At 40.5% G+C, this 71778-nt stretch overlaps 5 protein-coding genes across 5 annotated transcripts in view; 1 reads left to right on the top strand and 4 right to left on the bottom strand.

The window, feature by feature from the left end:
- Positions 1-614, bottom strand: part of LOC118778876 (mitochondrial glutamate carrier 1-like) — a 7355-nt gene extending 6741 nt beyond the window's left edge. The window contains exon 1 of the mRNA XM_036530655.1: positions 501-614. The gene's annotated coding sequence lies outside the window, so the exon portion shown is untranslated. The remainder of the gene's footprint in view (positions 1-500) is intronic.
- Positions 615-6606: 5992 nt separating this feature from the next.
- Positions 6607-7903, bottom strand: tshba (thyroid stimulating hormone subunit beta a). Its single transcript, XM_036532093.1, has 3 exons — positions 7899-7903; positions 7458-7620; positions 6607-6885 (listed from the first exon to the last, which is right to left on the bottom strand). The coding sequence occupies exons 2-3, from the start codon at positions 7617-7619 to the stop codon at positions 6607-6609; spliced, it is 441 nt and encodes a 146-aa protein (XP_036387986.1). The 5' UTR covers position 7620; positions 7899-7903.
- Positions 7904-13845: 5942 nt separating this feature from the next.
- slc5a8l (solute carrier family 5 member 8, like) lies at positions 13846-21912 on the top strand. The gene is made up of 15 exons (XM_036530777.1): positions 13846-14199; positions 16023-16088; positions 16527-16578; positions 17022-17089; positions 17440-17594; positions 17901-18041; positions 18143-18272; positions 18408-18496; positions 18840-18952; positions 19415-19482; positions 19724-19810; positions 20328-20536; positions 21028-21137; positions 21533-21621; positions 21805-21912. Exons 1-15 carry the CDS (start codon positions 13846-13848, stop codon positions 21910-21912), a joined length of 1839 nt encoding a protein of 612 aa, XP_036386670.1.
- Positions 21913-26757: 4845 nt separating this feature from the next.
- Positions 26758-38535, bottom strand: sycp1 (synaptonemal complex protein 1). The gene is made up of 23 exons (XM_036530776.1): positions 38410-38535; positions 38058-38142; positions 37036-37079; positions 36642-36806; positions 36383-36450; positions 36167-36240; positions 35588-35646; positions 35436-35502; positions 33593-33687; positions 33185-33373; positions 31743-31846; positions 31379-31496; positions 31019-31089; positions 30832-30913; positions 30555-30617; positions 30393-30455; positions 29787-29903; positions 29589-29699; positions 29397-29489; positions 29197-29271; positions 27648-27755; positions 27190-27279; positions 26758-26898 (listed from the first exon to the last, which is right to left on the bottom strand). Exons 1-23 carry the CDS (start codon positions 38533-38535, stop codon positions 26758-26760), a joined length of 2208 nt encoding a protein of 735 aa, XP_036386669.1.
- A 6212-nt stretch (positions 38536-44747) lies between these two features.
- On the bottom strand, positions 44748-62744 carry slc16a1a (solute carrier family 16 member 1a). The gene is made up of 5 exons (XM_036530930.1): positions 62318-62744; positions 56235-56469; positions 46500-46643; positions 45408-46226; positions 44748-45091 (listed from the first exon to the last, which is right to left on the bottom strand). Exons 2-5 carry the CDS (start codon positions 56449-56451, stop codon positions 44817-44819), a joined length of 1455 nt encoding a protein of 484 aa, XP_036386823.1. The 5' UTR covers positions 56452-56469; positions 62318-62744; the 3' UTR covers positions 44748-44816.
- Positions 62745-71778: the final 9034 nt, after the last annotated feature.

Here is a 71778-nt window from a genome sequence, read left to right as displayed (position 1 = left end):
TCTTTGACAACGCGTCCTTTCATCGTATTCACTTCAATCGAGCAGGAGACCGTGACGTCACGTCCTATTATACGACGTACCCCTAACCTAGTTAACATGTCCATCCATATGTCCTAAATTATTACGATTACACTACCAATTCTGGCGCGTCAGACAGTTGTTGGTTACCGTTACATTCAGGAAGGCTCACTGAATGTTGATAAGTCAGCTAGCCAGTTCGTGTTTAAATCCATCAATAAGTACAAAAATACACCAAGTAATCGGGATAGTTAGCGAATGAGATATTTTATCACAGAGCCAGCTACTCGTAAAATGTCCAGTGAAACATCCTTATGCTAAGAGAAGGAATACGTTGCGGCACATTTCCGTAACCCGCCATCTTCCGTGAATTAACTGTTATCAAGTTGACTGCAGTAAAGGCATAGAGCGCTAGCGATATACATATATGGTTATAGCTAATTATATATACTTTAAAATAATAGATTAACCGTGCCACTCACCCGATGACAGGTAGCTTGCTAATTTGCCAAGAATAAAATAAACAGCTCACAATATCTTCCACGTATAGTGTTATTTGCAAGAGCTCGGAATCAGATGAGTTACTGGAAAATTCCGTTCCCTATTAAACTAGAGGGTGGTACCATATTGCATACATTCTCATCCAATTGCAGAGCCTAAATTTACATACCGACTCTCTCTGGCCAATGAATATCATGACTATTTTTCACTTTCATTGAATGAATGGTAGGTCTGTGCGCCGGTGTCAAATTTCACCCAAACTCTAGCTCTTGTAATGATGAGTGGGGAGGAAACATGTCGGAAGAACGGTAAGTGACTGGCAATGGAGAAGCATTTAGCGTTAGCTACCGTTTAGTTTTTATTTGTACGGGAGCAAACTCAAGGCAGCACAGATTAAGTTACGCCACTGATCCATTGTCAGTCCCACCGAAAAGATTTACACAGCATGTCTATGACTTCACTTCAGCGGTATCTCAAACCATTGCTAAGACTCTGCCTTTTGTCCGCTATAGCCATTGTGTAAAATTCAACGCCCGCAATACGCACCACAAGCTAAAACTAAAGCTGTCGTGTAAAATGCAACGCCCTTCGTAAGCATATGCCCCGCATTTGCAGTATTCTTTAGCTATCCAGTTCACTAGAGCATTTATTTTAAATAGCTAAGGGGTATATTTCACTCATGTAAGGCCAGGTGACGACTACATTTCTGATATATTACAAAACTGACAATTAATGACAATATTCCACTTAAGAATAGTTTAGGTCTAGAATCAGTGCGCAAAAGGCCTTATTGAACATAGTCAGCAGACCAGTTTTAGTCTTACCATATTGTCTTCTGTTATGAAGCTCCGTGAGGCCTTCTGTTGAAAGAAGTGATGCAGATGTGGGTCGTGCAAGCTGTTGTACAGTATCTGGCCCACAAACTGTTGATGAAAAAGTCATTCATCAATGTGTATTGCTGAGGGAAAGGAATTTACACTTTTGTGCCACATACCTGCCGTTAAAGACAAATTTGGAGAGCTATAATCACCAACCCAGTGTGGAGGCAAAAATGTCCTTTTGGGAAGGAGTTAAGTGTTTACTGACAAAAATAAAAATTTTCTCAGCTGTAAAGCAATTTGATATTACATTCATGAGTACGGTACTTCTGAGTAGAGGTAAGGAACAAAGGTCTTCCAAGTGTTTTCTGTCTAACCAATTTCAGCTCCGGTGAGTGTAACCTTCGGCCCTATCTCCCGTTTTTAATCAAGAGATGCATAGTGGTTACAACAAATAAGCTTTTACGTGTAAGTTGGGTAACAAAGGCAACAAAGGAAAAGCTAGTTGCAATCCCAAGCTGCAGCTAGCTACTGAAATTGTTTAACATTAGTTTACCTTGTGAAATTTGTATTTGTTTAATTCTCACCTGAGACATACACAGAATGCTGAAATAATAATTCCACTTTCTATTGACAAAGATTTCAACCTTCTCTTCTTAAATAAACTCACTCTAAGTGTCAAGATAATGACTGCTGGCATACTGAACAGATCTTGTCTTGGCATAGTCCAAACACAATGTTTGAGCAAATGAGTTGTTTCAGAAAATATTCTGTATGGTTAAGGCTGTTTGGCTAGAAATAACTGTAAAACATTTCATCAGTACAGAATTGTAGAGGTTGAAAAATGTTAGAAACTGACTACAATGAAGGACAATATTTTATGTATCAAAATGTCAGAAAGCACAGGCAAAGTTAATTCTGAAATGATTGTGTGAACAACGTCAATGACATTGTCATCTATAAATATTTGCCAGCCAGTTACTCAGATAAATAAATCAGTGCTTTAAAATTCCTCTCTGCAGTGTACATGGACATTATTGTGAAGCAGACAGACAGGACATTTCAGTTGTGTTCAGTTATATACTCAGTTGTAGCTCCAGTATGCAACCCAGTTTCTGAACTGCATGCTATGGTGAAACACTGACAAACTCATTCTTTGACAAACATACAACATTTAACCAATTCACAAAATAGGTTGCTGCAGATGACCTATTTTTGAAGCATACCTACACTACACACTAAAGAGTTTCTGTCTTACTTTATGTCTGCTCATCAAAGAAAATTAGGCTATGCTCTTAAGCAAGGAGCTTAAACTGAAGTTCCAGCAAAACCAGTTTTATAATCTCTCACTCAAATCACTGTGTCTAATCAGACACATTATATTACCTCGGACATGTTACCTGTAAATAGTAAATGCAAATAACGTCATTTGGCAACAGTTCTGACATCATAAAAGGCACTCAGATATTGCTTTTGTGTGGGTGAGTCAAAAACACACCTTGTCATCTCTGTATACATTCATAATATGTTTCTTAGAGCCTATATTGAAACTTTCATAAAAGAAATTCCATGCATTTCATGCTAAATATATCTCAGATAATACTCAATTACTAATTACACTCTTGCACTAAGTAATCTTTTTTTTTAACCAGGAAAACTAGGATTTGGGTTGAGGGGAACATTTCGTCAATGAATAATTCATATTCATTATTAGCATTATCTATGAGCTTCTAAACTGAGAATGTAACGACTATTGAAAAAAGTTACTGTGTACTTCAAAAGATACATTCAATGAGTGCCAAGTATATTCTACCCAGTGGTAGCCTGAATATAGACTTTGAATGACCTCTATTTCCAACTCAACCTCTTGCCATTTTTTCTGCAGAACCTATACTTTTTTCTGTCATTTTGACAGCAAGTGCATCCAAAACAGAACACAAACAACACAATACCATGATGGAGAGACATAGGTGGGCCCAGCCCACTGTCCCCTGTTGCAAAAAAAGCTGAGGGGACAAATTCCAGGTTAAGTCGATCGCTTTATCCATTACCATATCAGGGGCTTTGCCTACCGCTGCCAGTGTTTTTGTTTACTGGACAATTCCTTCCTCTCTTACCTAACTACTGTGTTCCAGTTGCCAAACTGACATTGGGATTGCTGGGATTGGAGGTTTGTTTCAATCCTGCTCCTAGGGTTGAATCAGCTACTGTGTACCGTTGTCTAGGTGAGAGGGTACTGGTAATGAGGCGACTGATGACAGTGATGATGGTTACTCGCCCTGAAAACACACTGAAACATACATTCGCTTGGGGAAGTCTATGTGGCGTTTTAAATAGAAGTACTGTAAATATTTGAAAATGAAAACTTATGTATAATACTATTTCTGTCCCGGATGCGTGAGGAATCTACTGAGCAGTTTGTTTAGCAGGATGAAATGCGGAATGACCTTTTCTCAAAAGACAGGAATGATAAGCTCTCGTTGAATGCACAGTCCAAAGAGAATGTTACTGTAGTAATGGGCAGAAAGACAAACGTGAAAAAAATTTAATACATGGTAACCTGATAACCTCTTTGAAGTCCTATCAGTTAGTACAAACATATGAATGTCTTGTGAAATCCTATGAACTTATGAACATAATACACTTCAAATAAAGCGAATCTACAGTGAATGCTGGGGATTATAACAAGCCCAGATATGTTCTGCTGTGGTTGCAGTTGCAGTTAATGACTCGCTTACTGAATGCAAATCATCATTCCATTCATGGAGCACTCTGTGCTCTGTCACAATGTGTGCGTCTGTCTGTTGTTTGACCAAGCAAATATATGATAATGGTTGTTGCCCGAGGCAGACAGGAGTGACCTGGAAACAACAGCAGTGAGTGAACATCAGCTGCAGCCTTAAATCCTTGAGTGTCATGTTAGCATGTGACTGCCGTGGATTACTTTACTGGCTAGTTATTAAATGAATCAGAGCAGATTATATATAACTAACATGACAAAAATACAAGTAGTGCATATTTTAGATGGATATATTGACAGCAAATTGACTGGGGCAGTGGTTTGTGGCAGTCAAATGCCAAGCAGGTTTGCATCGCAGCCATTTGACAGGCTGGGTTATTAGGACTAAGAGACCGTGTTAGGAAGGACAACAGACAATGAAGCCGGCTATCTCTGAATGAAGACTGAGATTCATATAAAGGGGACAAAGGAATACTTTTATCTTTGAATAAAGATCGCATTTCAGGTAACAGGAGCAGAAGTGAGACTGGACAGACAACATTCTCTTCAGGTGTTTGCACATGCACACAACCACTGACTTCCCTTTCATTGACTATCCATTTCCCAACACACTGCCTCCTGACTATCCAGTTCCCAACACACTCACTTTAGCCCTGAGACTACAGGGGGCTGATTCAGTTAAAGTACAGAGCTGTTTGATTTTCTTTTCCTCACACAGAATTTTCAATCAATTTTAGCTTCTGTTCATTTGGGCAAAAAAGATACAGTCTTCAATTTGTCATTGAAAGTCACAGCCAAACTGCTTTGTGATACCCTTGTGTCAGTACACAGATTGGTGTCCACCTTGCTATCTCCCTCAAGTAAAAAAAAAAAATGGTTCAAGTAAAAAAAAATAATAGTTCTCAGCAACAGGTAATGGGAAATGTTCTTACAATATTCCTGTTGTCCTGTCAGAACGTTTTGAGATCTCTAAAGGTTAGCTAGAATGTCTGATGTTTCTCATATCTTTCTTTTTTATTACATTTCTATAAAACTAAAATTGATCACTTTACAAAACACAGACTGCTGTTTTTGTGTGTAGTTCAGTAGCTGTATAAATAATGTTTATCACTTTATATTTAAAACTCTTACAGTATACATTAGGTAATAAGCTATTTCTTGTGAAATGTCAAAACCACAAAAGTGCAGTTGAACCTCCGTTCACCTGAACTTCCTGTGTTGATCACATGTTTAACTCTAAAACCACAACCTAAGTTTTCTAAAAGTTTTTCTCACAGCTCTAAATGACCTGGAGAATATCAGAACAGTCAAAATGTTATTTTTTGTTGTTCTAAAATGAAAACATCCATTAACATGTAGGAGCAACTTCATGATACTAATACTTAATCGTAATTTGCCTTTTGCCTGCAGTGAACTTGGTGCATGTGTTTCTTTTACGCTAAGTACACCATTGATATATCATTATTTAATTCATATGTTATGATAGCATAGCATCATAACTAATCTCTGATTAAAACTGAAACAAATTAAAACAAAATATGTTAAAACATAATTAGAACATCTGAAATGTAGTTTTCATATTTGTCAAAATATATTGCACATATCACAAAGTTGATCAATTATCGCTGCTTTCGTATATGTAACTTAACGTACATTGTAGAATGCATAGTAATATTTTATTATTTTTTATTTATTTTATATTATTTGATACATTCCACATTATTTGCACAATAAGTGTCATTAAGTTGTACATTTGGTGCAAGATAACATTTTAGTATTTTTATTTTCACCTACATTCAAAAGTACTTTTCTTATATTTTATTTCATATTTAACCGTATTTTAAACGCACTCTTTTATAGAGCATAAGAACCATGAGTATTTGACACAGTGTAAACTATCCATACTGTGACATACAGGAAACGCACTGTAATGCAGACAGGGAGACCACTGGTATGATTATTTAGCCAGTTGTCTCTAGTCCATGTGGGCAACACGATATATTCCCATCATGGGGTGTGATTAATGCAGATTAGTGGCAACTATTCATAGTGTCCCACTGTAATCATTTCACATTCATGGCATTGCATTGCACTGAACAAATGGGCCCTGGGTGTCAGTGAACGGTCAGTGCTCCCCCACTGAAACACAAGCACGTGAGAGGCAAGAATAGCGTGACTGATCTCTGCTGTATGCTGCACCACACACAACACACTGTACACATAGCCAGACGGTGTCTGTGTCGTCTTTTATTATGTTAAGATTTGGTTTGGTCGTTAAATCAGTCACACACACACACGAAAAACACAGTGGGGAAAGAGGAGAGTGCGTAAAAGGGCAGGGTATTGTTTCGGCCTGGTGTAAGGGATACAGTGATCAGAAACTTCTATCAGACACATAACTTGCACATGCAGATCAGTTTTGTACAGTGAGATATTTGACACCGTGGCACATCTACTGCCAGGTGGTACAATACAAACTAACTCCCTACCAGACAAAGAACACAGAACAGGAGGAGCTGCCCCCGCCCCTCAGTGGGACTGGATGTGGTTGCTCTCGCCCGGGTATGGGTAGATGTGGCGCAGCGGTTTGGAGCAGCGGGCGCCGTCGGCGACGGCCTTGTGGGTGCACTCGCTCCTGTCGGTGTCGCAGGTGCTGCAGTTGCAGCGCAGGGCCACCGGGTAGGAGAAGAGCGGGTCCACGTGGAGCGGGCAGCCCGGCAGCACGGCCGTGCGGTACTCCAGTGACTGGTAGGTGCAGCTCCGCTGCACCAGGAAGAGCGTCCCCGCCAGCCCCATCACGTTGGTGTCCTGCCAGACGACATCAGAACACAGCGGGGAAGGGTGTGGGTGTCTCAGACAGTGGAAGCACCACTGCCTGGCAAAAGCATGCTCTCATATAGGCCTGTGTTTGCTAGCCTTGCTGTGATTCTACAGCATTGTGGTGGTGCTGAGAGAATGCTAAATAGTCGCCGGGCATACCAGTTGAACTACTTTCATGACTGAGTGTACTGTTTGGGTGTGATTCCTACGAAAGTGACTGAACGTCAGTGGAAGAACAAATAATGTCAGACTTTAGGAAATTGTGCATGCAGAGTGGTGCTGAAATACTTCACAAATGGCTGGCAAAGAAATTATTAGCATTCAAAAATATATTTTTTTCATTATGAAGTCCCCCATACAGAACACTGAACTATCTGACTAGCTCTGGAAAAAAATGGAATATCTTTTCAGGTTCAACATAAGGCCAAAAACTTATGTTACTATGCAGCATGGCCAGAATAACACATGAAAAAGCTAATAACAAAATTTAGGAGAACCCACTCTACAGGTTCTGACAAATATATTGAATTTGCTAATGCCAGCTGACTGAAAGCACATACCCTGGAGCGGCAGAAGCCCATGCAGATGGTAGTGTTGATGGCCACACAGAAGTCACACTCGGGTTTCTCCACATAGATTGTGTAGTCTGTGAGATCACAGGTGGAGAGAGCCTGTCCCACCAGCAGGCAGAGGAGACCACCAGTGAGCATGATCGTGTCCATCCTAACAGAAACGGCAGTTCAGTCACGCAGTCAAGAGATATGGGCAGACATCACATGACTACACTAATGGCTGTTGTTTCAAGACAGTCTATATGTCAAACTTTGAAAAGTCACCCAAGGTGTATGTTTAAGTTAGCTATGTGCAATGCTGTATGGTAAAAAGAAATAAGGATGATGGTGTAACAGCAATAACTCCAGCCTTCTTACTACCTCTTCAGTATGTTGAAACACTTTCAGGACACAAACAGCTCTGCATGCAAAAGGCTGAGCCATACTCACCTGGATGCTCTGGACGGTGGCTTACCCAAGGAGTCAGGAGCCATGCGCTCTTTATACAGGTGGCATAATCCACCTTGATCCCTGTGTCCCCCTTATCTCCCATCACGGAGATAGAAGACGTCAGAAGTAGGATTACAGAGGATCAGTCGTGTTCACTGGTGCACTCTGTAGGCAGGGTGTGGGTCACATTGCCAGAAGTCACACCAAAGGGATGAATGGTTGTAGTATCTAAAATTGCCACATGATGGCCCTGCAGAGGGCTTAAATGGGTTTACATCACACTGTTGAGAGTATGTTTAAAATTGAATTACCAGGGACTTTTGCAGTGTGTTGTTGTCTAATTGTTTCCAATGGGAACATTCTTGGAAAGTAAATAACTAAATAATTCAGCAAATCAATCAATAAGCAATGCTTTCAAAACTCAAACTATAAAACTATAAAACAGAATCCAACAAAACATGTTGCCTTCCTATCCTATGTGCCTGATCTGTTACGCGTTTGGTTTTTCTGAGTTTTTATAGATGATCTAATGAAGACATCAGACAGCTGAAGCCGAAAAGCTCTGAAGTAGCAAGTGGATGTCCTTCCCGTTTATTTAAGTCATCATGTCCCCAGAACCACTTTAATAGTAATGACAATCAATGCATTAAAAAAGCATTTGCTGCACTGCTGCATGGAAGCATACATGAATTTATTATAAAACAGACATTCACTGTAATGACCCCCCAAAACAACATGACCTTGCGTAATAGCAAGTCCAGCTGTAAAAATCCTGCTAGAATTTTCCAATGTGCAAAGTTCAGTCAAATGCTCTTAAAAAGTTTGGTAGACAACGTGGGAATGCCTATAAAATTCTGTGGATAAACCTATTGCACATCATACGCTTACAACCCAACTACTTCGAAACTTTTATATCCTTACGGGGAAGTCATGTAAAATATGTTATCTAAAATACAAGCAGTGCACCTTAGTAGCATACTTTTAAAATTGTAGGCTTATATCAAGTTAGTGTTATGTTAGGGTATTTTTAAATCACTTCATATCAAATATGTATGCGGTGGGATATTTTACATCTCTGCTGAAAATCCATTTCTATGGTATGTTAAAAGAATCCACAAGGTTCCTTTTGAAAAGCCCCACTTGTGAGAGTCCAGGTTTACCCCAGGAAAAGATGCCATTGCTGGAGGCACACTTCAGGAAGAAGCACCTAAGTCCAAAGCCTTGTACTGCTGTTCTGGCACACATGCTATCAGAAGATGGCCACTAGGCTCTAGCTGACCCAGTGGAGAGGCCAATGGTATAGCTTTAAGCAAATCACTGATCTTACATTGCCTCTGAAAAACACAGCTAAATAAAAGTGTTATAGATTTAATGTGAAATACACAAGTTTCCCTTGGTAAGTGCAGCTGCTAAAAATGTGGATATTTTAAAGAGGGACACACAAGCTGATGTTGAGCCATCTTAAATGGAGAAGTATAGACCTTTCTTCACATATTTGCGTGCATCTGGACAAAGTTGATCTAATCTAGACTGATCTAATCTACCTTTAATAATTTCTAACCTATCTCGGAATGTGCAGTGGAAAACCAATGTTCCCAGCTCTGTATGCTCAGGGTTTTTGTTTTTCCTGTTTCCCATGGAAACCAGGAAAAGTTACACTAAAAAGGGCAGTGAGGTTTACTTGAACATCAATGTGAATTCTTTGGGAAACAGAATTTGCTGTCCCTTTCTGATAAAGAGTCCTGTGAGTAAATGTGTAACACATACTGAATATATAATTCACTAACAGTAAAAAAAAAAGTATATTCTTATAAGTTTATAGATTCAATACAGTTGTATCACTTTTATGAGAGCTGTTAGCTTTTCCGAAGAGACGACCAGAAGATTCAGCTGTCTGACTGGAAATGAAAGTTTATCCATACAGCGGTCCACAGAAAGGTGGAAACGAGTCTGAAGTGAGGGTTTCTCACCTCAGTATACAGAAGGACAGATAACAGTGTATGTGCCTGTGTGGCACTGCCAGAGCACCAATGTTTGATCATTGACAGGAGACATTAACTAAATCACACATTCTTATGCAGACATGGTGTGCCAACTTGACCAGGATAAGTAAACAATGCAAATGGGTATGCCACCTTGATGGGACCAAGTAGTGGATAACATTTTTAACACAGAAAGAATACAGAATTCAGCAGAGCAATCCCTATATGGCTGAATGCTGTGATATCTATTGATATGTACAGCCATTTTTGATCAAGTCCGTGGCCTATTCTGAATGATTAGCGGGCCAGTTAGGTGAGTTAGCCTTTGATTGTGATCTAGTTGTGTTGTATCACTTTGTGGTTCCTTTTCAAACTGAAGCATATTTGCTGAGAGTGAGGCTTTCAGTATACCATAACCCACAAAACAGGACACAGAAGAGATCGCCGTGTTAAAACAGAATGGAGCATCAACTGTACACATGAACAGAGAAGAGGGAATCATTGTCTTTTTGTATTTATTTTATCTCAGATGTAATTTCATCAGAAACAATAGTATAACATATGCTATGTATTCAGACATTTGAACTGTTGTTGATAAATGTTATTTCCAAGTTACTGAAATCCAAACCCCACTGATTTCATGAGAATTAATATCTTGAATTTAACTATTATATAAGGGGAATCTGCTTGAGGGAATTGATCTATGGCCTTTGATCTATACTAGGCCTTGAAAAGATAAAAGTCTTTATCTTAGTGCTTCAAGAGGACCAGAACAGAGTCAACAATCAGATAAAACGAAAAATGAAAATACATTATGCTTGTCTCCCACCATAACAATCAATTGGTTTGTTATGGTGGGAGACAAGCATAATGTTTTCAAGTTCAAACACAAGCATCTTTTGCTCCACACTGATCACAAACCCATGCTCGCCTTCATGGTTTAAGCCAGGCCTTGCATTTATTTAGAACGGGTGTGATATGTCGTGGAGGGAAAACAAAATGCAGAATCTATAGAATGTCATTATGGAGCAGCAAAGGAGCAGAAAGGTTCTGAGGAACATGAAAGTGTGGAAAAGCAAGCAATATTTCTGCCAACCAGCTGACAGCCTTACTCACATAAACAGCAAGGGAGAGCCATGGAGTGTGCTCCACACGAGGATCAAGTGAGAACACGACACAGCGTTTGCTTCCTAGGAAAATAGCACATTCAAATCACAGAACATAGCAGGGGGAGAAACATCTATCAGTTTTCAACACCAGGTCACCTAATACAGGTGGGGCAGGTTCACTGATGGTTGGACTGGGGAGGGGGGTGGTTTTGTACAGTACCAGTCAAAAGTTTGTACAAACCTACTCTTAGAAGGGTTTTTCTTTATTTTTACTAGTTTCCACACTTTAGAATAATAGTAAAGACACCAAAACACAAAATAACACAAATGAAAAAACACAAACAGAATTATACAGTGACCAAAACACTGTTAAATCAAAACTTTTTTCAAAGAATTTTCAAAGTAGCTAAAAAGTATTTTTTTTATTAAATTTTTGGAATGAAATTTATACACAGGGATCAACTTCACTATTTATATTTGTCTAAGAAATGAATTTCAAGCATTTAAGCATAAGATCAAAAGATCTTTGAATGCATATTTCCCATTTTCATTTCCATCTTAATCAGGTGTGTCCAAACTTTTGACTGGTACTGTATCTAGCAAACCCCAGCAGAAATATTAAATATTTGTGAAATACTGTAGTTTTTAGGGAGATAGGGCAGTAAAGTAAATGGTCCCTGATGGGTCATAGCTCATAGGAAACACCGGAAGACAAAATGATACTGGTAATCCAGATGAATTCCACGTCACAATCTCCATGCACGGGCCATTAATACTCATTTGAATTGAGGTACTAAACAACTCCTTGTTGGAAAATAAGGCTCTTGTGGTTGTTTGATAATCTGTGTAAATGAGTTAGCTAGAGCTCAGTTTTGAAGGGGCATTGATGACCTGTTCTCATTTGTCAAACAGAGAACTAATACGCTGATGGAGCAGCTGGAGGGATGACAATTACACATGATTCTTTAAAATCATTTATGGATGCACATGTCCCTGACTTCATAGCCTGTTTGAATACCAGACTCCCATCCAGCCTCAACTTCAGAGGCATAAACATTACCTTAGGGATGACTCAACATCCTATAAAAGCTGCAGGCCCAACTTTAGTGTCCTTCTGGGAAGATTATCTTCCAAAATGTAATAAGCCGGAGCGTTAACGTCATTAAAAATTAAAGTTGGACACAAGTAATCTCTTTGTTCCACCAGAAGTCCATTCAAGCCGATTGAAACTTGCTCCAATAGGCTTTGGGTTCCGTGTGCATCAGCCCTCAATGCCGTGGCAATCTTCACAATGGTTAAAGGTGAACTGCATGGTAGGACCTAACAAGTGGAAGAATAACAAGTTGAAAGCTTACTGAACACATTCCAAACTACAGCTGATCACCTCATGTGTGTTTTCATTGGAGGTTAATGATTTTCGAGGGCAATTCCACATTTCACACTGACATAGATCTTTCAGGATGTATGTTAACAGGACACCAGTGATTGTTTGTGGTTAACTCTCCTCCTTTATCATCAAACTGCTTGATCTGTCCTCAGCAGGAAACAACAAAGAGTCAGTGTCAACAACAGCCCTGATCATGGAGTGTCCTCATATTCCCAGTAGGAACCCAAGAAACAAAAAGCCTATCTTAGGAACAGAACATTCAGCTAATTCAGCGCACATTCAGAAATACAAAAAGTATCAATTGACTGCAGTGCCTACAGTGCTGGAACATGCATTTTGAAACCAAATGCAAAGTTCTCTTCTTACATATTTTGGTGTGGTTAAGAGTGACTGATAACTACTTCTTATCAGAAGTTGTTGACTAAGCCATGGGTTCCATCCCTATTGTTTATTTCCTGGTGGGAAATTAACTCTGGGACCAGGCAATAAAGGACAATAAAATCTCAGATTTGAGATCTGAAGCACAGCATTTTCACATATTCTGTGTGCCCCTCGTTGGCCTCTTCTGTTTCTTTTTAGGTCAGGACCACGATTGCTGAAAACATTTACGGAGTCCTCCTGACTTAAGAAACACCATTTACAATCTTCTAAGGTGTTTTATGCACTTCTTTGCCTCTCCTCCTTTGTCCTTGGCATATCATTAACTACGGATTCTTGATATAATCCAAGCCAACGGGGCGTTCTCCAATACGACTGCGTCCAGGGAACAGCTACTGTGTCTCGGCTCTCTGGCATTCCTCAATTTTCTGTAATGCTTGTTTTGTTGGGGGAACACACATTGTGTTCATCTGAATTTGCCAGAGAGGAAAACCTGAAAGGATCAATCCACAACTGTCTCTGGAGTTTCACGAAGACACCTTTCCCTCGTGTCGGAATTCTTGCCAGTTTCTGAAGATTGGTTCTAACTGTTAAATCATAAAACTGACCTGTTTTGAAAGAAGTAACGCTGAGGTACGTGTCTTGCATTGTTCATTAACAGAGATCTGTATACTGTATCAGTATTGATAACTGATTGACAAACGATCAGGCAAGATTTGTTCACCGTGGGACACATTGCTCTGACAAGATTTGTCTCTGATCAAGTTTAAATGGTTAAATGCATATCCAAGTTGTGAGTACGAATTAATACTGTCTTAAAGGGTAAAAAAGAGGTACATAAATCTTTTCAGTCATATATAATAATTTAAACATTGAGTGCAATTGTTGTTTATTAAAAAGCTGAGACACAACAAACTCAAATCAATTAGGAAGTAAATGGTCATATGAAATAGTAAATACTTTGACTGAGACTGCATAACATTAAATTGCAGAAGCCAATCAGGACACAGGCTACTGTGTGTCTGACAGCTGGACTGTGAAGTCACGTGAGGTCAAGACCAGGCTTGTTTTCTGGTGGACTTCTTTTAGCTATGGTGGGTACAGGTGGCCCAGTGGCCTCCTTCTCTGTGTGGGACTATGTGGTGTTCGCTGGCACCGTTCTGGGCGCAGCGGCCATTGGCCTGTTCCAGGCCTTCAGGGGCCGGAAGGAGACCAGCAGTGCCGAGTTCTTGCTCGGGGGCCGCCAGATGACAGCGGTCCCCGTGGCCATGTCCCTAACGGCCAGCTTCATGTCGGGGATCACAGTGATCGGCACCCCGGCCGAGGCTTACCGCTACGGCACCCCCTTCTGGCTCTTCTCCATCTCTTACTCCATCATGTCGGCCATCACAGCAGAGATCTTCGTTCCCCTCTTCTATCGCCTGGGGATCACCAGCACATATGAGGTACAGTGACCGTCAGACAGTGTTGTGTCCCAGAGGGAATGGTCAGCCAACAGAATTATTTTGGCTGTTCAGAAGAAAGCAGAGGAAATTTGAAAATGGCACATATGCACATTCAGTAGAAGACACGTGTGCTGGGTACAAGGATACAGTGTAGCAGAGAAATGAGTATCCGCACTCTGCTTCTTTCTCCCAGTAGTATTTCAGGAACATAAAGACAATGACAATGACAGACACAGACTATCTATTGAGAAGTTGTCTTTCTATTCATAGTTATCTGGTCATTGTCAAACACTTTTTGGAACATAAAACAAAGTGAAAGCTCATATCTCTCTTGGATAGTCTTGAGGTTCAGGGAAAGGTAAGCTCAGTTCAAAGGTCAATTCATGGCTTGGATGTGAGATGCAACCGTAACTCAAATTCAGAAACAATTTCAGCTTTCAGATATTACTCAGTGCCATTATTACTTCTGTTAAAAATCTGGTGACAGAGTAACAAAATTGAGTTTAGCAAAATGCCTGAATTTATGTTCATACTGTCAAATAATAAATAGTCAAATAATGTCAAATAATAATCAGCCAGAGCTATTAATGATACAGTGGTTTTTATTTCCTTCTTATCACAGCATGTTGTGCAAGGTACACGGCCTGAATGCTACAATAGAGCCAGTCCAACTAGATTTTACAGTTTTAGTACAGCATGAATCAGTAAACTAAATATTTTAGATATTGGCTTGGCTCATTACAGCTTCTTACATTTTGAGGCGGAACACATCCAATGAAAACTGGGAAACTGGAGTCAGTGTTTCACAACTGCAGGCTTTATCAACTATCTTTGTCTCTTTGTCCATAAGAATGATACACATTAGGTCCACAAACCACAGAGGCCTTTCTCAACGCTAAGCGTCTCACGTATCATTTGCTCACCTTGTTTTTTGGGTTGGTTGATTAGGACAGAAGCGCGGGTTGGCTCATTTGGAGCTATGTGTGGAACCTCAGATGCCTGCTAAGGGAAGGTTTAGAACAGGGTTCGAATTGGGGGGGCGGGGGGGGGGGGTAATCGAGGACCCCCTAATCAAGACTTGGACCCCTTCAAAAGAGGTAAAAACAACAGTTTGGGGGGGGGGTCGTAACATTTATATATCCCTCGTGAATTGAACACAAGCAAACGTATTCCAGCTTAACTGGAAATGAGTAACTCAAAAAGTATATTGAACTGGGGCTCCTGAAGAGATGGTTTTGCATACAATTCAGCTGATGGTGTACGTGAAAACTCTTTAGTTCAAAGACTCCTCTGTTTATTCACAAAGGGTTTATATACCATAAGGATAATTGTATCAGACAGAAAGACTGTTTTCCACTATATCTGAGAATTTTGCTCTCACGTTGTTGTTTAAAATGCTTTGGCAAGTATTGGTAGAGTCATGATGCTGACACTGAAATTTCAGTATGACAGTCATTTCCAGTAATAACTAGTTTACTTAGGACTGCTGTCTGAAGAACACAAATAAAGGGACAATGTCTGGTTAGTCATAACTAGAAAGCATTAGTCAGGGCTAGCAGGTGTGTGCTTGCTACATCCAGCCATAAACAAGAAGAGCTTTAATGGGTTTAATTTTCAAATACTTATTTACCTTTTCCTAAGAACTTGAGTCTGAAAATCAAGTTATACATTATGCTGAATGTTTATGGTGAGGTAAAGTATTGGACATTGTTCCAGAGAACGACCCTAGGTTACATTTAAAACTTTGTGATGGCCCTTTTGATTTCAGAAAAAAAAACTGAAAAAAAATCACAGCTGAAAGAGTGCTATTCTTTATTTTGCAGTACTTGGAGATGCGTTTCAACAAAGCCATTCGGGTGGTGGGAACGAGCATGTACATCATCCAGACAGTAAGTGGACCAAAGACATGAGCTGAAAGTGTTTGGACATCCACATTTGCCTCACCATATAACTTTGAGCTGTCTCTTACAACAGCATTTGAAAAAGTGCTTTTTACCACATCAATATCTCATACGTATCCTTTATCATTATGAGTTTTGGGTCATAAACTCACTCCTTTTGTTCTCTACAACGGAACTGTAGAAAAGCATTTCCTTCCTTGTTCCTTGATACATTTCATTTATCATTAATTTTACAAGCAGGATGTTTGTGGTGGTTGTTCAGGACGTTCTCAAATTAAAATGGTAATGTGGGCTATATGTAGGGTTTATTTTTCAGACCAATTGACAGGGGGGGTTACCATTACAGAGGTACATTCTGTTCTGTTCAATATGGAAGAAGGTAAAGTTTCCACTCAATCTTCTAAATGCTGCTGTTTTGTCTCCCAGGCACTGTACACAGGGATGGTTATCTATGCTCCTGCACTTGCCCTCAATCAGAGTGAGTCTAACCCAAAAGAACACATTAATATGGATCACGAACACCATTAACTAACTGCTTTCAGGTTATGAGAAATAGAAGCTGCTCTACCCGTCTGATTTAGGGCAGGGATATCTGTTTTCTCCTGTATTATGTCTGGTAATTAGCCTAAGTAAAAAAGGATAGTTTTGAAACTACCAGAAGCTGATATCAAACAATATCAATATCAAAAAAGATCTTATCTGGATGTATACAGGAGCTGATTTAGAAGAAAGGGAACATTCTCTGTGGGGGAACATGATTAGTATTTCTCTTTTATTAATTGGGGTATATATTGAGACAGAGGTGGGAAGGGGGTGCCCATCTGAGCACTGGACGTGATGTCACTGAGTCTCTTACAATGTCACTGTGCCCCTCTCACTTGTGATGCCACTGAGTCCCTATCTTTCCATTCTGATTCTCAGTCACAGGACTGGACCTGTGGGGAGTGCTGGTGGCAACAGGAGCTGTTTGCATTCTCTACTGCACACTGGTCAGTGTCTCTCAATCAGCCGCTCACTGCCACCGCAACTGCCATGTGGCACAGCCAGGGTCAACCCTGAGGGAACACATTTTAGTCAACTATGAGTTCCAGTTTAGACCCTGGAATCAAATCACATGTTTGTTTCACAGAGGGGAATGGACTGATGTGAGGTGTAAAGAATGGAACTGCTACATACACACAGTGTCCAGAGCTGATGAACTTCTATCTCATATTCATACAATAGCATCATATCAGACAGCACGTGGAGAGTATTTGTTAAAAGTACACCATATCTGACTTCCAATCTGGGTAGTGTAGCCTGACCTTTCGCTTGTGTGTGTGTGTGCTCTGGTCCCCAGGGTGGCCTGAAGGCAGTGATCTGGACAGACGTGTTCCAGATGGTGATCATGCTGGCAGGTTTCGTGGCAGTCATTGCACAGGGTGCTGTGCTCCAGGGCGGGCTGACTAAGATCTGGGACGACGCCCGGCAAGGAGGACGGCTCAACACCTTTGAGTTAGCACTGGGGAAGGGAGGGCCACAGTGACATCATGCTGATACACAGCTGAGTGTCCCCTCACTGTATACCATAACGTTCACAGCATCCGACATATACGGGACCTATTGTGATCAATTACCCAAGGGCTTTGGCCTTGCTGTGAAGCATATACCTGTAATGTTTTTTGAAAAAGAAAAATATATCACTATAATTCATAAAAAAGCCTATGAGCTGGCATATCTCTAATGACAGTTTTTGTGGAGAACAAGCACAAAAATGAGTGAGACTGGTCCTTTATCTGAGGTTCTCTCCCTGTTTTGTAGCTTTGATCCAGACCCCTTGAAGCGCCACACCTTCTGGACCATTGTGGTGGGCGGGAGCTTGATGTGGGTGTCAATCTACTCCATCAACCAATCGCAGGTGCAGCGTTACATCTCCTGCAAAACCATGACCCACGCAAAGATGTGAGTTTGAGGTTTAGAAAAATTTGAAACATTTTCGTGAAGAAGGAAAAAAGAAAAGATCTGATACCACAGAACATCTCCTTCCTGTCTCTCCCTTACAGGTCTCTGTATGTGAACATGGTGGGGCTGTGGGCCACTGTTAGTCTGGCTATGTTCTCCGGCCTCGCCATGTACTCCATTTACAAAAACTGTGACCCACTCACCAATAGCGATGTGGAGGCCCCTGATCAGGTACCAGTCACAGTGCGGTCGCATGAAGTGTTCAGCTCACCAGTATATTTTGACATTGTCAACAAAAAGTGGTGTGTGTACAACCATCTGTGTGGAAACAGTTTTCTATCTGTTGTGTGTGTGTGGCTGTTCCAGATGCTACCCTATCTTGTGATGGCCATTCTGGCAGAGTTTCCTGGAGTCCCTGGGTTGTTTGTGGCAGCTGCCTACAGTGGAACATTAAGGTGAGTATATGATTAAAGCAGACACATCAGCATTAAAGACATATGCATTACATCACAATATAGGGCCTACAGTATATGGTGCTCAGTAGAGCTATCAAAATGGCAGATCAAGACTGTGAATGTCATAAAGTAACAGCTCTAAGGGTGGTGAAACAAACACCAGGGGGCAGTAGAGGTCCTTCATAGAATCTTAGTTGCTTGGGTTCATTCATCACCATGCCCACATCAGCAGCTTTTCCCTGCAGCTTGCCTCTCTGATCTGAGATCAGTGTTATATTAGGGGAACGGGAAGCCAGTGACACAGCTGAAATGTTACCATGTGACCGTATTTCTGTCCCCTCAGCACGGTGTCCTCCAGCATCAACGCCCTGGTGGCTGTCACCGTGGAGGACTTTATCAAGCCCAAGTGGTCCAACCTCAGTGAGAAACAGGTGTCCTGGATCAACATGGGCCTCAGTGAGTCTCAGAGAGTAGCTAATAAACATATGCTAATTTTCTTGATTCAAATGCAATGTGATCCGTTTGGTTGTACTATATTTACTACTATGTACTTTGTACTACTTATTGTATTTCCATTGTGATCACAAGCACAAACGAAAAACTGTTAACAACAGTACGAAACCTTCCCATAAACAGAAAGGTCCATTTTTGTTGCAGTGATATTTCCACTCCTAAAAAATTGAACCCAGTTGGGTTTTCCTCATAATATGGAGGATTATTGCAAGTTTCAAAATAAAAGTAAGTGAAAATCAGCTCAGTCATTTGATAATGAAGAACAAAAAAGTGCTCAACGAGTTTCTGTAATTCTGATACTGTATACTGCAGGCATTCATTTCTCCTATGATGTCACACTTAGAAAAAACCATGACCTGACATTTGATCCAATCATCTCATCGCACAGCGTGTGTTCTTTCCCAGGTGTCTTCTTTGGTGCACTCTGTATCGCAATGGCAGCCGTAGCCTCCTTGATGGGCAGCATTCTACAGGTATGATTACAATGTGCTATCTTTAATACCCCAGTTACAAGTATAGCTGCATGATTTAAAGTGCAATATTAAGTTAATTATGAAGGTAAGTTAGGTGCTTAATGTCCAGGAACATGAAATGTTGCATTGTGGTTCGTGTTAACATTAGTCAGTGTGTCTCATTGAAATGTAGTTGTACAACGCCCTCTGCTGGTGGACACATATCATAAGGTAGGTTCTCATTTCTTTCTGTTCATTTAAGGCAGCCCTATCCATATTTGGAATGATCAGTGGGCCGCTGCTCGGGCTCTACCTGCTTGGCATGTTCTTGCGCAGTGCAAACTCAACTGTAAGTTATTCTGGTTACTGTATCATGTACTTCATGAGTATTTTTAGCTTTAACATTTAAAAAAATTAAAGCATTAAAGCATAAAAGTTTAGCATTTCAAACAGTTAAATTTACCTGCACATGTTTGCATATTCTGTTACATACTCATATTTATCCCTTATTTTACTGCTAAAGAGAGTGAGAACTTAAAAAAATAGGGCTTTTTCATATGATATTATTCCTTTTTTGACTTCTTTCACCAGGTGCTAAGGACAGATTTGTACATTATGAATCCATGGCAAATATAGTTAAATTAATAAATATGATTATGACAATTTCTGCATGTGATATGAGAAAAAAAGGCTTAACACTTTTACAAAGTAAGACTTTATCAGCGAAAGTCTGCATGCAGAACCTGAAGTGTGTAGCATTATCTACATGTTACTCAGTGCTACTGAAGGCTAGCGAAGGCCACATTGAAATCAATGATTGATTGAATGGTGTGAGTGCTAACAAATTGCGGTCATGTCTGTTGCAGGGTGGGCTGGTGGGGCTGATTACAGGGCTGATAGTGACACTGTGGGTGGGGATTGGTGCCCAGGTGTACCCGCCCCTCCCGGATAAGACGCTTCCCCTCAACGTAAGCGTCGCCGGCTGCCTCTACAACAACTCTCACTCTCAGGACTCCAACTTCACCACCATGGCGCCGTGGAGCAGCGCAGTGACGCTGACACCTCTGCCACCTGAGTAAGGCGATGTCACAGGGCCGTATCTCAGACGGACTGGCATTGGCCTGGTCCAATCACTGCTGTGAGATCTGAGCCAAACGCGAGGGACAGACACATTACTCGCTGTTCCATCACCTGAAATAGAATAAAAAACACATGCTTGTATATAATGCCAAAATGATCAGTCATGAAATAGTCACACCAAGCAGACACAAAGCAAACACATAAGCTATCGAACAGGGAAGTAACAATATATCAGCATGGTTCCCTTCCTAATTCTGTGACATTAGGGCTTATCAAATACTCCTTCCTCCCCAAGTTCAGCTGAAGTAAACTGTTTACTTAACTCCAGGTGTAAGCATCAATACTCTTCAAGCTTTCAGTGCCTGTGATCTAAATCTGACAAAGCTGGAAACATTTGCTATTTATGCCATTAGAATGCATATTTGAAACCTGATCTTGTGGTGGATCACCTATAGTGTCATTGTGTTAACTCTGTTTCTCATGTAGTGACAGGCCAGAGATTGCAGACAACTGGTACTCCCTGTCCTATCTGTACTTCTGTCCCCTGGGCAGTCTGGTGACGATTATTATCGGCATGGCGGTCAGTGCTGCCACAGGTAGGGCACGCTACCTGTCACAGGTTCCTCTTGTCACAGGTGGGGGGCTAACGCTAGGGCTAACACTGTCATTAACTGCACGATGCCTGACTTTAGGACAGCTTAACACTCAGTTTTACCAAAACACTCATAAAATGTATCTCTTTACGATCAATAGACAAGCAGGAACTGTTCCCTTTTCCCCTCACAATTAGCTTATTTACATTAACAGGAGTATGCGTGTGTGTGTGTTTGTGAATGTGTGTGTGTGCATTTGGGTTTTCACTCTCAAAAAAAGCATTTTATATAGGAAGGTAGTACATCTTTGCTAAGAGCAAAATTGTATTGTCAAGTCTTACTCAGGTAGACATCCAAGTAAAGAAAGGCACTCATCTGCACCATATGTAACCCCTCAGGTGGCTGCAAGCAGAGGAAAGTCCGACCTGAGCTGTTTGTCAGAAAGAGAGATTTATTCTGCTTCAGCTGCTGCACAGACTCGCCTCAGGTAAGGCCTGTCAGTCTGACGACATCTAAAGCAAACACAGCACTGAATCTACCAAGAGCAGCCATCACCTTTATGATAAGACACAATCGATGGCAAGCCATTTCTAGCTCCTGCTTCCAATGGTGCGCTCACGGCAGGTGCTCTTCAAAGCTTTACCTTTAATGTTCTTCGTTTCCATCTCAGACTCAGGAGCCGGCGATGACGGAGAAGTCGGGCAAAGTCAACTTAGCATTCGTAGAAACAGAGCCGCACTTCAAGGAGAAGGAGGTGGAAAAGATCACCCAGCTCTGAAATCAGGCTGAGGACTCTCCGACACAGGAACAGGTCCAGGAGAGATGACGCCACCTATTTTGCTGTCATCATCCATTTCTTCGTGAGTTGAAATTGGTGTGTATATACTGTACATCAGATTTATTCATCATAGAGCATCATTTGGGTCTTCTTGTTAGTCCACATGGCCTGAAAAATGTGCACTCTGATATTGTTATTTTAAAATCACTGCCATGGTGTAATCGTTTAAGCATGTACAGCAACACGTCCACAAGTGTGTTGTTAAAGAGCATTCCAAGCCACACAGGGCAGAATTAATACTGTTTTTGTAATTTTCATAGAGGAACACTTTAACTTTGTAAGAAAACCAGTGCCTTTACTGAGTACAAATTACATCACCAATAATGCTGTTTAAGTATCTTTTATCTGGGTCACAGATTGGTAAACTCATAAAAATGTTTCACAATGCAACATTTCACAACAGACTGAAATTAATTTCTTCCTGCATATAAGCTCTGTGCATGAACAGCACTAAATTTTCAATAATATTCTTCTGTGTCACGGTGTCACAGATGAACCCTGGTCTAATAAAGTCTAATTGACATATAATTCTAAATGTATTTTGGTGTTTTAAAGCACAATTGTATTAAACATTGCATCAAATATTTATTTTTCAAAATAAAGCTTACATTTGGTGTTAACTCTGAATCCCTGTCTGAGTTTGTCCAGACACCACTGTCTGTCTGCGTTAGATCATTTGGTACAAGTGGCTAGGTGGGTGAGTGACCTCATTCAGCGCAATATGGCTGAAATGTACTGTCTTTCCACCAGCGGACGTAGCTCGAAGCCATGGTTTTCCACCTGTGCTACACTAATTAATGTTTAAACTAAAATTAATGTTAAACATAGCATAAGTGGAAATTCTACAAAAAAAAAAACAGAAAAGTGAACACTAACAACAGTTAGGAAAACAGTCGTGAGGGTCCACTGTTGAAGGTACAGCGAAGCCCGCTGAAAACAAACACGCCGAGTGTTGATCTGGCTAATAACCCCGTCTCCTTGACGACTGGCTGACTCTAAAGGAAGTCAACAAAGCTGGTACCCTCCCACTTCACCTGCCGGCGTGACGGGGGACCGATCGTTCATCCCCTGCAGGCCTCCGGGTGGCAAGGGGGGGGAAGGGGAGGGGAGGGGGGGAAATCCGAGAGGTGCTAGAGGGACAGGAAAAGAAGCAGCAGTGGGAGCAGGAGACTGTTTGTGGATCCACTCTCTAAGGTGCAAGCTTTGACTCAGGTGAGCAAAAACTTCCTCTCAGAGTTACTCACCCCTCTTTTCATAACTTCTATTCCTTCGCACCTATCACAAAGGCAACAGAGCATGACAAAAAAGGATAGACCAGACACAGCGAAGCCGTAGAGTGAGAAAAGACTATTGCACCCATCGGTGAAAAGATGTATCGGGAGGCTCTGTTGTGATACCTGTGTGTTGCATATGTTTATACTGTACTTTGCTCAAGTCACTCAAAGTTTTGGTTTGGGTCCGAGCAGGTAGCAGCAGCTATTGTGCTGTCATTGTTATTGCGGCAGGTGTGGCAGTATTGTTAAGACTTGTTTGTCTAGACTGGCTCAGATCTAAGGATGTAGCAGGGGTCCCTCTTATAATGTTAATGAACAACAGAGCTTTGAGAGGAAAGGGGTGAGACTGTTTGCTTTGTATGTGCTTTTTTAGTGTGATGAATAACGGGCAGGCAGAGAGATGATTTTCAGCCCGTCATCAGTTACCCTGAAACAAAATCCCTGAGCCCAGATGCTACTCCGATTACACCTTTGTACTAAACATTTAACATGCACTCAAAGCACAGGGCATATGCCCAACCAACTATGCTGACAAAAGGATGTAATTTCATGCTTAAATAATGAACTCCTTGTTGTTATTGACTGCTAAAATGACAGAGGCTTTGGTAAAGAAGGGGGATATGGAAAACTCAGTAATATACAGCAATATGTTAATGAGACCTTCAGAAAAGCAAACTGTATGAGTCATGGGCCTTGCGGCAGATTTGCAGGAGGCATTTTGCATGCTGTGCGGGACCAGTCCGGCTTTGCTTCCAACCCTCACAAATATCTCACCGAATTCACAGCAATGGGATAACACAAGTTCAGATATCACAGGTTTAGAAAATAACACTGAGGACACTAGAAGGTGTTTTGATCATTTTATTTTGCAGCATGCACTAGTGTATACTAAAATGAAAATCACACGAAAACATTGGCAATAGTGTTGCATTGCCATCTAAAGCTCACACCATGTGACTAAAAAACCTGACAGTTGTTTTGTTGTTTTACAGGTACCTCACAGATGTGAAAATGATCCTTGAACAAAGCCTTGGCCATCTTCTTTTTCTGCTCAGCTTACTCTTGGCCAGCGCCTTAGCAGCCTCTTCTACAACAAGGCCTTCTGACCAAGTTCACATTCCCCATAATGCCACAGGTCCCGACACTGCCGTCACCATGACGACTGCACCCTACACCAACCGGAACGCTGAAACTGCTACACTGACCTCCCAGGAGTCAATCCAGAACAGTACCACCACAATTTCTCCAATCCCCAACCAGGACAGCACTATGGCTGAAACAGTTCCCAACAAGTCAGTTCACAACAGCGTAGGTGCCAGCACGATTCCACCAACCCTGCCGAGTACAGATTCAGAGGTCCTGCCAGGAGCCACCATCCCGGGTGAAACCACTCGAATGACTGTGGCCTTAACTACTTCAGCGAAAGCTGTGTTCACAGACCCTGCCACTAACCCTCCCTCTACTGCAGCTCTGACAACCCATAGAGTCCAAACAACTTCTTCCAGCACATCAACTGCCACCCCTCACAAAATCCTTACATCATCATCACCTGATATCACAGATGCTGTGACACCGACGTCCACCACAGTGCCCTCCACTACACTGGGTAACAGTCTGCTCTTTATTTTCTGCACTCACGCACCAAGATTCAACACAAACAGTGTGTTCTGACTTCTTTTATTAAATGCATCAATTAGTTCTTCTTGAAGAGGAACACCACAGTACACCAACACAATTACCTAATGTAAACATTCCAATGAAACTTACAGCTACAAATACAATTAACACGCTACAGTGTGGCAAAAACTCCATTTAAAAATGTACTCAATAAACTCATTTCTTTCCAATTTTAGATGCAGCTTTTAGACTCAATATTTCAGAGAAGACAATGACAATCTTCTTCAGTGTTCTCCTTGGGGTGGCTGCCCTCGTCATATTCCTGTATGTCCTCGACAGATGCAAAAGGAAGAAAACCCAGTACTTGCATCGACCTCTCTACAACAATTCAGAAGAAACAGGTCAGGACTTGGAAATAATTCTATTCAATACTTTTTTCTTTGTACTCAATTGTCCTCCATCATTCATTTTGCTGCTCCTGTTGAAGAAATATTTCGTTCCTGTTTCAAATTATGATGACATCTAATCTGAGGTCTTACATTCTGGGCAGAATACAAATAACCTGTAAACGTCAACCAGCAAGACAGAGTAAATTAGTTTCATGATGATGTCCGTACGTGCCCAGAAATACATGCCATCACTGGACTGATTTTGTGCCGTTGTCTGCTATGAACTTTAATGTATTCGCAGGGGAAAGATTTGTGCCAGCAGATGACACTCTGGTCATCTCTGGTGGTCTCTATGATGGCCCTCGAGTCTATAACCCAACAATGACAACTACTAATGAAGACGACGACTTCCACTATGACCAGCCCTCGTTTGCCTCCCGACCCACGCAATTCCAGCTGGAACTGCTGAAGGAAGAGAGAGAGAAGCCCCCTGGCTATGAGGCCTCGACCGTCCAAAGATTTCAGCCCGTGGAGGAAGACGCTTAGACCATAGAATCAAACCTCTATTCAACTGCATGAGGTTTTTAAAAAATCTTTCTCACAAACACTTTCAGGAACTTATTTATTTCTAAGACTTTCTTTTGTTTGCTACTCGTAGACAATTCTAGTTCACCCATAATTCACTGCACTGTGAGAAATGAAATTCGAATGATCTCTCAGGCCAATATGTGACTCATTTCTCTACTAAACTAAGGTCTAGCCAGACTGCAAATGACAAATATTCATTCTTTCAGGACCAGGAAGAATTCCTTAAGAATAAATCTTTCTTCAAAGGTAGCTTGGAAAAATAAATTGCACCTCACCAGTTGCTGTATGTATTCCCCTTACAAAGGAAACAAAAAAAATACCACATGCTCAAGAAGAAGTTACCAAAACTAAGTCTTTTATTAAAATAGATTAAAAATTAAACAGTGTAAACCAATAAACACTCCACTGAACAGCTGGAAATTACATCTAATGACTAGAAATATCACTGCAAGTGGCACTCAAACCTTTAAAAGGGAACAAACAGAAAACACTCCTGAATATTTAAGATGAGAGCCAAAAGGATCCATCTATTTTGAAACTGAATTAGTATTTTGAAAAGCTGTTTAATTTCCATGGTGATACATACTGAACAGTATTCAGAATACGCATTTAGTTCATCACCACTTTCACAGACAAAACAATGCTCCATATTTCCCTTGGTATGCTAGTTTTGTCAAATGTAAAATGTCAATGGCTAACCCCCATCACAGTGTCAGATTTAAATAGCATTCGAACATGTCAAAACTGATCTAATTCATGCTAGAACCAGTATATGAAAATTACATTGAACAATTGAACAACTATTTAAAAAGGTACAGACTGAAAACTGTATCATTCGCCTTAAGTTACAGAAGTCCCAAGAGATTCCTCACTGAATCAATGACCAACTTAGCCATGTTGCAAACTCACAGTAACAGCTAAGCAAAAATTTTCTCGGTTGCTCCCTTCTTCCGCTTGTCAGCGTTGGTGACAGCTGTCCACCCCGCATCCCGCATCCTTTTTACTGCAGCTAGTTTCAGAGCTGTCCCTGGTGATTTTGACACAGCTGGACTCTGGAGCTGAAATCAATAACAGCAGAGTAGAAAAGCATTTGTGCAATGTTGCTGAATTCAGCTGAGTGAATCCCATGTGATAGAATATGACTAATTCTATCCCATGTGATAGAATATGACTAATAACTGCCTTGGATAGCCTGAATGTAGAAGCTGTGGGCTATGTGGAGTTGTGTGTTTTAAAGTAGGCTGTCTTTTTTGTTTCAATGTAGCAGACTGACGACATTGCACCTTTTGTTGAACATTCATGAATTGCTCTTAATTGCATTGGGTAGTTAGTTGAATGTTTTGGCGTACCATTTTGTGTTGGATCCCATGCTGATGCACTGTCCCAGAAACACAAGGAGTCAGGTGCTGTTCAAACGAGTCGGGTTCTACGGTAAAGCTCTGCCATAAACAGGGATTGTGAAAGGAAACTTTGATTTGATTTGTACACTTGTGTCTAACAATGAAGTTTTCTTCACTAGCAGAGCAATATTAACAATGTTTAGCACTGCTATAATAAACCAAGGACGTTTGAAATGGGCAAACAGTAATTTCCAATAAAAACATGTTCTCATACCAACAAATGAAGACGGACCACAGCATTTTCTCCTGTGTCACACTGAGTCAAGTATCATTATTACTGAATGCTCAAATGTGAATGGAAGGCTGATGGTAACAATAACATGAATGCAATGGCAGAGACCTGAGAGATCTGCAGAAATCTGTGAGTACAACACAAACACAAAAACTTGCACATGAAAAACACTTACCAGTGTATCATGCTGCTCAGAGCTTTCAGACTTCGGGTCAAGCTCCAGGGCATTTCTCCCCAAGAGCACAGACTTCCCGGGAGACGGTGGGGTACGTATTCTGTAGGACTGAGGGAGATGTCTCCCGTCATGCTCAAGGTTATTTCACAGGGAAAACACTAATAAAAGCAGTAGTACAAAATGTTCGCTTACTCTGAAAGTCTAATGCCAGGCAAAAAAAGAAATGTTTTAGAATAACATTTGTAATATTCCTTACTTTTTAAATGATTGGATACCCTAAAATATATTTAACTTAAATATTGTCCATTCATCAAACAGGTATTTGAAGTACTACTTAAGCCAGTGTTTCTCAATCCTACTCCTGGTGCCCCCCTGTCCTGCATATCTTCAGCCTATCCTTACTCCAAACACGCCTGATTGACATAATTAAAATGCTCAGGCTAATCAAAAGTGCCACTGATGAGTTCGGTCAGGTAGGTAGAGCAGGGAAAGATGGAAAACGTGCGGAGCAGGGGGACCCCAGAAGCAGGATTGAGAATCAGTGACTTAAGCAATTCCCTTAGGTGCTGAACACTTAAAGAGCAATGCCTCACTAAAGATTTGAATCTAGAGTCCTGTAGTTATAATCTCAATTTCCTAACCACCACATTACATATAGCAGCCACAAATCCATACATAACAGGCATAACAATCCCAAGATAACACAGAACAGTCAGGGGGTCTGTAGTACTTCAACCTACCTTAATTCGTGGTGCCACTTTGTTGCCTGTACTCCGAGATGGAGTCTTTAAGGTTGCAGTTTCTGACTCCTTTGAGAAATCAAGCACAGGCCTCTTTGTAGAATAGTGAAGGAACTTAAATAATTCTCAGTGCACCTATTATTAACTCAACACTCAATGCTGACATTGTAATCTACAATTGCTCATAGTACTGAAAAAATACAGTATAAATGCTAAATATTTCAATACTAAATGACATCAAAAAGCAAAAACTGATTGGGGGACTTGAAGGAATTAAATATCATCTAATAAACCAAACAGAAAGACAAATACCAGAAATGATCCGAATTTATTTTACCTTCAACTGTGGTGTCACCATAACCTTTTTGATTGTACACCAAGATGGGGTTTTAGAAAGTGTTTCATTTTCTTCCTCATTTGAGAAGTCAAAAACAGCCCCCCTGGATTTAGAAGACAAGGCTTTTGGGCTTGAAGGACACTTCAATCCTTTGGACTTTTCAGCAGGCGTCTGACAAGTTTGCATTGTACAGAAAAGAAATTAGACGAATTGGGCTCCTCTCATAGTGTAGTACTGTTAATGATGATCTGTTGCAATTTCAGAATAAAATTAGATACATTTTTCATAATAATCCAGACAGTGATATATTCTGTACCTCCTGTTGACTGTCCTTTTTCAGAGACTTCATTTTCTTATTCAACGCTGTAATTTCTTCTTTCATGTTTTCCTATGACCCAAAATGTAATGAAATTCAGATAATATTTTTTACAGCTACAACTAAAGCAAAATTACAAAGCATTTCAAAACATACCTTATCTTTTAATCCATTTTCAAGTTCTTGCTTCAGATGTGAATTCTCTATTTTTAGCTCTGACAACTCCAGCTCCTAAGAATGTAAATTTCATAAAATAATATTAGTCTTTGTAGAGCAAATAATTACAATTAAAACCTTTTTAAACATAAAATTTTCCATTTATCAAAACAAAACAAGTACTGCATCTACTACCATACCAAGGAGGTTTTTTCAGCCTTTATGTCAGCCTCTTTCCTCCTCCTCTCATCAAGTTCTGCATCTTTCTCTTCAACCATCTTGTCATACTGATTCTAAAAGAGGCAGCAAATAATGAAAGACAGTGCTATTTTTTCAGAAGCAATGTATAAAAAGGAACAAATGAATCTGACATTTACTGTGACTGTGACTACCTTGTGCTTGTCCATCAAAGCAACCATGTCAGAGATCTTATGCTGACATTTCATTTCTATATCTTCCTTACTCCTGACAGCTTCTGCAGCTGTGAGCTGTAACTGTTGTACCTAAAGAAATAAACCATACTGAGTGACCCTGAACACTAACGTATGTGTTCCAAATTAAACATCCATTCTGCCTAACAAGGGAATAACCTTTGCATGTAGTTCTGCCTCCACAATTCTTTTGGTTTCAATTTCCTGATGCAATTGCTTCAGCTCTTCATCATGGAGTGCTTGAACATTTTTAAACTCTTCTTTCAGTTCATTCACCTCAAGTTAAATATAAAACAGGATGATATTAGCAAGTGAAAGCAACTAGGCTATATCATTATAGAAATCAAACACATTCATGAATAATTAGTCGAAATGATTTTTACGCACATATGATAGTAAATGTATAACAGACTGACATTTATCAAAAAACAAGATAATCAAGAAATAGTTTTAACATAGAGCAGCCATATAATTTAGAATTTTATATTGCCATTCAAATGGACTTCTTTAATGAATGAGAAAGAGAAAGCCCAAAAATGGGTTTAAATACTGGCAGTCATCAGAAATATGAATAAAACACACCCTACCTCAATTTCAAGATGACTGTACGTGTCATTGTCTGTTGTAATTTGTCTCTTCAAATTCTTATTCTAAAAAGAATTGTAGCCACAGCAAAGTTAATATTGGACATTCTCAGTACAGACTCCATAATTCTCCATATTCATGTATCCAAAGACATAATGAAAATGTACCGACATTACACACCTCTTTAAGGCACTCTTCATGACTTTTGGTTTTATTTTCCATTTTTGTTTTCAAGGTATTCATCTGAAGAAAGAAATGATTGCATTAGTCAATATTATTAGGAAGAAACAACAATGTCAAAACAACTTAGAAGTACAACAAAAGTATGATCATTCTATTTACCTTTATTTCTAGGGCTCTGATATTCTTATCCTTTTTCATCAGTTCACTCTGTAGGCTTCTATTCTATAAATTGTAAACAAATTAATGTCAGATTGTTCCCTTTGTGTTGTCAGGGCAAAATCTGAGTAAATCCACCCTAACAAAAATTGTGATGCAAGTCATGCCATTGTCACTGATCATGATATTATCACTTTACAAATAAGGAATCCACTCTGAACGTCACAGTGCCGTCAACAGCAAGTAAGTTTACTGGGTTTAAGTGGTGTACTCTGCTTACGCTCTCCTCATGCCTCTTGTGCATATTCTCCATCTCTTCTCCTTGCTCTTCAGTTTTGGTCTTTAAGGATTCCAAATCATCTCTTGAGGGCAAAAAGGCCAGGATTTAGAATAGCATACAATATCACGAAACACTGTAGCATTACTTGTATTAGCATCCCGAATGAGGTAAAACTACTGAATCTTGCCTCAGCTGTTGCTTTTCCACTTCTACTCTCTCCATTTCCTTCATGATCCTCTTCTCATTTGCCTTACTTTCCTAATTCAGTAAAAGAGTTACAACAGTTTCCTTATCATGTGCCTAACATCACAACAGATTCCTCAGATTTATTTATATACCAGAATGAATGTACGTCTTCCCAATCCAACTGCAGTACTCAGTTCAGTAACTGTGTTTCAAGTTAACAGTAACTCTTTTTCATGTATGCATCTATGGCAACACTGAAGTTGTTGTTCTTACAGGTACCAAAATGAGATTACTTAAAAATGAGATGTACTTTTAATGTCATTGGATCTCAGATTAGATCAGACTGAATCCCTCTGCACACCTTTAGATGAGCCTGGAGTTTCTCTGTTTCACTAGTTCTAGCCTGTGCTTCATGCGAAATTGCCTCCTTTTGAAGCTGAAGCCCCCTGAAGCTTTCCTCTAGTTCCTTGTACGTTTTCCTATTAAAGTGAATAGAAAAATAATTTTTTCTCAAGCGTAAACCACTCTTTCTGTTGATTCTTATCATAGTAATATTCTGTCATGACTGGGTCATTATGTATGATATTTCCTTCTTAATACATGTAAGCTGTAACTGGTCATTTAGAAGCTCACAACTAAAACTAGAATTATATTTAACAAACTATAATTATAGCCATATTTGAATGTAAAATGTTTTGGTAAAAAAAATAAAGAAAAAACCTCACCTGTCCCGTTCAATTTCTTCTTTTAACCTTTCTATTTCCTCGGCTGATTTCCCTTCATTTGCCAAAGCAACAGACAAACGTTCTTCAGTCTCACACAGTGTATTCTGTGAATGACAATGCTGTAAATCAGACCAACCCTGAACGCCTTACTAGATTCACTGACAATATATTTTGAATGTTACCACGAAATCCTTACCACTTATCCTGTGTAATAAAATACATTTATTGCAACTGGTGTACCCCAAAATCCAGGGCACAGCAAGGAATCATTCGAGTCTGAAAACAAGATCTAATTTTACTGTGCAAGCTGAGCTTGACCACAGATCTTCAAATATTCATGAGTCTTCCTTGGATCTTGGATCTTGGATCTATATTCAATTAAGGATGCAAACTTTACCCAACATAATTAGAAAATTATGTTCGGTTAATTGGTGGTATTTAGGATCTAATACTTGGGCTTTCAAAAAATATTCCGTAGTAACCAAACTTAGAAACATCCCAATGAATATATCTCAGTTTGCTGTATGATACCATTCTTGAAAGTAAAATTGTATGTTGGATATCAAAAAGACAAAGTATGGATGAATAAACATGGATTAGCTCAGTGGTGTTTCTATACATGCGTAAAACATAAGAGACAAGACTGAATATATTTCATCTGTCAATGCCCAGATAAAATTTTGAATAAAACCTCTTTCTGTAGAGTCATTTCCTTCAATTCTCTGTGCTCCTTTTGTAAGGTTTCAAGGGCTACCTCCAGAGAGTTCTTTTCAAGAGTTATTATCTGAGTTGTATTCTGCACAAAATAAAGCATAAACAGAGACTCCATGTGACAATGCCAGTCAGAGGACCACAGAAGGATTTTTAGACACTGCCAGGACAGTGATACATTCAACAGAAACTGACTGTGAAATATAAATGTAAAAAATGAAGTCATGTCATGACAACAGCGATGCTGTATTTAATTAAGGATAACAGGTTATTTCGTTTAAACTAGTCAAACAGGGCTACTACTTAAAACTGAAAGCCGTCTGTTATCTGTTATGTCACTTCATGTGGTAGATAGCTTGTATTATCATTAACTCACCATCAACAGATTATTCTCGGAATTTTTATCCTCAAGTTCTTTAGCAAGCTGCAATGCCTTTGTCTCCTGTATCTGTAACTTCTCTGATAATATAAATGCAAATGTAAATGCAAACATGTTATATATAAAAAAAGTTTAGAGTTAAAATTGTACTTCAGTCTTTTAAAAGTAGCAGTGATACTACCTAATTCACTTGTTTTCAGCTTAAGTTCCTCAATAACTGAGCTGAGTGCCTCTTCAAGTCCTTTTGCCCTTTTAAAAACAATGCAAATGTGCATTTCAAGAAAGCAAATTACTACAGGTTTGCTGCATATTAAAAGGTAAATTTAAATTAAACTTTAAAATTCACATTTACTGACTTCTGCATCTCAAATGTTAGGGACGTCTGTAGCTCCTGAGAAGTAGCCAGAATCTCCTGAAGTTTTTCTGTCTGTTCTTCTCTGATTTTGTTTAGTTCTTCTAAGTTTTCATCTTTCTCTGCAAGAGCCTTTGAATACTCCTCTTCCTTGCTCTCTAAAGCAGCTTCAAGGGCCTTGCTATTTTCCTATATATAAGAATTAGAATTAAGTTTTATGCAATCACGCAAACTGCTATTAAATTGTATTGCCTCAATTTCCAGTCAGAATTACAGATGATATAAAAATACAGGAATTGTAATTGAATCAACATGAAAACAAATTAAAATTAGGCCAGAATTTACTTCACAAATACTGCATGGAGTACTTACGTATAATAATAAAGGGAAACTGATGAATACACAAACCTCACTCTCTTTGTTGGCTTGCTCTAGGCTCTGCAATTTCTCTAAAAGCAATTCTTGTTCTTGCTTTGTATTTTCAAGCATTTCCTGATGTTGCTCTATAGAAAAATAATACAACTTATTGAATATACAAAGATAAAATATAAATGTGTCATTATATACAAGCAGTTGAAACAAAAGTAAATGTATTTAACCATAAACAAGGTTTAATGGCAAGAATGTTCAATCTGATTAAAAATGCCATCATACTTGCTACTTCATGTAACTGACTGCAACTCTGCTGTGCTTCCTGGAGGTTTTGTAGTATTTCCTGAAGTTCATTTTCTTTATCATTCATTTTCATATGGAGCATTATTACCTTCAAAGCAAAACAATTGAGCACACATTAAACCAAATATGTCCAACTATTGTGCTCTTGAAAAAGAAAATCAGTTCTAAAAGTGGCAATAACTACATGGAAATCATGTCACAATGTTGGAATTAAATCAGGATTTGATAAACCATAGCATTCAAGTAACATAAATGGCACGACTGTTCAGGAATACACACAAACAGACAAAATGATCATTTTGACAATTTCAGACTATTTACTACTACTGCACAGAATAAGGAAACAGGTATGACAATATAATGACTGACCTCCTCATGTTTCATCCTTAACTCTGCTTGAAACTTCTCCTTAACCTCATCACAATGTTGTAGTTCCTCTTTGACTACATAAAATAATGATGGATCAGCCCATCTCAAATCAACCACTGTGTCATGCACTGGTTTAAAAAAGTCTGAAATGTTACTTACCCTTCACAACTGGAATGATACTGTGCTATATGTAAGGTATCTATGTTAATAACAAATAAACCAGGTTGTTAGGTGTGTTATTTTCTGTATTGCAAAAATATTTTTTGTTTAATCTGCTACTAGGGAATATTTCCTAACAAACCTGATGGAAATTTGAAATAAAAATGTGTGAACCTGTCCACGGACATAACAGTCATGATTCCTTAGTTTTCCTGCAAATGTATAGTGTCCACTGCATATAAGGGATACTGATATAAAAATTAACTACCACTAGCAATAAAAACACTTCTAAACTGTCAAAGATTCTAAAATACCATTGTGAACACCTTGATGAACAAAGGAGACATCACATACATGAAACAAATGCAAACTGGCAAAGCACCTTTATAGCCTAATAATTGCCATGAATCAAATGATTTTGTTAACTTGGTTAAATGTACTGAGTGCACTATTGTACTGATACACACAGCACCAATAATTCACATGGTGACATTCACATATTATAATCAGTTATTTTTCACTTAATAAAGAATCATTGATTGAAAATATCACATACTCAAATACATTTTCTTACATATTGAAAATCTAAATCAGAAAAATTGGGAAAAAAAATATTTCTCAACCTAATATTACAAAAGGTTGTCAAAGCAAATTTGTCAATTTATTTAGAACTCAGGAGAACCTTCTGAGACAAATGTGATTCTCAAGTGGATTGCACTGTATACAGTTTGGACATCAAATACATTCCAGTTGTCTTAATGTGTTTGGTGACATAATCAAGCATGAAATAAATTATTTAAATTTTGAAGGAAAGAAGCCCAGTAATGTGATACAAGATGGCCAATACAGTAAATGGATTTTGGTCAGAACACCTGCTATTCTGAACTTTATGGTTTACAGATCACCTATTATTAACCTAATATACACTGCTGACCACATAATTAATACAAAACGTTTTAAGTGTGAATAATCTACTACATATATGCATGTGCTGGCTTCATGCTATAATTACAATCTGTACATCAAATGCTGTTTTCATATTGCTTACGTTTTAACAGTTCATGCCTGTCAGTTTCAGCTTGAACACGGAGGTCCTCAAATGCATTGATCATCCTCTGAAATCAAATTTTTTCATTGTGGATTTAATACATTTACATTAAAATTTAAAATTAAATTAAATAAAAGAATGACAACATTTACCTGAATGTTTGCATTGTTTTGCAAGAAGAGCTGATGGGTCTCTTCTCTTTCAGAATCATCTATTAAAGAACACAATTACAGTACCCAGAACTGCAATCCTGCACTGTTATGATGTAAATCTGATCATGTCTTTTTGCTGCCTTAAGACTGAAGGTAAACTGAGAGTGGCAGGTATGTCATTCTCCAAGCAGTGTCTTTGCAGGGCATACCGTTTACATATGCAGCATTGAGAATTTTTCCTTTTCAGGTTATGCTGCAGAAATTTATAAATGCAGCTATGTAACAATACTATCTCAACAGCAAAAAAAACATAATTTCTAAAATATATCATAACTGCATTGCGCATGGTATGTTTACTAACAGCAGTTTGCTAGAGAATCATAATGCCCAACGCTGAATACAGTAATTCCGTACCTCACTGGCTTCTTACTTAGCTAGCTATCTAAGTGAGCTAGCTTTCTTAACTATATCCATCTCATAGTATCTTCTTTGAATACATGAGTTACTTGTTTTTATGCAATGAAAGCATTTTTGTGATCTACATTCCACTTAAAAGCAAGTAATGCAATAATTACTTACATAAACCCATTCTCTCTGTTGATCTTTCAAATGTTTCCTTCAGTAGATTACACAAATTCCGTGTTGCATTACTTCTGTAAATCAATGAATCATATAAAAAAACAGTGAAACCAACAACTTTTGACCTTTTCAGTCGCTTGTTTAAATTAAACATCTAAGAAAAAAGCACCATGGTAGCACTACCCTAAAGTGTCAATATCTGAATAAACCACATACTTGTTCTTCAGGTCTGTGTTTTTACTTATCTCTTCCTCCAGCTTCATACTAAGACTTTCATTTCCAAACTGAAACACAGAAACAGAGAGATTCATTCCCTAGGTCTACTCACCAGCATAATTATCAATTAACATGTCAAGTGGCATGAAAAACAGTTTGTGCCCCAACACAGAGGTTGTTAATTATTTTACTGTATTCAAGTGATAATGTATATGCATAAATACTTTTCATGCGAGTTATAATAAATATATTTTTTTACCTGCAATTCCTGAATGGCTTTGCGCTGATTTTCAATAGTTCTTCTGCTCTCCTGTAGTTTCCTCTCCTTCTGAGCAATATCTAAGTCCATTTTCACCTTCCAGTTTTTTATTTTCTCAGCTTCCTCAAACAGCTTGGAATACAGCTGACTGGATCTCAATGGAGTCTCAAGAACAGAATAAAAGAATTAAATAATAATAATAAAAAATCCCTGTGTGACAATATGCATTTCATTTGATTGCAAAAAAGGCAACAGGCCTTCCTTTATGGGTTGGTTTAAATGGTGAAACAGATTTACAAACATAGCACATGTTTAAACCACTGTGGACAGAAAATTAGGTCAATTACACACACAGTCATACACAGCATTAGCATATATAAAACCCTAAAATCACCTCTTCTTTTTCCATTGGTGTGACAGCAATCTTCTTTGCACCATCTTTAAAGACAATAACATTTTGTCAGTCACTGTCAAATTTATTTCCATGAACAATTGTCAAGTAAGTCAACTTCTGGGTCCACATGAGGATCTCCAGTGTTCTGCACAATATACAAACTGTGGAGCACTATCTAACGTTATAATCACTGTGCCATAACGGGTTACTTCTCTGATGTGGTTTCTCCACAACCTCAAATTGTGAAAATGAGTCATAGAAGACTAGTAAACTAAGACTAGTAAACTATGTTCAGTGTTAACCTCAAAAGGCTGCTTTAGCATGACTATTTTAGTCCAAAAACAGGAGCCTCTCCACATTCTTTGGCTTTTAGATAAGAACTTTTCCATAAACTGCCTTGTCTAACTCAACACCCTTTTCTTAGGACTGTTGTTTCCACTATGCTTAAAACTTTTGTGCCAAGGAAGTGAGTCTCGGGAAATGCTCTGCCTGGCCTTTCCACCTTATGAACAGGCTGAGAGGTAAGTCTGTGGAATAAATGGCAATTTCACTTCTAATGTCATCAGCTGACACTGCCTGACAGGTTTCTCCAGTACAGGGGTTTGCTGGTAACACTGTTAGGCCTCTTCAGAACTTGCTCTGTCTTTTTTCCACATGGCCCACATTGCATTCAGCAGAAGCAGTTACCAAGGTTTTCACAGGATGTTCAATGACAAGTCAGGTCTGCCTGGAGGGTCTATTGTTTTAATTACACTTCTTATATTGCTACAGATTTTTTTTTTTTTTTATCTCTTTCTGGCCCACAGGGTAAGGGTTGCATTACAAACGAAATGAAATTTTAATGGAGTACATTGTGATGAGTAAAACAAATGTGAGCAGCTATATTAAAATTTAATTTAGAAAATAGTAAGTTACTGATTTTGATACATTATTGATAATTGTAATAAATTCATATGTTGTCCTGAACCAACCTACACACACAGGTGCATATAATTGAGAACACTTTTTGGAATCATATTTACCTGTTCTGGTAGATTTTGAAGGCATCACCATAGTGGTAGCTGGAAATGGCATGATTGCCTCCTTGTCAAATGATTTACTCAAAGTCTAAACACATCAAAAACCAAAATGATTATACATAAAGTAATTAGGCACTATCCCACTGCCAGTCTTCAAAATCAAGGTGTTCCTGTTTTGTTGTTAATATCAAATTAATTATTATTGTGTATTACCCCAGATAGTTTACATCAGTGGAAAAAAAATCTAGCATGAGGCCAGAACTAATCTGAATGTATCTAACAACAATCTTTTGGGACTGATTCAATATATGCAAATTCTATTCAAAATCAGAAAGCAGCAAAACGTTGCAATAACCCGCACTGGCTGGATAAAGCCACAGCTGTCTTCGGTAATTTCCTGGGGCTTTACTGCAGACACCTGTCCAGAGCTAATCCTGGGTGGTACCAACAGCTTGAAGTTGAACGCTCTCTCCCTCTCCATCCTGAGGTAGAGTACAGGTTCACTGAACAAACTGCAAACGGCTCAATAGCATAGCTAGCTAGCCACGCTGTTTTCCATTTCATTACATAACTTACGTAATAGCAGTTGTTACACAATAAAACAAGAATTTCTAAGACAGAGAAATAAACACAACTGAATACATGAATTAACACTAAGTTTTCTAGGCGCATCATTCATGTTATATAAAATTTAGCTCACTGGCAAGCTGTTAGCCGATTCATTTCTTTGAGCTAGCAGCTAGCTGTCTACCCCGCAACCGTAACATTCGGTGACGAAGTATCAAAGACGACAACCCTGCACAATTAACTAATGTTATAACGTTGGTTAAGTGTACAATGTAGCAAGTTGTTGACTAACTGACAGCTCCAGCGCCAATGAAATACTGAGTGCCAGCAACTTTCAAAACCCACACTGCATGCTAACAACGTGTCTCCTTGTCAAAAGATTTTCTTTTTCAAAGTCGGGGTTCCCGCTTTCGGGGGAGAGAAATCCACCCCGACTCTTAACTTCAAGCGGCCTGTTCACGAGCAAAACATTTTGAATTTTGAGGGATTCTGGTTCAACGGAAACTGCACTCAGCAAGTGAATATAGTTGAGGTTTAACTCTCGTTAACCTAGATGACGAACTGCCTTGCTGGCTAAATTGGGCTATCCATTAGTTAATATCCATTATTCCTGCAAAACCTTACAAAATTAAAGTTTTGCCATTTTCTGTCGCCGGCCAGCTAAATGCCCAAAACTAGTGGCGAATGTATCGCGGTTCGTTAAGCTACGTAGTTAAGAACAAGTAATTGCGAGCAAGACAGATTCCATGTTTGTTTACGTTAGCTAATGAATCCTAATATTTTGGTTCGAGTATGTGTTCCTAAATTACTCAGACAATAACTTAATTGCGATCTTGTAAATATTGAAGGCAGTGGCTAACAATCCTTACCTCGAAAACGGTGAAAACCGTATTGACGGTTTTTTCACCTAACGATTTCATTCCATGACGCGCACGCGCTTAGTTATCTTGCTTCCCCTACACGAGACGAAAGGCAAACAAATGCGTAGCAGAATTGTTTAAAGGAAATAAAACACGATTTAAGAAGTAATGGTAAAATCACTTTCTGTGCTTCTTTGGCTAGATATAGGTACTTTATTGACACATCTTAAAACCTATAGCCAATGGATCAAGAGGAATTAAAACAGACTTTACAAAAAAATGTATTTCATCCATGGGCCATAATCATGCAGTGAAAGACACAAATTATTTAAATTATCATTTGAATTGAACATTCTTTTGGACATATGTGTCATGCATGACACAAATTCCTGTTGTTATCCATCCATTATGAATTGGAGGAATATTTTTGTTGTTGGTGCATGTTTGACATTTGCCATCTTACTTTTACTGTAAAAGTAGGCAGTTTGGCCCTTGACAGTGAAAGGGAAAAAGTATCCATTACATAGTACTACTTATGCTATGATTTCAGATGTTTTTGTTGGATCATGCCAAATATGTCGTTATGTAAAAAGCTATTGCATTATAATGAAATCAGTAGAAATTTTTAATAGCAATTAGGGTTCTATTTAAAAAAGCAGCACTTAGGTCATCCTTGCCTATAGCTATTTGTTGAATGACTCCTTGGGTTGAAGATGAGAAAATTAGATAATGTTGTAAGAGTGTGTGGGGAAAGTCATTATACATGTACTATATAGAGTATGCTTTTCCAGCTGGAGAAAACGGAAATATTTAAGACTCCAAACTGCCAAAGTTTTGGCATGCCTACTGTTAGATTTTGAAGTGAAACTACAGCTAGCTAGTAGTGCTACTAGTCTAGCATGTACAACAGGTAAAGCTAACGTTAACCTCTGTTAGAAATTCTTGTTAGTGTATTATTTTTTTTTTTTAACAAAGCTAATATAGTTACTTCTCATGATTGTCATTCCTGATTTCCAACACTTTTGATTACACAGACCAAAAGTGAATACAGTAAATGTACATTAGCTGTTGTTGAAATTAATGATCTTTCTTATGACCTCTACTGAATATGTGTGACAAAATTACCATGACGGGAAAAACTGAATTTGATACCTTTAAACGTGGTCAGTTTCATTCAGGTAAAAAGTCATATCAAAGCTTTACTTCAAAATCCCTTTAGCCATGTTTTAATTTTGGCCAAAAAAAGAGACAACACATATGTTTAATGGTTTATTCGTTCAAAATAAAAGCAGCAATTTAAATTCCACAGTAGGTGCTGTCTAAAATACATTTAGCAAAATCATGTACTGTCACTTCATTTGATTTGCTCTCTATATAGGCACTACAGTACTGAACAGCTGCTACACAGATCGAGATCGAGTACACTGATACGAGGTCAGTATTCACACTGTGAAAAGACATGATTTTCTATGAAATGCCAGTATTGTCTAATTGTGTTCTCCCAGTGTGTGTTCTGTGAATTTTCACATCAATTAAAGGGAGGTGGAAATAATGTAGCATAGCCTTCAGTCAATGAAAAAATGAAACAAAAATAAAAAAGAGAAAGAAAAATGTACAGTTCAATGAACAATTCAAGACACAACTCATTTATACAGTAGTATTCATTTTTTAACAAAAACGTTTACTGCCGTGGCTGTGTATTTTCCTTGCAAAAATCTTGCCAAAAAGTTCAGTAACATATAATATTGAAGTGTTCTCTAAGGGCTATACAAAGTAAACAGCCAAATCATTTTACCTGATTTGCATATGGTTCTAAATAAAATATGTGTAATTGCATACATATGCTTTTTGTGTGAGAAATACAACAGTACATGAACAATATATATTAGTCCTAAATAGCCCACTTTAAATGATATCACATGGTTACATCATCCTACTCACTCTATTAATCTCTCATTACACTTGCAAATATGATAAAAGACTTAATTATGTCATACCAACACATTTGCTAATATGAGTGAATAAACACTTTTATTCACTAAGAATCTATACAATTTTACCTATTCTCTGATATAAAAATGTTAGCTTCTCAGTTGCCATCTTAAGGTTGTTATATGTACAAAATGTTAGATGTACTCCAATGACAGATGCTTAGAAGAATAGGTGGTTGGGTGTCTGCTTTACACAACTGTTCCACAAGGAGGAGCTGTACACAGCCTACATTAAGACCAAACAGTTTTAATCATATTCAATGAGAAAACTGAAATGGGTTATTGGATTTTCATTAAGAAGTCAATTAAAATAATCTTGCACAAAGTCATGTCCACCCTGAGGTAATTAGGAAAATGAGACAAAAATCATCTGCTCCTGGAAACCCAATGCACATCAGATGCTTCCACCTACTGAATCAACAGCACAGCACTCACGTTCAAAGTTGTGCATATGAATTAAGCCTAGTTTTACTTTGATCCTAGGCCACTATGCTAATCACATCAACTAATCAAATTCCAAAATGCAGTAGATTGTTATTCTACTCAGTACAAGGCAAATAGTACACATCCCTTTACTAGTACTGCAGCAAATTTATCAGAGATTGTCTGGGAGCTTCTTAATTAGTCAATGTGCCATGAGATTTTAAAACAGATTATATTGGCAGGTCAACAAAGAGACAGTAATATATATTTCTACACTGCTAAAATGATATATTTAATATATTTTTATTTTATGTTTTATTTATTTTTCTAGCCCCGCAAATACATATTTAATATTGTTTCTTCTTTATGGTTTCTCTTTTTGCAACACCCATACTGGAATCATCAGTTGCATATCAGGCTTGTGTCACTATGATAACTTCTGCACTCACATGAACACTGGGATTAGCGAATGCAATTCTTGGATACACTCACATGCTATGCCAATTTTCCTATTTTTCACGCTATGTGTCACACAGTCACACACTATGACCACCATAGTGAAACAACAGTTTATCATTGATCAGACTTGTCTCCATTGATGTCCCATACACAGCTCATAGGAGCCAGCTGAGTCACAGGGGTGCCTGAGAGCAGTGAGACGAGTGAGGAAACCCTTCAGACAAGTCCATCCCTATCCGGGGAGCCACTCTTGTTCCTGTATATTGTTGGCCAGTGACATCGCTGGACTTGAATTCATGCCAAAGAGATAGATGGATGTATTAGCTAACTGAGAGAGTGCCTGAGAGAGCCCTTACTACAACTTCCAGCTCCTTATACGAACACAACTTGCTTTCAAAGACACATTTTGACTACTTGGAAATAAAAACAAATTCTGCCAAAACTTCCATCTGAATAGTGAATATAGTATACACAAATGTACACGAATGATGGTACACAAATGCTGTTGATGCATTCTGTACAGAACAGAGGCTATGCATATGAGAAATCCTCTATTTTGTGAGGTCATAGATTAAATTGAGAGAAGAAGGAAATATAAAAGACCTGAGCAGGGAGACTATTGAAGACCAAGAATACCAAAAATTTAGATAATGAAGATAAGACTAAATAACAAAAGCAACACAAAAAGATCTACTAGCCTCTATAGAAAAAGTCTTTGTCACTGGTCTAGGCAGTGGTGGATGCTGACCTTAAAAATAACAGAGGCAGAAAACTTCTGTTTTACCAGATCCTGAACCAGTTCTTTGAGATAAATAAGTCTGCAGGTTTTAGTCAGGATCACACACCACAAGCAAAGCCCTTTTTTCTGTGACGTGGTACCATTACCTTTGTACATTTCACATTGAATTGTTTTAATTTTGTCCTAGTTTCTTCATACTAAAATGTATGCTTTTGATACACCTTAAAATATTTCCCAAACAAGGCCAAACTCAACACCAAGCTACATTTCCTTCATTTTTGGCAAAATAATTCAGTAGTCCAGTTGTGTAAGTTACCAATAACGACATTTGTGAGTTTTTTTTTTTTTCTGAAAGTGTGTTGCTGATTCTGAGTCAGTGTAAGAGTTTAGTCAATAATTTTTTGAACAGAATATAAGGCATTTTTTTAACAGAATGCATTTGAGAGCTGCGGAGCTGCAGAGCTGCATTTAAGGCAGTAAAATGTTTGTGTTTGTATATTGATAGCCACATGAAGGCACAAAGTGAAATGTGTGAATCTGTGAGTTCTTGTGAAGCCGCAAGTGCTCCACAGCCTATGAAAAGACACTTCAACCATTAGCTCCTGCAACCTACAGGCAGACAGATAACCACACACACACATTACATTGAGCAGACACACTTGTAAAGACACTCTCTTTTGTGTATTTAAGTCATAACAAAGTGCTTTACAGGCAATCCAACTATAAATATAATTTCATCCAAAATTCTTAAAAACACTTAGGTATGTCAATATATATCTAATATTTAAATTGGACATAAAATACTGCATAGATTTGATCTTAAGCCTTGAAACACAGGACAGAACATAAAAACAGAACTTGAGCAGAACCAAAGTATAACTACCAAGATATTGTGGATGAAAATGATAAATCTGGCCCTAAAATAAGTACATGTACACTGAGAAAGTAAAACTAAGGATGAATATGTCCAAGGAGTGGAAGCACACAGCTCAAATTGGGTAAAAAGACTTGAGAGGTGTTAATCAAAGTGCTTAAGGTGCTTCAATTTTCTGTCTATATAGAGACATGGGGACAGTTTATGAAGCTCCACACACGTAATTTTGCAGTGAGGGTTTGCCATCAGGCTTACAGTCTCTAATACTGTCAAGATGTAAAGATATACATATAGATGGTGCAATCAACGATTATGAAAAATAAAATTGAAGGCTCTCAATAAAACTGCACTGGGGAAAGGGATAGGTCTATTTGTGATTTGGCTGCAAGGCAATGTAGCTTCTTCTCAGCCTTGAAGACATACTAGACGAGACAAACTGCACTGTTCCAAGTAGCTCACAAAGAAAGAGCAGCGGTGTTGCATCTTAGCATCTTACTCAACTCACTTGAAAGGTGTTCATATTTTCTTTTGTACAAAACCCACATAGTGTGTGAATGGCTCTTGAGCCTCAGCTTGAAGCAGTGTCAATGAAGGCAGTGACCTGTTCAGACCCAGGTTCCGCAACAACACAGCAGGAGCAGGGACATGAGGTTGGGGTCAGTGGGGTCAGGTGAAGGGAAGAAGAATGATGATGAGGTCACTCCATAAATACTACTGCCTGCTGAACCCTGGAGGAGCTATGTACTTTTATTTATTGAACGGTACTGGGTGTTCATCGTATTTTGATCGCGGGTCTCCCACACTGAATGCCCACAAGGGAGTGGCCCTAAACAGGGCAGGAGGGCCCCACTAAACGGCATCTTCAGCGGTTTTCGAGTCGTCGTCTGCTCTCAGAGGGGTGGTCACGTCACTGTTAGCCTCCCTTTCCTTGGCTGCATTGTCCATGTTGGACTCTGCCTCACTGGCCTCCAGCTTGGCCCTCCTTTCCTCCTCCTTCTTTTCCTTGTCCAGCAGCCGGTAGTTGATGCCCATCCCCACAAAAAGGAAGATACTGCCTACAATCAGGATGATACCGCAAGCCATGTAGGTGTACTTGTAATCGTGGTAGATGTCTTTGAACCTGCCTACAGAGATCAGGAGAGAAACAGATTTACATCACATTACTTTTGTTTTGTTGACAGTGCATGTAGGTAGGAGTAGGATTGTTGACGTTCATATATGTAAGAGTGAAAGCAGAACCATCCCAGACTCAAACCAGCAGCCCTCATCAGTGATGAGCGCTTTGCCCTGAGCATTACTCCACACCCTGCTGTGCTAGTGATTCATTTATGAGGTTAATTGCACAACAGCACTTTGTTGCTCCCAGCTAATGAAAGGTGTGACAGCTGGGTATTCACTCTTAATATTACAAGGACAGTTCAGAGTAATTTAAGCACTCACCCAGCATGGGGGGGCCCAGCAGCACCGGCCCGCACTCCACGATGGTCACTAGGCCCACCGCACTGGAGAACCTCTGGGTGCCCACCAGGTCCATGAGAGTCTCGAAGAGCACAGAGCTGAGCCATCCGAAGGCGAAGCCAAAGAAAATGGCATAGATGATGAAGCCAGTGTAGTCCACCGACAGCGGTGCGAGTACGTGACAAACCCCGTTGAACAAGATGGACACAGCGAAAAAGTACTGCACCCGGGGCCGCACCCATGGCAAGTTGGCCACCAGGCCCATGGAGGGGCGGGCCACCATGTCCACGAAAGCCAAGATGGAGAGCAGGAAAGCGGCCTTCTCCTTGGCGATGTCCTTGCTCTTGGCATAGTTGCTGAGGAAGACCAGCGGAGTGAAGAGGCCGAAGAACATGATCACGTTGCCCAGGAGGTAGAGGAGGAAGCCGCGATGGGTGAAGAGGGTGAGGTCGATGAAGCTGTTGATCTTCTGAAGAAGAGTTTTCTTCTCTTTGCCTCTGCCCTTTGGCAGGGACTCCTCCAGGGCCACTTTGGTCTCCTCCACCTTGGCGGGCTGTGGTTTAGGCCCGATGGGTCGCATTAGTGACCCAGCAACACAGCAGTTCAGTAGAAGCCCCCCCAGGATGAGGAAGCTGCCTCTCCAGCCAAACTGATCAAAGAACCAGCTGTTGAGGGGCGCCAGTGTCGACAAGAAGACGGGGCTGCCCGCCATAGCAATGCCATTGGCGACTGGCCGCTTTTTGTAGAAGTACTTGCCAATCATGGTGAGGGCGGGGTTGAGGTTGAAGGCCAGTCCCAAACCTGCAACCAATCCACAGCAAATACTGAAAAATGATAGTAGTTCTTACTGCATACTTATACATATTGAGTACATCAGCGATTGACTTGGTTGTGTAAACAAGCTGTGATTTATCTGATAGAAAAAGGTACACATTTTTCTGAGTCTCGGGTTTGACACCTCAGACATAAAGCTAGAGTAGAAATGCAAGGTGGCACACAACAACCCTAACAGATTTCTCACACTTGTCTCACTGCAGACTCCATTACATGAACTGCAGATATTTAGAGACTCACCTCCTATCACTCCCACACAGAAGTACAGTTCCTCTACGGTGTTGCAGAAGGAAGCGGCAATTAATCCACAGCCAGACAGGCAGCCCCCGACAATCATGACTGGACGGCTCCCATACTTATTCACCAAGATACTGCTGACCGGTCCTGAGGAGAAATGGGGAACAAGACCACTCTTTGTTATCACAGAAATGTGCTTTCAGTCCAACAGCTGAAAGGAGCTAAAAAGAAGAAGAGAGAGAGAATGTGAGTCAATGAACATCACTGGAGATTTTAAGACTGAAGCTACACGTGATGTATAAATTCCTGCTTGGATATCTATTTTTGTTTAAAAATGTGGGACCAGCACACGACACATTTTAGAGATAGGGTTTCTTTAAAGCTAGACACAAATGGCTTTGGTAATTTAAGCTTCAAACACTCCATTATTGACATGACAAAGAAAGTATCTTAGATTTTTAAGCCAGGCACAAATGGCTTGGGTAATTTAAACTTCAGACACTGCAGTATTGATATTACAAAGAAAGCATCTTAGAAATTAATTCACATCAAAACACCTCATGAAAATTGTTTATTTGAACATATGGTCATATGTTTGGGGAATTTTTCTTCAGTACAGTGATTTAAATATTCCTGTAGAGATCCCAGCTGTAATTTCAGTCCTACAAATGACATAGAATAACAGTGTATCAAATGCATGACAATGTTACCCTTGAGCATCTAAATAAACATTGCCATACAAGCAGTAATGAGGATTAAGTGCAGAGCTCGTCTTAGAGAGCAACAATTTCAACAGCATGCTGGAACAATAGATCTACCATCTTATTCTCAATAACAATAACTTTCAAAAGGTAGTTCTGATAATACAGTCTGCTAAATAGATTTAAAAAGTAGAGCAGCTAATGACTCTTATCAGTAAGTAAGTAAGTAAGGCTTTTCCTGGCTTTCAAGTTGGCACTTGCTTAACAACAGGCCTAATAATATTGTGAGCCTGGTTAAATCATCCATTTTACTTTCTGCTTATTAGTAATGGAGTCACAGCTGCATGCTGTCTGCTGCAGTTTTTATCATGAACCTAGAGTATCAGATGCAAAACGTGTGCTCCTATCCAAAATAGACCATACAAATACAGATGCACATCTACTGGAGGAGCACCTGGTATGAATATTCTAAAACAACAAATCCCACATCTGACCACAAGGGGGATCCCCAACTACAAGCTTCGAAAGACACGGTTTCCTACAGCAGAATTCACTCTGAAACATCTGAAGAGATTTCTTTAATCACTGAGAAGCAATCCGTCTTAACTTAAATGGTTTTTTCCACAAACAGTAATTCTAGCTCAAACAAAAGCACTTTGTATATATAACTGGGACAGGCACTGGAGCTCCTCGGAACCAGAACACCCACAATGTTTCACCCATTAAAATCATTTGCATATTTTCTGAAGAAAATCAGTACCAGGTGACATCGGGAAACATGATGTGTATCCCCCTGGTGGATGTCACAGGTACTATCACACAGTTGTCAGCTGCACTGGTTCCAAGAGAGAGTATGAGAGAAGAAGTTGTAGATTTATTTTGCATCAGTGTTAGAAAGGAAAGGTACTAGGTGGCATGGAAGTGATGCTCTCAAAAAAAAAAATCTGCAGGGCCAGGGAAGTACTGGGGCTGGATCAAGCCCAGCCCAGCAAACAGTCCATTCACTGAAATTATAGCATACAAATCACTTCCAGCTGATTTCTGATTTAGGTGCTTACTCTACGTGCAGGTGATGCGCATTACTGAAAAAATAATCTTAATGTGAAAACAGACTGGAATCCTCTGTAGACCATCTCATAAGAGGGTATGTCAAAGCAAATATACAGTTTTCTTATTCTTATGTTAGGGAGCATTATATGAAGAAATGTTTACTTGAAGAAATGCCTAATTGCTTTCCACAACAAGACGCAGTGATTGTTTCAAATCTGCCAGTCAATTGTGATACAGTATATGACAGTTCCACCCAAATTGTAATTCATGATACTTTGTTATCCTATCACCAATAAAGAGATGAAGAGAAGTGAGGGACAGATACAGAAAGAGAACATGAGGCTTGGGTAGTAAATCACTAAGGATACTGGGAAATACCAAAAAATAGCATGAGGACACTGTCAAATGCTGCTAAGGATAGTGAAATATACCTGAGCATTAACACCTTGGCAGACAGGTTTGAATGGATCATTTGTAAGGATGATATGCCGATTGCACCAGCCACAGGCTCCAACATTAAAGTCCACAAAGGTGTTAATGCAACCCCTTCAGGCCTGCAAGAACAGGTGAGCTACCCTTGTTTTCAAATAAGGAATTGAAATTCAGGGGTGGAAAGAGGAACTGAGCACATTCTGAACCTTCAAGGACAGGAACTATTGTACTAAAAGGAGCAGTGTCACTGTAGACTAATTTGGCCCATTTAAAAAATTGTTAAGAGTTACTGCAGGCCATTGGACTAACGATTTAATAATTTGACAGAATTCAATCTTCAGGCTATCTGTTAATGAGCACTAAATGCAAAGAATGCGTATGCCTGCAGGACGGCAATATGAAGTTTCGCATCCTGTCGGGACACGTATTCACTGATATGGAAGGTTCCAGTCCTCAGGCAGGAGGGCCTCTCATGCAGCCTTTTCCATAACGCGGCCATTCTTCAGCAGCTCCAGCCTCTCAAATCGTTTTTGTTCATCACAATGATGGCCTTGTTTGCGTCTCAGTGGTCGAGGGGGTGAGACAGGCATAAAGAAAAACACAATGCGCGCATATAAACGCGAAACTGATGAGGAGCAGCGCTGCTAATGAGCTTGGTTACGGGCACACCACTTCAGCCGCTCATGACCGCTCTCTCTAGATTCCAGATTGCCTGATCACGCAATCCCACAGGGCTCTTTCACCAACGCCTGCTGAAGCACTTCTTCAGCATGCGGTCTGCAGGGTGTGCAGAGGCTCTGTACAAAGGCTGCTGTTGACAGCACGTGCCTGTGGTAGATTGGACTAAGCATGGTTGTTCTTTCTTGTGCATTAATTTACGATACCATGCTTTACACATACCACACACAATATTACCCAACTAGGCCTTCAGATGCCACATATGACCCTGTGAACACCTTTGGAATTCCACTGCCATAAGGTGGTCAGGCCAGTTTCTGCAAGGGTCCGCAGCCTCAGTTCTGTATGGGCTGATGCTAATTTGGCAGCCTCTTTATGGCAGACAGAAGATGGAATGCTAGTTCTCTACTCACTCCCCAGAATGAACGAGGCAATGGGATGCTTTGTTGTGAAAACCATTGGTACTCTGCCACCAAATCAGAGGGACAAAGTGAATGGCCTCTTCTTTGGTAACTTCTCTTATCACAAAATTACACTAGACTCAGCATCCTTGCCGAAAAGTAGGCTGACAAGTCCTTTTATTTCTTAAAAGCCTGGTGTTTTATCTGCGAATGTCTCAGCTTACCTTTCAGCCATGCTCCTTAACTTCAAAATCCTGTTTTTTTGTCTTGATTCCACAAAATGGCCTTGGACAACACACTTGTAAATGTACTGCGGTTTCTTTTACCGCCAGCTACCTTTCTGACCAAATCTATTCAATTTAGGGAGGATTCCATTTACCCTGTCCCTTTTGTTGATTTTATTTGGTGGTCTGGCCGCCTGCCACATCCAAACATACAAAAGTCCCAGTGTTTTCAAGTTAGCAAAGTCAGCCCCGTGGGAGCCAGACCTGAAACCCCATGTGCATTACCATAATACAGGTTAGTGCCACAGTCAATTCAGTGATGATGTCACATGGAGCCTCACTTGATCACAGCAATGCCCGCCTAAACGGCAGAACGGGTTTTACTGTCAGCCTGCTGTCAGCCTGAAACCAGCACAAACAGGTCAAAACGAGAGCAGGCAGGCTTCGCGTGAAGGATGATTCAGACCCCCCCCCTTGCCAAATCCCAGCACCTCTAAGCAGACACAAATGGACTCTGAGAATCTTTGTTTAGAACCCCTCCCAGATTCATTTGCCAGCCATGAATGAGAAAAAAAGCGGTTTAAGATTTGCACAAAGGAAAACAAAACAAAACAAAAAAAAAAATCTCCTCAGCTGGATTCTTGTTCCAAACAATGGGTGGTGGGGTAAGCTGCGGAGTGAGGGGGAACTGGGGAGCCCATGGCAGAGGCACAGGCTGCAACTTTGACCCCTGTCCACCAACCAGTGAAACAAAAATGAAATAATATCACAAGCAGCTCTCCCAGACTTTGGATAGAGTTGATTTTTCTTGCGTATATATATATATACATATATATATATATATATATTTTTTTTTTACAAAATGTAGGCTTATTTATTTACTTCTTAGTCACCTGTAAAATGGGATATTGCTTAGTCTTAGCTACAGCAAGGCCTGACCACACAGGCTTCAAAGAAGACGTCCTGATACCTGAGTTAAATTAATCATAGAAGATGCCCTGTCAGCGCAGTGATCAGAACAATGAGATACAATGCCACAGCAGGGACTATATGTTACTTGTGTGAGTGGCATCTTTGAGCTGGGTTTCTGTGTCGTCTGCCGCCTTCGTGCTTTAAATAGGGACATTCTGCTGACACGTCTGTCCGTCTGTCAGATGAAACAAACAATGATTTGCATGACACAAATCGAAAGCGAAACTCTGCAAACCGGTAGGTCATGATGTCAGAACTTCACTGCTTGGCGAGGTGATGTGCAAGCCACCCCGAAGAATCTCCCACTGTCCTCTGCCAGGCGCTTGCTCACTGTGAAGCTCAGCTGAATCTGAGCCACTCTGTGCCTCACATGGTGCCTCAAAATGATTCAACAGGCACCTACAGTCACGCTTTAGGATGCTAAAACTTAGGGAAAGTGTTTGTTTGTTTAGAATTCTGTCCAGTAAGGGGCTTCCCTGGAGCATTTTCCAATTTTTTTCCTTACAGAAAATTTTACAAAAAAACCCAAACTCCAAACCTATACATGCTGAATGATAAATGAGTCTTTTTTAGAGAAAAGTCCTAGGTGCCTATAAAGTCCACTCTAAATTACAAAACATATTTTAAGCTGTTTCCTACCTTGTAATTTAATAGAGATTAAGTGCACCAAACCAGTGAACTCTACCTTTCATTTTAACCAGCTCAAACCTGCATTGCGACAGTGCTACTTTGGCCAGTGAATTTGAAATGAATGAACACTTGATTTCAGTCTCCATGTGACAAGTTAGTATTTTTACTACCTCAAAAGTAGCCCTAATGTTCTTGCGGCTGTCCGGGACTGATTCAGCCATTGAAAATTTTACAAACATGGTATGATTTCAGAAGATTTCAGCTGAAACAGACACAGAGACTCCTTCACCATTGCCCCTTAATGGCTCCAGCCCCCAGAATGCACAGTGAGATTACTCCATCGAGAGAACATTGTCTCTGCTTGATGGTGTATATTGATGGTTGTATACAACTACATATGTTTGTGGAGGTTTGTGAGACTCATATGTAAAATCATATATTTATCAGACAGCGTACATAAAATCATATATTTTCCTCCACTCATGAAATAGTTTCTTAATTCTGGGTATTACTGCATGTGTGTGGAATGCTGTGATTGTACAACCTACTCAGGGCAAGTTTGCAGTGATTTTAGAGTACAGAATGTCACCTTTTTTATCCATTTCTCACACAAAAGAAGGAAAAAATTATTATCATAAACTGTTATTTATTTATAACTATTTATGTCTAGGGGAAGCAACTGAAAGATTAAAGACCATTGCAACAGTACTATTACCCCTACTGAAGCCCTGATACTTTTCCCTTGTCTTCTGCCTGAGTACGTGCAAACTCAAAGACAGATCGATGTAAGGTTCTTACACCTTTACTTCCTTTGAAATTCTGCAGTATTTCCACAATTTGTCTGCTGTGTTTCCCTGTACAAGACTGGCTAGCAGTAACAGGGCCCCTCTAGAGCCTGAAAGAGTGATCTAAAGGTCAGCTCACCCCTTATCACATGCTGTCATTAGGCACCTGGCACCAGGCCAATGAGCAGTACCCTCATGAGAGGGAATGCTGGGATTGACCCGTGTTCCATCCCCTCACCCATGTGCCTTCCGCTTGTATGCTGGCCTTGCCTGTTCCCTTTTTTGGTCATGTCCCACAAGGGCACAATGTGGCATTGTTCCCACCATGGGTCCCACTGCTACTCTGTGGGCTTAAAGGGCTTATCTGGCTTTGTGGAAATGCTGTGAGCTGTATCCATGTTACGATGATCCCAGATATGAACTCTACCCCAGCCCTTTCTGTCTATTGGTGAACCCAGTGAGTGAAGCATTACATCCACAACATAAAAACTCTACTAATTGCACACAACTACAAACAGGGTGCAGCCACTGTGATCATAGTAAAATCAAGCCAAAAGAAGTCGATGCTCATTCATGAGCAATATAATTGCTGGCATTGTTACCGCCAACGTGTACAACACCATTATAAACGTACAAACAATTCAACACAGCTGCTATTTAGGCTGTTAAATAAAGTCTACTGGCTTTGCTATGTCCTGAGTTGCAAAGACACAGCCAATTTCACAACGGAAAGGGCTGTTCACCATAAACCAAACAGCCTTATTCAAAGCAATATTTAAACAAATCATATCAGACCTATTGGCTGTGGATTCCAAGCCCTAAATGTCAGAGCTCTAAATGTATTGAGCTTCCTATAGTGCGTCCACAGAATGGAGACCTGCAAAGTATAAGGCGCAGCTCGTCTCCCAGGGTTACAGCTGGGAACTCTTCTCTGACTGCCTGTCTGACTGACTAACTGGGCTTTGTTCTCTGATTGGAGATCCGGTTTCAGGGGCTCAGTGACTGTGAGCCACTTTCACAGGGGAGTCCTGTTGCTGGCTGTGTCTGTTGGGCTCTCTGTACGTGCGCACAATCATGTCGACTCAGAGAAAGAGTGTGTGTGTGTGGGTGGGGGTGGGGCCTACAGTGTGGTCAGACCCACTGGCACGGCCTGTATGACATCACGTACCACCTCTCTCAGCACATCTTTTATCTTGCCTATCAGAGAACCTCCAGCATTTATTGTTCACTGTTTCCACAAGGGGGGGAACTCTGGAGAAGGAACAGAAGTCAGACAAAACTGACTCTAGGGATGGATGATGTTGCATAGGCACAATGTTTCCACAGAAGATTGCCAGTAGTTAAAAAAGCTGTTGACTATTATTTCACTCAGTCAATTTCAGGAGTCATGATCTGTTTAATCCAGTGCTGTACATGAGCTTTTTTTCTGAATGAGAAATGCCAATGCTTTCTGTCAGAGGCACAGATACTGCTTTAGATAATATCCTCTAAGGCCACCACTCCCTCTTCGCTCCAGTGTAACCTCAATGCCCGCTTTGAGGCAAGAGTGGCTTTGAGGTGGCACACCCACTAATGCCACAATAACAAAACGATTGAACACAACCTGCCTGTGTGACAGGAATGGAACAAGTACTGTCTAACGACTGCTGCATTTCACATCTGCGCACGCTGAGCCCAGAATTGCAAACCAGAAGTAAACACCCGGAAAAAAACTGCCTTACTTAAGAGAATAGGGGGATCAGTGCTCATAAGCACTGTTTGGGAGGATTATTAGCTGTTAACACTTAACAGCAGTAATCCTGAATGTGGTGGATCCACATGTAGGTATTTTAATCCACACACGGAATTATCGAGCTTACTCATGCGGCCTCATTACAAACAAATTGTACGAGCGCACGTATTGCACGTTCCTTCACAAACACCGCTTACAGGCTCCTTGACTGAAAGCCGTATTGAAATTTCCAAAATTAAACTTTGAGTAACACATCTAACCTGCATTTCAAATTTACCCTTCAAATAAGTTGTAGCAGTTTGAATCTGAGCCACGATACTGTTTTTACTACGGTTGAAAATTCACAAAAAATGTAAGGTCTATAATCATTGCTGGAAACTCCACCTATATCATAAAGAGTGTATCACAGAATGCAATCTATTGCCATATGACTGATCCTATACAGAAAGCTCAACATTAATACAGGACTTTACAGCAAAATGCAGATTCAACAGCTCATTCAGTGACCAATTATCAAATATGTTTTCACAAGGGATGAGACAGAATATTCAATACGGTGTAATATTAAATTATTACACCATGAGATAAATAGTTAAGCAAATTAACAATTTTTTGAATTCAGTTATAAACTTTCTCTTTAATATTTATGAAGGAGTACATAACCTTACATAAAAAAATACCATTTGCTTGTTCCCGTCTGAGAGCTGCAATGAGTTCTTGAGGGAAAAAGTAGTATGATTACCAGAATATTCCATCGTGGGAGCCATAGAGTATATGAATTCCAAATTAGCAGAGATGCATGTCCCCAGTGTCCACTGAGTGCAGTACTCTGAATTAAGTCCCAGACAAAATCAAAAGCCAGCACGAAAATTATATTCTCACCCAGAGGAAAATGTAGTAGTAGAAAACAGACTCTTTCTGTGTGGGTACAGTCCATGTAGCTCCTGCATCATCAGCTTCATCTCCTTGATAATCTCTCTCAAACTGTCATCACAAGGTGCCAGACAAAAGCCAGTGAAACACTGCCTGGCAAAGAAAGCAGTACTACTGTGGTGTATTTTTACTTGTGTTTGGTAAAAGAGATTCTTCAGTTCTATCACATGGTGAACTCTAGTCATATGGCACACACCTGTTTAAACACCCAGAAGCAATCAGTTTCTAAAACTCACTTAAACCCACTGCAGTCTTTTCCTGGCTTATGCAATGCTTTAAGTACAAACGGGCTGAGCAAGAGGTTGTAAATACTTGAATTTACTCAGTGATTGTTGTTGTTTGTACAGTACTTGTTTCAGCAACTGAACTGAATCACACATTCAAGACAAAACACTTCACATTATTTAATGCTCATGTGGTGCTTTTAAAATGACAGCTTGCATAATTTTGTTTGACCTCTTATATGATGGGGTGATGTGTCTGGCAGGTTTATGCCTCCCCATGTCCAAATTTTCCTCCTAATGTCCCTGCTGTATTGCCATAACTTCTAGAAGTAGGGCTGACCTCCTGGGTACTACCCAAAACCCCCTGAGATTTCTGAAGATGCTACAATGACAAGCAACCGCTCCTTACAAATGTTATTAAACTATTATGGGATATAGGAGGCCATCTTTCAAAACCACTTTTCAAACCAGAAAGACTATCAGTGTAGGACCCACCACACAGCATGATAACCACTGGAGTACAACATCCTGGGACACTAATGTAACTTAACACTTCCTTTTTGTGCCAGAGCCTTCTGACTGCACCTTGGTCCACTCAGCTACAGACCCCAGGCAGTGTGGTGTTATGTACGAAATGGGCTCCAAGGGAGCTCACCTTCAGCTTGATGTCAATGCCTCATCCAACCTCTCCCATGTCCCATGTAATGATGTATCCAGCACATACTGTAAAGCCCCAGGACTGTAGCTTTCCCTCCTCCTACATCCGGTGCAGTGCTCCCTCCAGGAGGTCACCTCCATTGTGTCTGAGGCATTGTACCTTGTCCCCTCTCCCAGCGCACTGGCACCTCTGAGTTACCCAACCATGCCCCCTCCCCCCAGAACTCCAGCACCTCTGAGTTACCCCAATGCCCTCCTTGCCCCTATTGTAATGCCAGAGCCCTTCAGAAAAATCCCCCTCCCTCGCCAGCATTCTCACCTCCGCCGTACATGACGGCCAGCATGATAGAGGATATCCAGGACACCTGGCTGCTGGTGGCGTTGAAGATGACCTCGATCTCCTTGAAGAAGACGGTGATGGACTTGGGGAAGGCGTAGGAGAAGCCGATGGAGATGAAGGCCCCCGCCACCACGGCCCAGCCCCACCCTCCTTCGGGGGGTGTGTATCCCACGGGCCCTCCCACAGCAGGTGCCATAGCTGCTCACACTGTCGTCTGAGGAGGAGATGGAATTTGAAATTAAAGGATGATTTTCATAGCTATAAACTAGTTAGGAGCTATGTATGTATCCTGTTTCATACATTTGACTAGAGCAGAATTCTAGCTAGCTACCTTTTTGTGTGAACAACTGGTATTTAACAGCCATCTACTGAGCTAAAATAAATGAGTGCAGATTTACTGGTATGCTTCTTTTCATTCTTTCCAGTATAAATGAAAAAGATCCAGAGTTCATCCATTGTAAGTTGAATAATAACACAGATATGTGTCACACAGGAATCATATGGCTACAGAAGTTGGTAGCCAGCGTGTTAGTGAAAGCTCTACATAATTTGAACTGTCTGGCTAAATAGCTGGTAAGGAAATGAGAACTGACCTTTGACCGTTAGCAAAACAATATATTTTCTTGATAGAAGAATAAAAGTGTCATGGATTTCCCATCTCAAAACAGTTAGCTAACAAACTTGTAGATAGTTACATCAGATATATGTTTCCGTATTACTGCTAAGTAACAGTAAATATGTTCCTAGCTAGCCATTTGTGTAAGAACCTGTTTAAAAGTATAGCTGGTTAGCTAAGAAGCAACATCCATCAAGAATGACCAAATATAGCTAGCAGATTGTGGCTACGTTGCTGATCATATTCATCTGGAACAGACAAAAGGTACTGTACACAGTACTGTACACTTTCCACTTCCTATTCTAAAGCAGGATATATTAAGGTACATCTATGCTGTGTCATTTACAGTACCCACTTATACTTATGATAGTCATCTGGGTGAAGTAGTGTTGACAGAGATACCTACCCATCAATGTGTGTCTTTTTGTGTGTACGATAAATAGTAACATACAAAACAAGGCCAATCATGTTGATACATTGTTACAGTGGATGTTTCACAACTGGATGTAAATGTTTCACTACTATTAACTCACTAGCTAGAATTATCATCCATTTAGCCACAACAAATCCACCCAGCAGAAATTTTTAAGGATGAGTGTGTGTGCTCATGTGTGTACATGGTGTGTGTGGCGACTAAAACAAACACAACATGAGGACATACTGTCAAGCTGTCATACACCCTTGTAGCAGTGTTATGACTCTGTTCTTCAGTAAGTGATTAACCTGCAAGGTAACTAGAGCAGCACATTCCAGGAGGGCTGTTTGCATGTGAGGTAAAGGCATCTTAGCAAGCAGCAGGGAAACCCTACACCTCCTAGCCGTGTGCATTAATACGACAGTACTCTCCACAGCAAAGGGTTGAGCAGCAACAAGAAGAGCTTCCTTCCATGAATGCAACCTGAGGTACAGTTTGTGAGGGAGCGAGGTGAGAGCAGACTGGAAGGCAGAGGAAGGGTCCTGAAGTTTAATGGACCATCCTTCAGGGTCTGGACTCTCTCGACAGTGGCCATTAAGTGGTTAGTGTTTCCTGGAAGGTTAGCGACCGTGCTAAATGTTGGCAAATGGGGACAGGAAAAAAAAAAAACATCCCCATCCCCTCTTTCCTTGCCCACTTAATCTGAGCACACACTTGAACACCCCCAGTGTGGTATTTAAACCTACTTGAGTTGTTTGTTGTGAAAAAGAGGCTTGCAGGCTTGAATGCCATGGGGGACAATGCTGCTATACCTCTGAGCAAGGTACACTGCATAACCTGAGCTGTATTAGTAAATATGCAAATGTATAAATGAATGATAAGCAAAATAGAAGCTAAGTAAGCGCTCATTTGTTAAATAACCAAGGCCCACTGGATACGGACAGTACATCTGCTGAGCAAATAAATAATGTCATTTGTGGTGAGAGTTATGAAAACACTGCAACATGTTCTCAGTGTTACCCTACCACATGACCTCAGCATTGCACAAGCCCAAGATGAATGCAGTGACCTTTTGTAGGCCTTCCCCAGGCACTGGGGTCAGAGAACACGTATTTCAAAGAGCCCTAGTGAAATTTCAAGAATGGCGGAGGCCACTGTGGGCACTGCCAGTGGTTCTACCATCACACACCCAGGATTCTCCACTTCAGCAGTGATGGATTATGGGTAATCTGCTGTAAGGAGTCCCCTTCCCTGCACAAGGGGAGGGTTTGCAGAGCCCAGACATCAATCAGACCCTGAAGGCCAAACCACACTGCCTTACAGGCTTTGGGTGAACACTAACGAAATGTGGAGGGTAATCATTTATTGCAGTTGTAGCTCCAATGATCACAACCCCCCTCAGAAATGTGGAGGGTACAGTGTGCATGGTTGCTTACAGTTTGGCAGGAGAGGAGAGCCAGCCCAGTTGATTCATTCCAACAGTAAATGATATAAAAATCCACAGATCCATTGACTAAAAGTGAGACAGAGCTGTGGGCTCCTCCACAGGGGTTTTATTTGTTTGACAATAATTCTGAAGGTGGAAACATGCACAGAGCTGATTTCTACCAAAGAGCATTATTGTCCTGGGTGTCAGTCACTGATTTAGCACTCAAATGGAGTGGAAACCATGAATAAACCCTTATGAAAATGTAATATGCTGGATATCAAAATATGGTTCTTAAGTGTAAAGACATACTGACTATTGTAGAGACTATATCAGTTACTACCATGATGGTGATTTTAAGCATATATAGCACAATATTTTTTACAGCATTTGTACATATATAGTGTATTCCAGGAAACATATTTAAAAATAATAATATGCAGCGTATGCTTCTTCACACATTACAATGTCTTATATGGTGTGGTTCTCAGCGAGCAGCTAGACACTGATAAAAGAACACAGAGCGTAGCGTGTCCCTGTCAGCACAGCACCAGTAAGAATTCTTGCCCCAACCATCTTTCTAACTGCTAGCTCCTCCTCACAGGGATATAAAATATTCAGCGTCAAGCGCTTGCCTGCACAGCGCTGCTGATGACTCACAGTATCTCAGCACTGCACTTGAATTTGAGATGTAGGCTTAACCCTTCGCACCCCTGCAGGGTTTTTGGTTTTAGTTTCAAATATCAGTATGTACTATCCCAATGGCTATGGATGAAGCAGGTTCTTAAGGAAGGGGGGGGGGGGTAGGCAGGGGGGTATAGTTGTCACGGTCATAACATAAGATCCAAAAAGTCATAGGTGGCGGGGATACAGCTATGGGGCGGTGGTGGGAGGGGGGGAGGTATTCCACATTCTAGCACTTGGGTAAAGATAGCACAAGCTGCCAAATTTGACTTTCCAAGCACCTCTCACCCCACAGCTATTATCAAGGATAAATCTTTTACTCTTTTCTCTTGTCTTCTGTTTGCCAAGTTTTTGTTAAGCTTCTCTTTCTGTCGACGATGTGGGAGGACAGAGAGAATTTCAAAATTAGAAGTACTTGGGTTATGCCAGACTTAAGACAGACTTTTTGTCTGCACTTGACTGCACTAAGACATTACTCAGTCAGGGTGTGATGGCACTCCATTGGTAACAGACACTTTCTATATGTAGGCTTAGGAGTAAGAAGGAGGAATAAAGGAGTCTACACACTATTTTTTACAACCCAAAATGGATGTTTCTTTGTAATGACAGTAGATTAAGGATCTTTATCAGCATAGTATTTATGGCCCTGCACCAACTGCAAGAGTGGATGTTAATGTTGACTTCATTTATATTTCAAGTCCCATGTATTGCTTTTCCTTAAAAATTAATCAGCATGGTAGTTTCACATAATTTACCACATAGATTAATTAGATCATAGGAGATATACTGTACAATTTCTTACTCCTATGTATTGTGCGGTTAAACTGACCAACAGTGAATTGAATGAGAAACATTTCTAACCACTCTAATTTTAAAGGTGTGTAAAATTCCACTGAGTAAGCTGACACTCTGTAAAGGACAGTTTGTTTTGACCCAGGGCAGGAATTTGATTCAACTTCTAAACTCTCCTTTTATGGCTTTTGTTACTGTCTTTGACGCGTAATTGTGTTCTTTGATCTCTGTGACAAGTGACAGCAATCACGTTTCCTCAAAAAAATTTAAAAAATACATTTGGTTCCTGCAACGTTCCAAAATACTAGTGTTCTTGGCAAGAACTACAGAATTCTGTTTGTGAAATAGCAAAGGGTTTAGTGGTGACGTGTAATGTTTTGTACCAAAGTGAATATTTAACCAATAAATGAATCCATTAAATAGGATGCTAAACATACCCTAATGATTAACTGTGCTACAAACAAGGTACAGGACATCACAACGACTGAGCAAAACAGGATGCTGAAAGGTTTAAAGTTTACGAAATTGTGGCAAAGGTTAGATCAAATACACACTCAGCGAATTCAATCGGGCCAAATATTTCAGAGTAGTACACCGATCCATGCCTAGCACTTTTGGTGCAGCCCCACTTTGAAACCACAGGTTTACCAAGACAGATGTGTCAATCAGGCGGCCAAAGATTATTGCTTTGAATGCAGGGTCCTAGACCTTGGGGTCTGATTGGGTTTGATTCCCAGATGGGTCCCTGCAGATGGGTCTTGTACGTCGAGATGCCTGTTTGGCTGTAGTATAAACACTTCCACGGATGGGCCAGAGGCTACAGAAGATGAATAACTGTAACCTTTCTGAAGATGAACAATAGCAACCAGTAAATGGATTTAGGAATATGAAATGAGAAAAATCCTACAAATTTTAAACCACACTGAATAAATAATAGTGTAGCTACTTTTCATGTCAGCACAGTGTAGTAATCATATTAACAATATTCAATCCTCTTTGAACAAAACATTAAAAAATACTCATAGCCAACCAGCAACAAAACACTAGCCAAACAGCTCTGCATGCACCATGCACCAAGCAGACCCTCCTCTCAGCCGGAGTCACTCACTGTATCCCAAATTCCAGCCAGACGAAAAGGGCAGGAAGCAGGATTGGGGGATGTCAAATGACAAGAGGCCATGCGAGCATCGGGACAATAACCAGAGAGTGGTCAAAAATAGGGACCCAGTTTGGGGGCAGCCGTGCCGGTGGCATTTGAAATGGCAAGGGGTGCTCTGAGCTCTGTCCCAGGCGCACATAACTGTGACATGTGAGCATCTGTCAAACATGCAGGCCCGCTGCTGCCCTGGGAGGAAACGGGCAGGCACCAGCAGCGCTCCTTTAACACAGCAACATGTGCCATGAACATCGCCTTTCTGCACTGAGCAGACACCGGCACTCCTCCCTACATCCCAGCACTGGCCACTTAACGGCACAGGTGCTCTCCTGGAGGGAAAATTGTCTTCATGCCATCGGTGGGGGAATAAGAAAAAGCCCTGACTACACAAAGTCTTTGAGGATCAGAAGCTGAATACCAAAGCTGCGTTATTCCAGTGCCATAAATTTTACCCTGTTACAGTGCTGCATGACCGCCTACATCTGTGTCACAGCCCAGGATCAAGCAAAACTCCGGTTTATTCTCACAGCGATCTTAACGCTGTGCAATACTCTGAAAGAGCCTTTACCCACATTCATTTTAATAGCACCTATAAGTCTCACGCAAAGCTGACAGCTCCTTTCACAACCCAGCAATACACATTAAAGCTCTGAAAAGCAATCAGCAGAACGGAATATAAATCTGAGGATGACTTGTACATGCAGTTTCATATATATGCATGCTTGCACACATGCGCTAAATAGGTTTTAAATCAAACACTGTAACAGGAAGCAGATCTGAGCACACTCTCATCTGATTAATGATCTTGGTTTCCTCCTCCCATAAGCTCTGTACTATCAGCCGCACCAATGTATTACTGGCACTCTCTATATTGAGACAGCAAATGAATGCACTGGTTGTTTCTTTACTTTTTAGAGCCCCATGTAGGTGCTTTAATGTTTGACTTATAAACCAGGAATTACAGCACTTTTACCTTGTCACCAGGCAGCAGGACAGACTTTGTCAAGGTCTCCTTGTGTACCACTGCCTGCCTATCAGATGACTTCAGCTGGGGGTGTTGTGGTCCACCGCTGCTCTTATGGAAGCACAATGAAACAGGACGCACAGGGCACGCGGCGCATGCACTCGGGATCAAGGTAGCAGTGTCGTCTGAGACAGCCACAGGACCTGTAACACACTGTCCACGGCAGGGCGGAAATCCTCCAGACAAGATCCAGCCAGGGCCCCTCCTGACACCACAGTCACCGCTTACTTCAAGCACAGAGAGTAAACAGCACTCCTGCGTCCAGAGACGGCCACTGACGCAGAAAAGTAAACACACACCTTGCTCTCGTAGATAGTAAAGTTCACAGAGTCCGCCTCACCTTTCATACAGTTACCCAGATCAAACAACTGTCTGTTCGAGCTGCGGGACACCACTATGCCAGGTCCAGCATCCTCTTATTGGATGCCAGCAACCTAAAGCCACACCCCCCCACACACACACAAAACACACACACAGAAACTTCCCGCCCCCCAAATCCATGTAGCCCACCCACATGTATACGCACAACACAGAAAGGATACACAGTACCCACGTCTGTTCTCTGCTTTATTGATTTCATAGGCGATAAACACCACAAGTGATTAAGAGTGGCGACAATTAGATAGCCTGTTCAGCCGAGCAGACTGCATTGTTCCACAGTCTCCCGTAGGAGCAGGGCTAATGGTAGGTTAAGTTTCTCTAAAAGGCCCCACTAAAGGGGTGCAACTCGGAGCCTTTTGGTTTAACCCAGAGGAAGGAAAGGGACAGGCTTTAGGGAATGTACTCAAAAAGAATATGCTGTGGGTTTCTGTTGAAGAAATTCTGACACCTTTTAAAGCTTGTTTGTTAGATGTCTTATCAAGAAGGACTTCAGTAAAGATTTCAACTTCAGTAATGATTTCAAAAGGCAGTTCTGGAGGTCAACTCACAATTACTACATAACATATTATTTCTCCCCCAAACTTTAAACGAAATATTTTGTTTTCAGGAAACCATACTAACTCCTTGAGAATAAACTCAAAGGGAAAACTTTGAGCAGGATTCACTACACCAAACAAGTGTTAGCCCTGACATGACAGATATAGCTTATATATAAAATATTCTATAGCTTGGTATGTCTAGCCAAACATTTTCCCTGGGTTTTAAGATGGTATAAAAACTGCCCTGGGTGGCAACACCATTACACTAATGATTCTGAGGGATTCTGCCCACTCAGAAAAAAAAAAAAAAAAAATGAACAGATCCATACCCAGACATTACTCTACTCTTTGAGAGGTTTAGCCGATAAAATAGAAACATCTGGAGAGCAGCATAATCAGTGAAGATTCATAAAAGGTGTGGTGCATCAGACTGCAATCTATGTGAGGGCACCGCCTCTTTGTGTGAGCTGCTTGTGTGCCACAAAACCTTATGCATTCATAATGCTGGGTGCAAGAAGAACATCCGCTGTACCTCCAACTCTGTTAGATATATACTCCATAACTTTGCATACCCATTAGCATAAATTGTAATCAGGCCATGACTTTGTCACTCCACAAGGCCACTGAGACAAATGCATCAGCCATGATCCTACCCACAGTCCTGACAACAAAATGCAGAAGATTTAGAAGACACAAGATTATTTTGATTCCTTCTTCATTTTAGGATTCCACGACAAAGTATGAATCTGTAGACTGTATTGTCAACAGTGTATTAAGGGGCTCGCAATAAATCCCATTAAAATAACACATTACAAATACTGTAACACTGCTCCATTTGCTATGTTCACATTGCTTGCAATTGCGCATACAATCGAAACCTAGTATGTTAACTTTGAGCACGCATTATCTCTAAAATGAGAGGGTGAGGCAAAGTGAAAAGGAAGTGGTTTGCAGCTAAGAGAACCTGTAACGTCACATGCAAACAAATTTTCATCTCCAAATGCGCATTGGTCTGTGTGATCTCTGTTATCAGTGAAGGCTTGAGTAAAGTTAACTTACAGAAAATGCAAAAAAGGGTTCTGACCCTCCCAGAATGCAGCAGGAAGTGAGGAAATGCTGTGGAGAAGTTTTTGCACATCCACATCCCAGAATTCTGGGAAGACCGTCTCCTTAAATTAAATTGCTGTCACAGCACAATCTTCCGACTCCAAATCAAATTAGAGAACACCTTTTTTTCACTACTTCTCAGAACTCCTTGAAGAGCACAGTGAGTAACTGAGCCGTTAATCATACCGGACATAAACCTTACGCCAACAGTGCTTTCTCAACGTCTGTTCTTATTACACTCAAGTCTTGCCAAGTCTCCACTGTAAAGGTCTGAACAGCTTATAGTAATAGTAAAGACACCATAAATAGGGAAATTGAGTCAATAAACCCAAGGCTCGTGATTAACTGCCTTCGGGGAACGAGTGCACTGGACTTCAGCTGCAACGTGCAGCCTAGCTTAGGAATGCATGGACACCCATTTCGATACCATGGCCACTGCAAAACAACTTCTGGCATTCACAGCCACACAACATATGACCACATTCACCTTTACTCCCCTCTTCCAAAACGGATCCCTTCTATAGCTCTGAGTCTGCTGTTTCAAGAACCTTCTTCAAAAAAACCCTGCTCAGCTGAATTCAAAATATCAGGCAAAACAACTTTGTTCCTTCAGACATACAGTTAACAATGTTAATGTGATTTAATTAAAAGATCCAAAACAATGTACAAACATAAATTATGTAAGGGTTATTTATAACCTTACGCTTATTCTCTGCCTGTACTTTTGTATAAAAGGCTACATTTTACTGACTAAAATGCAAAAACTACTGCTGTTAAATCACTGTTCCTACAATATTATCAAATGTCGTTCATGTATTGCTACTTCCAGAAGTATCAGTATAGAAGTCTTAGAATCATTAACATACAGATTTTAGAGTAATTCCTTTATATATGTATATAAGTATTTGAGCAAGCCTATATAAATACAAATCTCACATCCAAGCTTGGTAAAACACACTGTTCAATAATCTGCCCACTTCAGTGTTTCATGAAAAAATTGGATCTTCCAGCTTTCAGCAGCTGTTATTAATCTCTATAATTTCTATATGCTTACTGCCTCAAACGTAGGTCTACCTTCAGTGTTAACATTAATATTTCATATGGGATACAGAAACTGTGGTCTGGGGATGTGGAGATTTTAATCTCTGACAAAAATTGGACGCTTTTAAATGGATCAAATGTTCCTTTACATCTGAGTTTATTTCTCAATGATTTTACCTCCAAATTCAGACACATTTGTAGTATACAAAGATCCAGGAAGGCTTATTTAGCCCCTCCCTAATGTTAGTAACATTCCTAAAAACTCATTTCATACAAGTACCTTAAGCAATAAGCAGTATAAAAGTAGAAAAAAAAAAAAACACTAACAAACATAAATCTACTCACTGTCAGAAGTATTTGAATCTTATTTTGCTAATGTTGAAATTAACAGTACACTTTGTTTTACTACTGGACACCTTATTAACAGAACACCTTATTAACAGAAAAATCTTGATGACTATGCTGTGTAAGGCCGTACTTGGCTGCATAACATACAGTATCTCTCAGGAGACGCCACACAATACAAGTGATCTCTCTGTCTGTGCTTTCGCTGCTCAGAGGCCAGGTGTGAGATGCCTGTTTGTGGCTTAGATCCTTCCAGTAAACAACCAACTGAAAAAACTATTCATGTGTTCTCTAGAAACATAAAAGGATCTGGACCAGGACAGTTGCACATGTCATTGACGGAAGTAGCTACTAGCTACCTCTCTCTGTACAGAGACAAAATGACATCCCAGTCTACATGTCCTGTCCAACTTATTCCTATCAGGATGTCTTCTTTGCCTAAACCTCAATGTGTCATTTCCTTTTTGGTGTATGCATTGCCATAGCGATAATTATTCTAACACACTGCATTAGTAGCAGGTGGTTGAGGGGGCTCCATGCCTCACTGGTGGAAGGTGAGCTCTGGAGTCGAGGGCTGTGTTTGCTCTCTGACAGGCGAAGCAGGAAAGCCAATTAAGGCCCCAAAATTAAATTAGCTGACTTCGCTGATGAGGGGAAGAGGTAGCCATTCGTGAAGCAATTACCATTCTCATGATACCGCGTACCAAGTCGTAGTATAAAAAAAAGAATCACTGCAGCCTTTCAGAAAACTTAGCGCATTCCCAATCAATGCTATGTTCAGTAACGCTATGCGTACATCAGCAGATTTCTGAGAGTTTCAGAGTGGATTTATCCTCTCAGTGAACGGTCCGCCAATCATCCACGGAAGGCCAGATCGAAGCCTATTCTGAAGGGCTACGGTGGCAATTCGAGAGACTTTAACCACAGGATTACATATGATTAGTGCAGCTACGTGGAAAAACAGACCCGGAAATCTTGATTTCAGCAGCCCGGCTCGTCATGGGTCAAGATTTACATTAAGGTAATAGGATGGAATGGTAAGCTCCAGAAACAATGGTCTCCTGTTCTCATTATGCGGCACGCACTGTACCGTGAATATGAAGGCTTGTTCCGAGTGTCGTTAGATCTCCCACCCAACCAGGTTGAGATCCTTTGACCGTACATTAACCTTGTTTTTCATTCCTGGAGCGCCCTGAGAGCCCCCTTTCAATGCGTTGCCCAACATCCTCCATGGCAACAACCCTTATCCAGCCTGAGGTTTCCCCTCGTGGCCTCTGATCTGATTTTGCACGGATTCTAATGCTTTACAGTGTGCATTCAGCTCTTCACGTGGGCTAACATACATCCCTGTGCTTTTCTATGGCTGATCCATTCCCTCTCTCCCACCCGTTGCTCAGGAATCCAATCCACGCCACCTCAGCCCTGTCAAGATTCATGTTCTGTGCCTTTACACCTCCTTCAGGGCGCATTAGTAATGCAATTAGTTACCCAGAATGCTTCAGTGTCACATGGCATACACCGGGGGCACACGACCCTGGCCCTTGGAGGGCCGCAAAGTTAGCAGTCTGTCCCTCTGACCAGGCACCCTACCTCCTGAGTCAATCAGATGAATAAGGGTGTAGGGAGATCAGAGATCGGCTCCTGCTGTATTTCAACATCTTACAGGAACACACGGCGCTACTGCGTTTCACGTCACAATGTCAGACATCTCAGATCTCAGTAGTGCTGTCGATTAAAGACACACCCCACTCTCAAGGCCTCAGCAGCTGGACACTGACCTTCACTAATGGCCTCACCTTTCTGTTTGCCATGGTGTCAAACATCCACACTCAGTGTGATCAAGTAAGGAAAGGGATGTTGCAAGGCTGACCATAACCATTATCCAAGTGCAAAAAGTTGCACTTCTAGGTGTCACTTGAGAGCTGTGACTTCCTGCTAGGTGATAGTGTACCTCTTTAGCTTGATGGAGGGAAAGGATAAACTCCCTGGCAGCAGATATAAAGATCAGGTTTGCATACTTAGAAATGTGGATGAAACGCTGCAAAGCAGGTGGCCATGGTGTGTGTGTGTGTGTGTGTGTGTGTGTGTGTGTGTGCGTGTGTGCGTGCACGGGCATGCATGTTTGTGTGTGTGTGGGCGCGCACATGTGTATCTGTGCCTGCATGCTGAGGACGGCGGTGGGGGGATTGGGGGGTTGTGGAAATTGTTTCACCATCTAGGGGCCTGACATTTATATAATCCTGTCATCAAGTTAGTCTCTGACAGGTTGCAAGTGGAATGCTGCAAGGATCAAGGTCTCCGCTCATACTGCGGTTTATAAACCCGTCCAAAGCAGAAAAGGTCCGCGCTTCCCTCCTGGAGGGTGAACTCAAGCGTAGGCGCCTGTGGTCAGACTGGCCTTGCGATTTCTCTCGAGTTACAATACCAATCAAGGTTCCCATGGGGACGTGTCTGTCAAGCCGCAGGGGGTCATGTCTACCAACAGTGCAGCTCTGTCACTACCTCTCACTGGCAGTGTTTCCATTCCACTGTGCATTCAGGGTGTCACCTCTAAACATCTGTGGGATGGTGGAATTTAGGAAGTCAACCTTCTCAGAGATCAGTGCAAAGCTCACCTGTTTCTGTTGAGCTGGTCACCCAGTTTTCCACATGGACTCCAGGACCTCTAATGGAAGAATAGCCACCAGCTATGACTACCACCCAGGTTCCCCTGAAAACATTTGTTTTGAATTTTAAAATGTTAAAATAAGGTATCAATAAAGCCTTACCACCATGAAATGAATAGTATTTGAGGATTCCCACCCCCTGATCAAACAATTATGGAGATGCCTTGTTATGACAGTCTTAAAATTAAATAAATTAAGTGCACTATGAAATGATTACTGTTGGACAGAAACTGCCAATTTATACACAGAGAACCTCTATATTTTCCCATCATGTTAAGCATGCATAAATACCCATTTAAAATGCTGATATCCAGACACACTTCACTACCTCAGTGATCAAGCGTCGTTCCATACAGCACCTCCACCTCCAACACACAAAAAAACCTCCTTTGCAAACACTTTCTATCAGCATGGTGGAGAGCAAAAAAAATCAAATTTTAACAGCAGCAATCTTTGAATCTAGCCACAAATAAGAACAAACATCCAATGCTCAGGAGCTCAGCAGATGGTGGATTATAAGTGTTGTGAGGTTCAAAGATAATAACAGCCCTTTCTCCACTATCTGCAGTGTCCCAAATAGAATTTTCCTTCAAAGCCACATGTTGGTAGCAATTGTTTCTTGTCCGACCTCCACAGAGCCAAGTATGGGAGGGTCAGGCAAAAGCAGACTGCCTTGGCGTGAAGCCAGCCCTCTTCTTCTTTCCATTGCTCCTTCAAGGCTGCCCTCTATTAAGATCTGGACACAGCACCTTCTAAGGGAGGTGGTGGGGGGGGATTACAAAAGCAAAGTACCCTGTTGGCCCACCTGCCACCACCCACAGAATACTATCACACTCCAGGATCATATGCTTACAGTCTAACCCTAGCAGCCCTTTAGACAGGGAAACAAAGCCTCCGAATGGTGACTGGCCTCTCTCACTCTCGACCCTACCTGTCAGAGCTGGACACGGAGCCTACAGCCTCCACTTAGCTGATTGCTGTCTCAAGGTTGTCACCCCGACGCGACAGATAGAGTCCCTCAGCAGTGAAGTGACCTGATTGTTATAGGGAGGTTCCAGGAGCCCAATGAACTGAAGCTTGCACAAAACGGGCCAGCCAGCCCATCAGAGTGGCAGCTGTTAGGCAATCAGCACAGGCTTTCACTGCACCACTCCGCCACTGGCACTGCAGTGTGAAGAGGGTGCCTCCCCAACCTGACCACACAGCATACAGTGCAGTTCCCCAGGAATGGTGTGATCAGTGCTGTAAAACGAGTACCGCGATCCAATATACATGTGGACAACTTTCTGGCAACAGAGGCAAGAGTTCACTTCTCATGTTCTCTAAGTCATGATTTCATGGGACAGATCATATGGTTGCACCCATTCAAAAGCACATTAAGATTCACCAGAACAGTCTCTGCTTGCCAGGTGTCGTTACATTGCACCGCCGCCATTTTCCTTTTGGCTGTAACTGTTAATGCTGTTTGCATTACATGGTGCAGTCAAGTGGAAAAAAGCAGTCAAAAGGAAATGGATGAGGAATCATCAAGTCAGACAATGACACAGAGGAGCCGATGTCTCATAATGGAGATACATAAAGAAAGGAACAAGGAAAGTGGCACTTTTGTCAGGATATTTTTACGCCTACCGTGACCTTGGTCACTACATTCAGAGCAAAGACTGCAGATATTGACCAAACACACGCTGTAAAAGGTCTCCTTCAGGCACAAAAATGGTTTCCAGCTCTTTGTATTATGGCAACGCTACCATTGCTGACAAATTGTTTCTCAGGCCTGACAACATGTATGGGGACAAGCAGGCTCTAAATTGAGAGAATGTATACACAAAGGAGGACTGATCAAAAGCAGCAGGGGATTCACCTACTCGATCAGCCCACAGGATTTTCTCATTACACAAGGGATAAATGTCATAAGTGGTATGCCTTGCTGACTGAACGATGTGGCTGACAACAGCACACAGCTGCCAAAACCCCTGCTCTACTGTAGGCTAAATTCTCTGACCATGAAACCATACAGGGCTTTCAATTTCAGGACCTCCTTTACTCTCTCATACTTACAATCCTTCAAATTTTAGGAAAGAGAGGGGGGCAAAGAAAAACAGAGATGATTCAGCGTAGTATCTGAGGTCCCTGAAACTTCTCATTACATCAGACATCTACTTTGGCGACAGAAAGTCCACTCCAGTATGCCTATCAGGTAATCACTGAGGCAAAAGTCAAATAATGTTTGAGATGAGTAGCCAAGGAAGTTACATTTGACCATTTTCTGCATACGCTCCTGCATATCCAGGCTTAATATAAAGATGGTTAATTCTGATCTACACATGGTGCAGAAAAAAAAATCTTGCCGACTGTAAAGGAAAATCTTTCAAAATTGCAACAGTCAAATTTACTAGCACTGCCACCTGCAGGATATTGAAGTGTGACTGATATGAGTCATCTATAGTCATTCACACTACTTTATGGGAAAAAGGGGTACTAAGCTACAGTAAGTATAAGTACTTATAAGAAATAAGTATAAGAAAAATAAATGGCCACAGTTCTCTGTACAAATATTATTTATTATGTCACACACCCATTCCAATCAAATCTTTGCTGAAATCAAATCTGACATCTTGCTAAAACCCACAGGCAAAATGCATATTTTTTTTCAAATGCATCTGAAATGTAGAGAAATGGTGTGATATCAAGGGAGATTATATGGGCATTCCTCTGTACATAAAAAGTGAATAACAGCAACGTCTCTACAGGCCTGTGGACAGTTGTGGACACATAAAACTGCATTGCACACAAAAGCAAACTATGTTTCTACCTATAATAATATACTATTCTAATAATATACTATCTACTAATAGTGTATGTTTTCTTCAGTACAGCTCTGTTCAGGGATGTCAAGTCATTGAGTTCACAAATACAACCAGGTTCAAACTCTTCTCTCATAATAAAGCCCCCGGGCTATTTTAAATAAGTGTAGATGATGCCGGCTCATGCATGCTGAACCAGTCTGTCTAGCTTTGCCATGGTGATTGAAGTTTATCTCAACAGTTCACATCAGGCACACACGGCAGATTTTAGTTAAATTATGTCATGTTAAAACACAGTAGAAAAATCTGGCACTTTCACAACTACACAATCAGGGCTGATACACTTCTCACAACTACTGCTCAAGAACATGATTATACAACGAATATAAAGTGAAATACGGCCATGAGTATCACGAGCATAGCAATCTGTAATGTCCCCATCCATTTTAAAGAAATCAGATCTGCAGTGGCCAAAACCATTACTTTCCTTTTGAGTAACGTTAAATTAAATAAAAAATCATTTTCCC

The sequence above is a fragment of the Megalops cyprinoides genome, chromosome 6, assembly GCF_013368585.1.
Source record: "Megalops cyprinoides isolate fMegCyp1 chromosome 6, fMegCyp1.pri, whole genome shotgun sequence".
Classification (NCBI taxonomy): Eukaryota; Metazoa; Chordata; class Actinopteri; order Elopiformes; family Megalopidae; genus Megalops; species Megalops cyprinoides.
Note: the sequence above shows the minus strand (reverse complement) of the source record. Positions and strands in the feature narration are given on the sequence as shown.

Bases quoted from the DNA above. Each gene is read 5' to 3' on its own strand.
- tshba (XM_036532093.1), bottom strand. From the start codon at position 7,619: ATGGACACGATCATGCTCACTGGTGGTCTCCTCTGCCTGCTGGTGGGA. The intron at 6,886-7,457 runs GTATGTGCTTTC...GTCGTCTGGCAG, and splicing joins TGGGCTTCTGCCGCTCCAGG to GACACCAACGTGATGGGGCT.
- sycp1 (XM_036530776.1), bottom strand. From the start codon at position 38,535: ATGGAGAGGGAGAGAGCGTTCAACTTCAAGCTGTTGGTACCACCCAGG. The intron at 33,374-33,592 runs GTTTGTGTATTC...TCTTATATATAG, and splicing joins AAGCCAACAAAGAGAGTGAG to GAAAATAGCAAGGCCCTTGA. The intron at 26,899-27,189 runs GTACGCCAAAAC...TATTGATTTCAG, and splicing joins ATGGGATCCAACACAAAATG to CTCCAGAGTCCAGCTGTGTC.
- slc16a1a (XM_036530930.1), bottom strand. From the start codon at position 56,451: ATGGCACCTGCTGTGGGAGGGCCCGTGGGATACACACCCCCCGAAGGA. The intron at 46,644-56,234 runs GTGAGAATGCTG...ATTTCTCCTCAG, and splicing joins GGCCGTCATGTACGGCGGAG to GACCGGTCAGCAGTATCTTG. The intron at 46,227-46,499 runs GTGAGTCTCTAA...GATTGGTTGCAG, and splicing joins CTGTGTGGGAGTGATAGGAG to GTTTGGGACTGGCCTTCAAC.
- slc5a8l (XM_036530777.1), top strand. From the start codon at position 13,846: ATGGTGGGTACAGGTGGCCCAGTGGCCTCCTTCTCTGTGTGGGACTAT. The intron at 19,483-19,723 runs GTATGATTACAA...TGTTCATTTAAG, and splicing joins TGATGGGCAGCATTCTACAG to GCAGCCCTATCCATATTTGG. The intron at 20,537-21,027 runs GTAAGGCGATGT...TTTCTCATGTAG, and splicing joins CTGACACCTCTGCCACCTGA to TGACAGGCCAGAGATTGCAG.